This window comes from Zea mays, chromosome 2 (assembly GCF_902167145.1).
Source record: "Zea mays cultivar B73 chromosome 2, Zm-B73-REFERENCE-NAM-5.0, whole genome shotgun sequence".
NCBI classification, from domain to species: domain Eukaryota; kingdom Viridiplantae; phylum Streptophyta; class Magnoliopsida; order Poales; family Poaceae; genus Zea; species Zea mays.
This window is the reverse complement of record NC_050097.1, coordinates 152,040,238-152,112,326: the sequence shown is the minus strand read 5'-3', so window position 1 is coordinate 152,112,326 and position 72,089 is coordinate 152,040,238. Positions and strand designations below refer to the sequence as shown.

Here is a 72,089-nt window from a genome sequence, read left to right as displayed (position 1 = left end):
TGGGGACGGTTGATATGTGTGGGGACGGAGTGCCCCTACATGTCGTGTGTTTAGGTTTACCTTGCAAGGATAAAAACTCGATTCGAATCGTCTGCTTCTCGCAGCTAATGAGACTGCTTGATCCATTGTACTGCATTGAGTAACAAGTGGAAATATGATGAGTTGATATAAGATGTTGATTGCTAATAATGTTTGCTACTATGTATGAGTAGATAGTACACAATTAGCCTTAAGAGAGTCACACTTAAATTTGACAAAGCTAAAAACTTGATTTAGAAACTCAGCTAGTGCTTTTGGCAACCAAACCCCACAGCCAAATAGCTGCATGTCTAGAGGTAGAGGAGTAGACTCCTCACACCGGGTAAGTCTAGCTGAGTATTAGTATACTCAGCCTTGCTTGTGGCATAATTTTACAGGTTCCTTGGAGGACATGGTTGCTGGAGTGACTTGGCCGTCCATCTTGCCACCGGGTTGGACTGTCAAGTGGGACCCTGCCTCGGCTGAGGAGGAGCATGAGGAGTGATGGGACAGGCTTCCCCATCTCTCCATTTACTTATCGTTAGTTTTATTCCGCTGCACTTCGAACACTGATGGCTACTTTTGAAAAACTCCGATGATGATGTAATAACTTAATACTCTTCCATGCATGGTTTTATGCTTTATTGTATTTGCTCTGTGACTCACCATCGAGTGAGATTGTGGTACTTGATCCTGTCAGTGGCCGCGTCGGACTAGATCCGAGGGATTGACGGGTTATTCCCATTTAAGTGTGGTCTAGCCTTTACCGCGGGACTTAGACACTTAAGTTGGAATAATTCGGGCAGTTCCGCCACAGCATCCTCCACTAATTAAACTAAGTGTAACAAAAAAAAGAGAGAGAGAGAAACTAGAGAGAGAAGAGTAACACCTGAATTTGGTAGATAATTAGAAAGAAATTTTATACCCCCAAATTCAGGGTGTTACACAAGATGAGCATGGTGTGGTGATAAGGAACAAAGCCCGACTTGTTGCAAAGAATATTCACAAGTCGAAGGTTTGGATTTCGATGAAACCTATGCACCTGTAGCTAGGCTTGAGTCAATTCGTATATTACTTGCCTATGCTACTTACCATGGCTTTAAGTTGTATCAAATGGACGTGAAGAGTACCTTCCTCAATGGTCCTATCAAGGAAGAGGTATATGTTGAGCAACCTCCTGGTTTTGAAGATAGTGAGTATCTTAATCATGTTTATGAGCTCTCAAAGGCGCTTTATGGGCTCAAGCAAGCTCCAAGAGCACGGTATGAAGGCCTAAGAGACTTTCTCATCACTAATGGCTTCAAAGTTGGAAATGCTGACCCTACTCTCTTCACTAAAACAATTGCTAAAGACTTGTTCATATGCCAAATTTATGTTGATGATGTTATATTTGGGTCTACTAACAAGTCATCTTGTGAAGAGTTTAGTAGGATTATGATATAGAAATTCGAGATGTCTATGATGGGGGAGTTGAAGTATTTTCTTGGATTTCAAATCAAGCAACTCCAAGAGGGCACATTCATCATCCAAACTAAGTACATTCAAGATATACTCAAGAAGTTTGAAATGAAGAATGCCAAACCCATCAAGACACCCATGGGAACCAATGGACATCTCGACCTTGACACGGGCGGTAAATCCGTGGATCAAAAGGTATACCGGTCGATGATAGATTCTTTACTCTATTTATGTGCTTCATGACCGGATATTATGCTTTCTATATGCATGTGTGCAAGGTTCCAGGCAAATCCTAAGGAAGTTCACCTTAGGGCCGTGAAAAGAATCATGAGATATAGTTTACACTCCTAAGTTTGGGCTTTGGTACCCCAAGGGATCTACCTCTGATCTAATTGGGTATTCTGATGCCGATTATGCCGGATGTAAAATTAACAAGAAGAGCACATCAGAGACTTGTCAGTTTCTGGGAAGATCCCTGGTGTCTTGGGCTTCAAAGAAACAAAACTCAGTAGCTCTATCCACCGCCGAAGTCGAGTATATTGCTGCAGTCCATTATTGTGCACAATTACTTTGGATGAGGCAAACCCTTAGGGACTATGGCTACAAATTGAGCAAAGTCCCTCTCCTATATGATAATGAGAGTGCCATCCGCATGGCGGATAATCCCGTTGAACACAGCCGCACTAAGCACATAGACATTCGGTATCACTTTTTGAGAGATCACCAACAAAATGGGGATATCAAAATTGCTTATGTTAGCACCCACAACCAATTAGCTGATATCTTTACCAAGCCACTAGATGAAAAGACTTTTAGCGAACTTAGGAATGAGCTAAACATCTTAGATTCTCGGAACTTTGATTGAAACATTGCACACATAGCTCATTTATATACTTTTGATCATGTCTCTTTCATTTGGTACAAATGCATATTTCTTATTCTTCTTGTGCCAAGGCTAAGACTAATGTGCTTCCATGAGTATCTCTATGATTAGACTTAGATTTAAAGGAAAATGGAGGATTCAGCAAAGGCAAGGCTTCCACTCAACTCTGTCGGTATCATTTATCCTTTGCCCTCCTCATTAATTGTCACTCATATTCTTTTACCAAAGGAGGAGAATTTAAAGGGCTCTCAAGATTCTTCGTTTTTGGCGATTAATGCCAAAGGGGGAGAATTTATAGGCCCAAAGCAAAAGGACCACACCGCCATTTTCAAATTTAAAACTATTTCACAAAAACGAAGAAATTATTTCAATTGGTTTCTGTTTCACAAAAGGGGAAGAAATCATTTCAATTGCAAAGACCCTCTTGACAACTAAGGGGAGAACTTCTTCAGGGGAACTTTTTGTTTAGTCAAAGGAAAAGCATTTGAAACAGGGGGACAAATTTTAAAATCTTGAAAGTGCTTTTTGGAAATCTTATTCTTATACCTTTGGCTATTTGCAAAATAATTTTAAAAGACTTTTCCAAAAAGATTTTCAAAAACAAGTTAAGTGGTGCATATGTGGTCCAAAATGTTAAAATGGAAGAAAGCAATCATATATACTTAGACATACTTTCAATTGGTTTAACTCAAAGTAACTTATGCACATCTATCAAAATTGCAAACTAGTTTCATTTCTCACTTTATATTTGCTTTGGTTTGTGTTGGCATCGATCACCAAAAAGGGGAGATTGTAAGGGAAATGGGCTTAAAACATTTCTATAATCGATTTTGGTGTTTGACGTCCATCACAAACCACGTGAACTAACGAGTTTGCCTAGTTGTCATTTATCTTAGGTGCATAAAGTTCAACATAAACCAATAAAGAATATAAGTTGGGAACTCTACAAAGTTTGGAGCAAATACTAATAGAAGTGCTGCCAGTGGCACACCGGACACTGTTCGGTGTGCCCCGGACACTGTCCAGTGCCCAGGCCGAGTACTCCACGAACTGGCCACTCTCTGGTTTTTCCGGGAGACGCTCCGCTATAATTCACCGGATAGTCCGGTGAGCCAACGGAGCAACGGTCAATTGCGCGCAACGGTCGACTGCGATGAACAGTAAAAGCATACAGTGCAGAAGTTAGAGCTGTGAAGCCAGAACGCACCGGACTGTCCGGTGTGCCACCGGACTCTCAGGTGCAGCAAGAGAACAAAAGACTTCAACGGTCAACCGCTCCAAACCCCAATGGTCTGCTGACATGCCAGGCGTCGGACAATGAACAGTGTCATGTCCGGTGCACCACCAAACTGTCTGGTGTGCCCATCGACAGCAACGGCTGGAATAGTGGTTGGGGCAATAAATACCCCCAACCACCACCATTCAAGCCATCCAAGCTTCCTACACTTCTCATTCAATACAAGAGCAAAAGCAAACAATCCAAAGACACAATCAAAGCATTCAATCCGCTCCAAGCTCCAAAATCAACTCAATTGCTTAGGGACTTGAGAGAGGATCATCTGTGTTCTTTTGTTGCTCTTGTTGCTTGGATTGCTTTCTCCTTCTCATTCTTATTCTTCTAAGTGCTTTGTAAAGCTAGAAAGAGACACCTAAGTGTGCGGTGATCCTTGCAGGGTCTTAGTGACCCAGGTGATTAAGGAGAAGCACTCGACCGGTCTGTGTGACCGACTGAGAGAGGGAAAGAGTTGAAATAGACCCGGCCTTTGTGGCCTCCTTAACGGGGACTAGGTTCTTTGGAACCAAACCTTGGTAAACAAATCATCGTGTTCATTTGTGATTGATTTCCGCTCGATTTCTTTTCCCTTTCCCCTCTCTCTAAAATTCCCTTGCTCATATTGATTTGAGTTTGCTCCCAAAGTTATCCGCATTGATTGAGCAACTCATAGCAAGGAGAACTATCTTTCGCACTCCAAATTATTTCTAACACTAACTCTGGGCATAGTGCATGTTCAAAGTTTATAATGTTTAGGTTTTGCCTATTCACCCCCTCTAGGCGACTTTCAACATTAAAGTTCTATCAAGTATTTATATTATCTGATCGCAAGAGCCGATGACTTGCATCGAGTTGAGTCCTTACTTCGGGAACAAAATAACTCATGAGCTCAATTGTTTCTGAAGTTTTCACTAGTGCTTTTGGTTCGCCAAGCTCCACCAAAAGGCGGGGCATGTGTTGAGCACCAAAAGTGGCAAACGGTCGGGCCCTAGGGCCTGGACGGTCCACGGCCATGCGATCAGATCAACTCAGGTGATTATCTTTATCTCGTGCGTGGTTATCCATCTAATCACGTGGGAGTTGTTGGCTATCTCCTAGGAACAGGTCCAGACCTCCTCCCCTATAAATATAAAGGGGTACGGCCGATTGAGAACCCCCGAACACATTCCAATCGAATCTATCTACTTTATTTACCTTTCCTTCCCTAGGAGTAGATGTAGCGTAGTTCTAGTTGTAGCCTTCCGCATATCCACCTCCACCCCTATTCGACTCTACGTTGTCTAGATCCGTCTTGGGTGGCTTGCAGACCCCAAGATGACCCTAGGATTTTACCCCTCCTCGGGGCAAGATCTAGTTGTTCATTCAAAATACTATATCTTGACTGCCTCTTAATTCCTAGGCGACTCCACGTCGTTTGGGGATGCCCCGGGTGACCTGTCAACCCGGAGTGCCCTAAGATCTCTCCCCAGGGGCGAGATCTAGATTCCAGCGAGAAGGAAGATGACCCTGCGCCATCACAGACCGTCCGACCCATAGCCGTGGACCGTCTGCGCCGCAGAGGGCACTGCCAGGCGGTACACCCCTAGTGATTAGCGCCCGGATCGGCGCCAACGATCATAAGGGTAGGAACAGTTTCCACCAACATAAACCTCTGCCCAAGAAAAGCCCAAAAATAATTCCTCGCACCCCGCTCAAAAATACATTTGTATTTTTGATTTTCCAAATACTCTAAATATTCAAATTCTAGAATATTCCAAGAATATTCCTTTCCTTTTCTTTTTCTCCCTATGATTATAAAATCCAAAACTCCTCCATCCAAACTCAGATTTTAGTTATTCTTGTTTCTAAAATTCTTGTCAAACTATTCCCTATCCAACCATGTCATCCCTTAAGTATGGTTCATATTCCAGAAAACTCCCAAAATAATCTTGTCCCATATTCTGCCTATAACTCTCCTGTTCATATTAAGTCAGACGATTCATTCGTCACTATTCTCACCAACAGTGAACTTCACTGTGCTACACCACATACACCCAACTACCCTCTCCCTCTCCACACACACTCAACACCCTCAGCCAAGGCAAACACCCCACCCACTCAGTTACTCCGCTCTGCCGGCTACACGCATAGTGTCGCTTCGTCTCCAGTCCACCCTCCTGGTAAGCACCTTCGCTCCACCACCAGCAGTATCTCAACACCACATGACAAAGATTCTACTCACGACTCTACCCATCCATATATCGCTATTCTGACCACTATACTAAATATTTGTTGGTATACTTGTTGGTTTGTATGTTTGCTTGTTCATGTTGCATAGTTATCGGAGCGTTCGTGTCGTCTCGTGGAGGCCAGATCTGCAAGTCTACGCTAGGCAGTGGAGCTAGAAGCCAGTTCTGCGAGCTCCTCTTCCCCCTTCGCCGGATAAGCACGGGAAGCTCACTGGATCCCTTTGATGCATAAATTACCTATGATTTTTCAACCACAACCCTCAGCCTGTTATTTTATGCATGATATGATTTTGAGACAAGTTATTATGGCCACCCAGCCGCTTGCCGCAATCAATCCTTGATATATTTGTTACAAATGATTTGAGGAAAGGTGTGAGTTTTCAAAAGAAAATGCTTTTCAAAATGTGTATGATGAAGGGTTTTCACCCTTATCACCTTGTGAGTGGGATGATCAGGGACTCCCTGGTTTAGGGGAGGGCCTAAGGTGAAGGCTCAGCTGGTTTAGGCGTGAGCAGAAGGATTGTCCCCTTATATAAGGACCGGTTTGTCATCTTTCACTACTTGTACTCATGATAAGTACAACCACTCGAGACTGTGTGGGCAGTCACTCAATCTGAACTCGTACGGTCCAACCCCAGGGTTATGAAGGCTGGGGAGCACCGGGAGGATAAGGAGGGGGAATGTTTTGTCCGGTTTGGACATGGCGGTGGCCTGACTCCTTCCGGTATAACCGTTAAGGTTAGGACGTGCGAGGAAAGAAAGAGATTCGGCATTCGGGTCTCACGACGGTGAGATCGCAGAAACCGGACTAGTGGGTAAAGTGTACACCTCTGCGCAGAGTTTAAAAACCTATTCGAATAGTCTGTGTCCACAGGAATGGACGAGTCTGGTATGGTATGGCAATTAATGTTTTGTTTTCAAAAAAGGGTGCGTTTGAGAAAAGTGTTTTTTAAAAGGTCCGACGGTTGAGTCGTGAGCTACGGTGGACGGGAAGTCCAGTAGCTGTTTTTGAAAAGGAAAACCAGTGGGAAACTGCTGAGATACCTGGATGGTTTAGTCCAGGGGATTTTGTTCTATATTGAAAAACTTCCTGCTCCTTTAGGAGAGGATGCGCTTTGTAAAATACAAAATGTTTTATAAAACAACCCTGCATAAAATATTGTTGTTTCTGCAAAATATCCGAGCTCCAGATACTCCATGCATTATATCTGATTTCCCCATTCTGCGGGTGAAGGTGGGCTGCTGAGTACGTTTGTACTCACCCTTGCTTATTTGTTGTTTTTCAGAAAAAGGAGATCGGGTAAGAGTTACGACTGTTCCCAACCTTGCCTATGGCTGTTGGACCGCTGATTTGCTTCGCTGCGTGTATCGGGCTGCTTCAGCCCCACTCTGATGATATGGCCCGAGTTGTGGACCAACTCTTAAAGTTGTTTGCCACCTTTATAGATTTGTATCGTTTAAGCAGATTTGTAATCATCTGATGTATAAATGTGTTTACTAGCCTCCTGGGACTAGTAATTGTATCACATTTGAGTCCCAGAGGATTGGGGCGCTTCAGGTGGTATCAGAGTTATTAGGTTGGCCGCAGGAAGTAACCCTTAGCCTGATCAAAAATCTTTGAGTCAAAACTATTTTCTTAAAAAAGATTCTTGCTCTCATCCCTTCATTTCAAAAATGCTTTTCTCCTTTCCTTCTCTCAGAAGTCAGATGGAGGTCCGTTGCCAAACCAGCTTTTACCAGAATGAAGATGGTTTCCCCAAGTTGCTGAGAGCATGCTCAGTTCGCCTCAGAATCAGGAGCCAGCCAGAGTATGATGGTCGTGAATTCGTCGAGCATGGCACAGAGAAGTGTGTCGTGACTGTATACATTGGATCCAGTCCGCACCATGTGGAATGGAGTGTCACTGCTGCGGGGCACAGATTCAAAGACACCTGCCAAGTCGTCGCCCGCAAGGCATTGAGGGCCCTGTGTCAGATCTATGAAGAAGAAGTGGCCGACACACCGCTCAGATTCTTTCCGCCCTTTCAGAGAGACCGTCCCGTTTGGATGGCCAGGATGCGTGCATTGGAAGGGCAGCAGTTGCTTGAGGACGACCCCTCAATCGTGTACCTCACTGCATACTTGCTCACCCTAGATGCGCAGTATGATTTCTTGGCTCGGCACCACCGTCAGATGATTGCTCGAGCAGAAGATGCAGAGAAGCTCAACCGTAAGCTCCATGTGGACCTCACCACAACTCAAGCCCATGTAGCTGCCTTGGAAAGTCGTGAAGTCATTGCTGTTGAAGCCCTGAAGCAAGCCAAGGATGAGCACATCCAGAAGTTGATGGAGGCCTATTTGGTAACCCGTAACCAACGTAGAGCCCTGCAGATCCAAGAGCCCGCTTCATCCAACCTTGTTCAACCCATCAGAGCTGAAGACCCCCAGATTCTTGAAGATCACCCGGTCTCTATCAGAGGAGAGAAGAAGGCTTGGGAACTCCCGGAAGGAGCCATAGTCTTGGAAGGAATTCCAGTCTTCCCTCAGGCTATGGATAAGCAAGAGTACCCCGAGTCCTCCCAAGATCCCCCGCTAGAGATGTTTGAACCCCTCACAATGAAGAAGATTCCAGCACCCTCCCTTGAGGTCAAAGAAGAAGATGCAAGCACCCCGCCAGCACCGCCGCCCTCTGAGGAACTACAAGAGCCAGTCCAGCTTGAAGAAGAGTTCGACCCCGTCTTGCCATCTCAGTCGCCGCCAGAAGAAGTCATCAACATCAGCTCCCTCTTGACCCATCCAGGAGATATCTCAGATTGAAGTTGTGCGCCAGCCTTGCCAGAAGAGAAGCTTCCTGGTCTGAGTTAGTTATGCCCAGTCCTCTGCATGCATTGGGTAGTGAAGTTTTTCTTCACTTTGGCTAGAGCCCTGCATGTATGAGAGGTAATCATGTAGACTCGTGTTTTGCAAAACTCTAATTGTGTGGCCCCCTAGGGCATTTCAAAATGAATTTCGCTTGATGTTTTCTTCCCTTTTGAGTGCATATGTGATGTTTTAACGTTAGTGCTCATAAGTTGCATTTAGTATAGTTCTCAATTCAGGAGCCAAGCAATAGTCGTTATGCTTAGCCCCCGAATTTGAGTAGTTTGTGCTTTGGAAAAAAACTCTATTCTTCCCTTATTCAAAACATTTGATTTGTTTGTGCTTATCATTGCTGAGCTTGTGTGTTTTCTTTTCATTTTTCTTAAAAAGGTTTTCTCTAAAAACATAGATCACAAATTAGAGCTAATCCTCACCTTATGCTTCCATTCTCATCTTAACCCATCTGAAGAGAAAAGTGCCTTACCCAAGAAGATACCAAGAAGCTTACCCTTGAAGCCTGGAATAAGCTACAGAAGAAACCTATCCAGCCGCTCAGTCAAAAGGACCGACCATGAGAATCAAAGCACTACCCCTGAGTCAAAGTAAGCAGGAAAGAGGACAGAAGGAGTTATTACCATACAGAGAGGCAAAGATTCTTGGAACTAGAGACCACAAACATTAGGGTCATCGACCCCACCACTCACTCGTGCCCCCCCGCACGCGTGCCCGCCTCCATGCGCACTACCACCGCCCCATGCCCCCTTTGCAGCGCACCCACCACCATTACCGCTAGCAACACCATTCCCCCCCCCCCCCCCCCCGTCGCACCTGCTATCGCGTGGCACCTGCTCCATCACCACCGCTCCGCACCCGAGCACCCCCGCTCGCCTATAAATCCCCCCACCAGCTCCCTGTGAATCATCTAGGCCCCTTTTAGTAATGTTTTGGTAATTAATGACAACTACTTGTGGACTAACGATTCTTGGAGAAATAAGAATGCAGGGTTGGACCACATAAAACAGGAAATGTTGAAGAGTCATACGCATTGGTTGTGGATCAGATGAAGGCAAAGGTATAATATAGGTTTTACTTTTGCCGGTCTTGAGGAGTTTAGAGAAGATACCTGACCGGATTAGTAGGCTAGATAGCCGTACTATTAAGAGGGGTCAATGACTTAGTTCTGTGTAAAACTTAGTGCCTCATAGAGCATCAAGTAGTTGCATTTGCATGAGGACTAACAGCGCGTCTCATTTCGTGAGTTAAAAGTTCATTCAAAAGCATGTTTGAAATTTGAGAAGTCTTGGTCGCGCGGACTGTCCGGCCCTTGGGGGCGGACCGTCCGCGATCCTCCAGAGGGTCCGAAGTCTGACCATTTGTGTTGGAACTGTGTTCTATTGCACTGCGGACCGTCCGGGATTTATAGCCGGACCGTCCGCAGTCCTGACCAGAAGAAGGTGGCTTCGGGTCAGTCCCTGAATTATAGGCGGACGGTCCGCCTGTGAGGGGCGGACGGTCCGCATGTGTCTATCTCGTTTTTGGACAGGGACTGTGTGTTTTTATTGAGTTGTACTACGGACGGTCCGGGAGACCAGTCCGGACAGTACTGTCTCAGGTCGCGGACGGTCCGGGATTTATAGCCGGACGGTCCGCGTGTGTTAACTCCGTTTGATCCGAGGCTCAGGTGTTTGAAATTGCCTGGTCGCGGACGGTCCGACCTTGAAGGGCGGACTGTCCGGACCCACCTTTTGAGACGCCTCTGACATGTTCCAACGGTCATTATAGCCGTTATGGTGTACGGCGGACCGTCCGGCCCTAGGGCGCGGACGGTCCGCGCGTGCGCAAAACTGCCCTCTTTTGTGCATAACGGTTGGTTCTAGATGGGGGCCTATAAATAGAAGGGTAGCTCGTGTGTGACATCTCTCTTGGCCATTCCTTGCACACATTGAGCTCATTTGTGATCCTCCAACTCACTCTCTCACACTCTTTGCTTGAGATTGCATTCTAGTGAGAGATTGAGGGTTCCTAGTGCATTTGCATCATTTGGTGATTCTTGAGGCACTAGGTGGTACACCGAGCAAGCGTCGTTGGCTTGTTACTCTTGGAGGTTGCCGCCTCCTAGACGGCTCGGGTGATTGTCTCCGTCGAGCTCTCCAAGAAGATTGTGGAGAAGCCGCGGTGTTGATTGTGAGGGGTTCGCGCCTACCTCGCCGGAGCGGCAAAGGTGACATTAGTGGAATCGAGGTATTGAGTGATTTCTTGTCCACTTGGCTCAAAGATCAAGTCGTGTCTTGATAGAGGAGCAAGTGAGAGCTTGAAGTCCACCTCAACGTGGATTAGGGGTGATCGGCAAATCACCGATACCACGGGATAAATTTCGGTGTCTATTCCTTCTAGCATTACTTATTGCCTTGCAATTGATTAGTGTTTTGCTTATAGTTCTTCAAGTATTCAATCTCCGTAGTTGTCTTTCATACATTATTTACTTATTGACACTAGTAAATTTATTCTCCTTGTTGTATTGATTAAATTTACTTAGTATTGTTGTTTTTAGTCAAAACCGTCTATTCACCCCCCCTCTAGCCGGTGTCCTAGATCCTACAAGTGGTATCAGAGCCGAGGACTCCATTGTTTGTGGATCTAATCATCCCGGAGTGGGACAAAATGGCTAGTAACAACAATGTGCACATAGGGAAGCCACCGCACTTTGATGGAAACAATTATGATTATTGGAAAATAAGAATGTCAATGCATCTTAGAGCAATGGGTGGAAAAATTTGGCCAATTGTCAGAGATGGATTTGTTGTATTGAAGGAAGATGAACCATCCGTTAGTGATAATGAGAATATCCTCACAAATGATCAAGCCATGAATGTCTTTTATGATGCTCTTGATATAAATGAGTTCAATCGTATCAAGAATCTCACAACCGCTCATGAGATTTGGGTAAAGCTAATGGAAATTCATGAAGGAACTACAATTGTGAAGAGTGCCAAACTATATGTGTGCAAAGGGAAGTTTGAGCAATTTATTATGAAAGAAGATGAGAGTGTATCCGATATGTTCAATCGATTGAATGAGATTGTAAATGAACTCAAAGGACTTGGTTTTAATGTTCCGGATGTGGATTTCACACACAAGTTCCTTAGATCACTTCCGGAGAAATATGAGACTATTGTGACAATGCTAGTAAGGAGTGATCTATCTACAACCTCTCCAACCGAAGTATTGGGAGAAATTCTCACTCAAGATATATTTAAGAAGTCACAAGCCGATGCTTTAAGTTTGGCAAAGAAGGTGAAAAATGAATCTATTGCTCTCAAAGCCAAGGCCTCAAAGGCAATTGAAAAGGAAGATAGCAATGATGAAGAAAATGAAAGTGAGAGTGATGGTGACATGGCTTTATTTGTAAGGAAATTCAATAAATTCATGAAGATGAAAAGAGGTCAACCTAGAAGAGGTCAAACATCTAGAAGAAATGCTTTCAATGATAGAAAATGTTTTGAGTGTGGGGAACCCGGTCACATTGCCATGAATTGTCCAAGCAAGAAGAAGAAGGGCAAAGATGAAAGTGACAAGAAGAAAAAGAAATACTATAACAAGAAGAAAGATGGCAAAGCCTACTTAGTTGAATGGGACTCGGATGATAGCTCGGATGATGATGATGATGACACCTCATCCAAGCTAAATGCCGGAATTGCCATCAAGGAAGCTCCCTCACTCTTCTCATCCCCCCATTGCCTCATGGCAAAGGGAGATGCTAAGGTAAAAATCATCACCGATTTAAATGATATAAATGATGATGATGATATCGATGATGTTGATGATGATGGCTATTCATATGATGATCTTGTTAGAATGTTAGGTGAGGCCGATGACTACATGCACAAAGAAAAAGAAAAATTTAAGGCCTTGAAGGAATTGTATAAAAACCTCCAAGTGTCTTTTGAGGAGCTCAAGATCTCTCACAATGATCTCAAAGAAAATTGTGAGAAGCTTGCGGATGCTCAAAAATCATCTATTGTGCATGAAGTTGAGGTGGTCACTAAGGATGTTGGAGTCACTTGTGACTTACTTGATAGTCTTACAAGTGAACCACTACCTACTAACTCTATTTGTGATAAATGCAAAATTTCTCTCAATGATAATATTGCTCTTGATGAATCAAAAATTATTGTTGAGAATGAAGTGTTAGTGGATAAAATAAATACTCTAACTCATGACCTAGAAAAGGCATATGGTGGTAAGAAGAAGTTGGATTTCATATTGGGAAGTCAACGATGTTCTCTTAACCGTGAAGGTCTTGGATATGTTCCCAAGAAAGGAAAGAATGCTTTTGTAAAGCAAAAGACATTGTTTGTGAAAGAATGTGACAAAGTGTGTCACAAGTGTCACAAAAAGGGACATGTTAAGAAAAATTGTCCCAAGTTCAAACATGTATCCTCCACTTGTTTTGAGCATTGTTATGTTCTTTCTCATAATGCAAAAGGTGTTCATGCTAAATTTGTTGGTACTTCAATTGTTGGAAACAAAAAGAAAGCTATTTGGGTGCCAAAGACCTTGGTCACTAACATCCAAGGACCCAAGCAAGTTTGGGTACCTAAAAAAGATTGATTTCCTTTTGTAGGTAAACTACAAGGCGGGAGGGAATCATTGGGTGTTGGATAGTGGATGTACTCAACACATGACCGGGGATATGAAGATGTTTACCCAAATGAGTGAGGAAGATTGCTCAAATTATGATAGTATCACATTTGGAGATAATCGTAAAGGAAAGGTTAAAGGTTTGGGTAAAATTGCTATTTCAAATGATCATTCTATATCAAATGTGCTATTGGTTGAATCCTTGAATTTTAATTTACTTTCCGTAGCTCAATTATGTGATTTAGGATTTTGTTGCAATTTCACAGTTGAAGATGTTATTATCTCTAGTGTTGACGGTAGCAATCTTAAATTTAAAGGTTTTAGACATGAAAATCTTTATCTTGTTGATTTCTCATCTAATGAGGCAAAGCTCACAACTTGCTTATTTTCAAAAGCTTCACTAGGTTGGTTATGGCATAGAAGACTTGGTCATGTTGGGATGAAGCAACTCAATCGGTTAACCAAGCATGACTTAGTTCGAGGCTTGAAAGATGTGAAGTTTGAAAAGAACAAATTGTGTAGCTCTTGTCAAGCCGGTAAGCAAGTGGCAAATACTCATCCAAATAAAAGTCAAATGTCCACTCATCGACCTTTGGAATTACTTCACATGGATTTGTTTGGGCCCACATCTTTTGTAAGTATTGGTGGTAATTCTTATTGTCTTGTGATTGTGGATGACTATTCAAGATTTACTTGGGTTTATTTTCTACGAGACAAATCTAATGTGTTTGAAACATTCAAGTCATTTGCTATATTGGCTCAAAATCAATTTGATTTCGACATCAAAAAGGTTAGAAGTGATAATGGGTCGGAATTCAAAAATGCAAGGATTGATCAATATTGTGATGACAAGGGTATCAAACATGAATTCTCTTCCAAATATACCCCGGAACAAAACGGTATTGTTGAAAGAAAGAATAGAACTCTTATTGATATGGCAAGGTCTATGTTAGCGGAATATAATATATCGGATTCTTATTGGGCCGAGGCGATAAATACCGCTTGTCATTCATCAAATAGACTATATTGTCACAAACTCTTGAAGAAAACTCCATATGAATTGCTCATTGGTAGAAAGCCAAATATCTCATATTTTAGGGTATTTGGTTGCAAATGTTATATTTTGAGAAAGGGAAGCCGGCTTTCTAAATTTGAGAAGAAATGTGATGAGGGTTTTCTTCTTGGATATTCATCAAATAGTAAGGCTTATAGAGTCTTCAACAAATCTCATGGTATTATTGAGGAAGCATATGATGTTGAATTTGATGAAACAAATGGGTCTCAAGATGAGAGTGATAATCTCGATGATGTTGGGGGAACTAAATTGATAAATGCAATGAAAACAATGGCCATTGGTGAAATAAAACCTAAGGAAGATGATGATGAAGATAGTGTAGTTGTTATTCCTTCATCCTCAACTATAAATAAGGAAGATCACCAAAGCCAACAACTCGATGAAACCTTGGATACTCATGATCAAGGTACTTCAAGACCTACGGTTCCTCCCAATGCTTCAACAAGCAACTATCAAACGGTATCAAGAATTCATCATTCCATTGTGAAGGATCACCCGGTTGATCAAATTGTGGGTGATATTAGTAAGGGTGTTCAAACTCGCTCTCGCATAGCTTCATTTTGTGAACATTTCTCTTTTGTATCTTGTATGGAACCTAACCGTGTAGATGAAGCTCTACTTGATGTTGATTGGGTGAATGCAATGCATGAAGAATTAAATAACTTCGCTCGAAATGAAGTTTGGGAGCTTGTTGAGAGACCAAAGAACCACAATGTTATTGGTACAAAATGGGTGTTTCGCAACAAGCACAATGAAGATGGTGTGGTAGTAAGAAACAAGGCAAGACTAGTTGCACAAGGATATACTCAAATTGAAGGATTGGATTTTGGGGAGACATTTGCTCCCGTAGCAAGATTAGAAGCAATCCGGATTCTACTTGCTTATGCTTGTGCACACAATATCAAGCTCTACCAAATGGATGTAAAGAGTGCCTTTCTAAATGGTAAGATTAGTGAACTAGTGTATGTTGAACAACCTCCCGGTTTTGAGGACCCCAAAAGACCTAACCATGTGTTCAAGCTTTCTAAAGCTCTCTATGGGCTTAAGCAAGCTCCACGCGCTTGGTATGAAAGGCTTAGGGATTTCTTGCTTTCCAAAGACTTCAAAATTGGGAAGGTTGACACTACTCTATTCACTAAAAGAATTGGTAAAGATTTATTTGTTTGTCAAATCTACGTTGATGATATTATTTTTGGATCTACTAATGAATTATTTTGTGAGGAGTTCGGAAAAATGATGTCAAAGGAATTTGAAATGTCTATGATAGGAGAATTGAGCTTCTTTCTTGGCCTTCAAATCAAACAATTGAAAGATGGAATTTTTATAAGTCAATCAAAATATTTGAGGGACATGCTCAAGAAGTTTGGTTTAGAAAATGCTAAGCCTATCAAGACTCCAATGGCAACAAATGGTCATCTAGACTTAGATGAAGGAGGTACAATAGTTGATCAAAAACTTTATCGTTCAATAATTGGTAGTTTGCTTTATATTACCGCATCTAGGCCCGATGTTATGTTTAGTGTATGCATGTGTGCTCGATTTCAAGCTTCTCCTAGAGAGATTCACTTGAAGGCCGCTAAAAGAATTCTAAGATATTTGAAGTATACTCCCAATATTGGTCTATGGTATCCCAAAGGTGCTCAATTTGAATTAATTGGATATTCGGATTCGGACTATGCGGGGTGCAAAGTTGATAGAAAAAGCACCTCCGGTTGTTGTCAATTTCTTGGTAGATCTCTTGTTTCATGGTCTTCTAAGAAACAAAATTCGGTTGCTCTATCTACCGCCGAGGCGGAATATATATCGGCCGGAAATTGTTGTGCTCAACTATTATGGATGAAACAAACCTTATTGGACTATGGAATTATTTTCAAGAATGTGCCTCTCATGTGTGATAATGAGAGTGCGGTGAAATTGGCTACCAATCCGGTCCAACACTCAAGAACCAAGCATATTGATATACGGCATCACTTCTTAAGAGATCATGTTGGCAAGGGAGATATCTCTATTTATTCCATTGGCACCGATGATCAATTAGCAGACATTTTTACAAAACCTTTGGATGAAACAAGATTTTGTTCTCTAAGAAGTGAAATGAATGTGATCGATATCTCAAATGTGACTTGAAGTTGATCACACATGTGTCGCCTTGCATCTTGGGTCTAAGTATGCTTTTTTTTACGCTATTTATTTGGTACTATTTGTGCCTTTTTTCATTTCTAATTGCTCTAGATAGTTTAATTCAAAAATCTTGCATTTCTCGAATACATCATAAGTATATGCATGCATACCAACTTTTGGATTGGTCAAAATGTCCATATATGAGCACCAATTCGGATTCGGAATTCAAAATCAGAAAGTGGACAGAAATTGGAAAAATGAGTATCAGGCCGCGGACCGTCCGCCTATGGACCGCGGACCGTCCGCAGCATCAGGAAATGGACAGTCCGAGCAGCCTCGCAGACCGTCTGAGATCATCAGGGCGCGGACCGTCCGCCGCCCCCGCGCGGACCGTCCGCGACAGGGCAGAAAAAGGGACAGAGCCCGCAGTCTTGCCAGTTGTGCCCACTCGGTTGTTCTCTTTTGCTCTCCTCTCGCATATACTCTCTTGTGTCGAGTGTGCGCGGACCGTGAAGAGAAGTTGCGTGCGGACAGTCCGACAGCTTGCAACGCCATTCCCTCAACATGTCTTCATCACGGTATCTTCAAATCTTGTGGATTCAATCAAATTTCATCAACCTTGAGATTATTTGGGTTTCTTCTCTGATCTGAAATTGAGCAGTGGGTTTCAAAATCTGATTGGTGGGATTGTTAGTTCTTCTCAATATCAATGCTATGCAAAATTTTCAACTTATTTGGCTGGGTATTATCTGCAAAACCATCAAATTGAACCCTTGTGGCGGCTAGGGTTCTTGGAGTCGCCCCTGGTCGGTCGCGGACCGTCCGCCTGGTGGATGCGGACCGTCCGGGCTCTGGCGCGGACCGTCCGACCCCCTAGCGCGGACCGTCCGGACCCTGACAGTGTGTTACCATTCCATTCCTTCTTATAAGTGGCGATTGTTATCAATTATTTATCTCTGGTTGTCTGTCACCTTGTTGCAGTGGTTTTGGTGGTCTCCGCAAGAAACTTGCCGGTCGCTTTAAATCAAAGCGCCCTCGTGGCAATGATGATGATTATACGCCGACCACTGATTCAGAGGCCCAATCCTCAGCTGGGGGCACTGAATCCATGGATGCTGAAGATTTTCTTCATGTTCATCCAGATTATCCCATTGATATCCAAGGATGGACTTATCCCAAGCGGCGATTTTCTATGGCTGAGTACTGCTCTAGACGGACTGTGAACCAATATGGTCTGCCATCAGATACCAATATTCAGTTTTTCCACACTCAGCTGCAGTTTGACGTCTTTTGGGGCACCCTGGTGGATACCAACTTCCATAAGCATCAGGTGATTGATTGGTCTTTCTTGCTCAGTCAATCAGTCATGGAGGGTCTTATCCCCAAATTTGAAACATGTGGGTTATATCAGTTTATGGGGCAGCGCACCGATTTCAATGAAATGGCAGTGAAGCAATTCTTGGCTACCTCAGAGATTGATATTGCAGAAGAATCTATCACCTGGATGACTGGCTTCAAGCGGTATTCTGCTTCTTTTGCTGACTTTGCCGCTGCCAACAGTCTGGACTATGGCACTATTTCTGCTGGGGTGGATCTATATACTGAAGATAACTTTGAGGATTTTGTGCAGTTTTATGAGCCAGTCAGGCTCGGTATACCCAGGAGATTTGGAGAAACAGCAGGACTCAGACATCATCCTGCTGTCATCAACAAGATTGCCAGAGTCACCATTCTTCCCAAGAGTGGTGATAAGAGTAAAATTCGAGATAAGTTCTGGAACATAATTCATCACATTATGAATGGAGAAGTCATGAACATTGTTCTTTTCATGATGAGGCAGCTTAATGATTTAAAGATGGACAAGAATCAAAACTTGGCATATGCTCCATACATTATGGCTCTTATCAAATCCAAGACAAGATTTGAGGGCCCATGTGAGATTGTCCACACTCCATTCAGGCCTTTTAAGAATGAGATAGGGTTTCTCACCAGGCCACTCACTCCATTCCCAGATGATGAGGAAGACCCTGGCTATGAGGGTGGAGCAGCGCCTAATGTTGAGGAACAGCAGATGCCTCCTCCTCCACCTCCTCCTCAGCCTCAGCACTATTGGGAGCCTGCTCCAGGATATTTTGATTCTTATTTTCACAACATGCAGCAAGGGCTGGAGGCTCGTATTGATACTCGATTTGAGGGGTTGATGTCACATGTGGATCACCGCCTCGATGACATGCAGTCTCGCTTTGACAACAACTGTGATGTGCTCAACTCTGAATTTTCTGACCTTCGTGATCACATTCACACCAATGTTACTGATCCCATCATGTCAAGGCTGAATAATATGCAACAAAGCTTTCAAGATAACATGGGTGCTCTCTCCAGTCAGTTTGATAATCTTTCTACAACTGACAACATGCATGATATCAGTCAGAGGCAGCAGCAGCTCCAGCAGGACTTTGCCCAGTTCTCCTCCCTGTTTGACACCTTCAGCACTCATTATTACAACATGCATCCTCCGCCGAGTGATCAGTAAAGCCTCTCCTTTGTGGCAATTGATGCCAAAGGGGGAGAGAAGTGATGAGAAGTTGTCAGGCGTCTCCTTCAGGGGGAGTTGGTGGCTCTATGTGGACACTAAGACCATGCATATGCATTTTATCTTTTTTGTGCCGTTTTAGTTTATGTCTTATGCATTTGGAACTTGGTTCGATCTATTAACTCTATGTCGTATGTCTGTGGATTATTATCTGTAATATTCTGTGGGATGAACTATGTTTTAGTTCAAATTACTCTGTGTGTGGTTAATCGAGATGTGATTATAATTGCTGCGCTCACTCTACGAATCATCGCTTGTATGTCTCGATAACCATGTTTGTAGGAAAGTCTCCATCAAGCTCCAATATATTATGTGTGTTATATCTTCAACTTCAAATAATCCTGCACACACTTAGGGGGAGCCTTTCTTGCATACTGAGTTTCTATTGGGATTTATCTATCTTTTGGACAGAACTTCAATTCAAGATAAGTCCTATGAAACTCATCTCCAAAATCTATTTTATACCTTAAGTATGAGAGAGATTTGGAGAAACTAAACTTCTCTTTAATATACTATGTGGTGTTGTCATCAATTACCAAAAAGGGGGAGATTGTGAATCATCTAGGCCCCTTTTAGTAATGTTTTGGTAATTAATGACAACTACTTGTGGACTAACGATTCTTGGAGAAATAAGAATGCAGGGTTGGACCACATAAAACAGGAAATGTTGAAGAGTCATACGCATTGGTTGTGGATCAGATGAAGGCAAAGGTATAATATAGGTTTTACTTTTGCCGGTCTTGAGGAGTTTAGAGAAGATACCTGACCGGATTAGTAGGCTAGATAGCCGTACTATTAAGAGGGGTCAATGACTTAGTTCTGTGTAAAACTTAGTGCCTCATAGAGCATCAAGTAGTTGCATTTGCATGAGGACTAACAGCGCGTCTCATTTCGTGAGTTAAAAGTTCATTCAAAAGCATGTTTGAAATTTGAGAAGTCTTGGTCGCGCGGACTGTCCGGCCCTTGGGGGCGGACCGTCCGCGATCCTCCAGAGGGTCCGAAGTCTGACCATTTGTGTTGGAACTGTGTTCTATTGCACTGCGGACCGTCCGGGATTTATAGCCGGACCGTCCGCAGTCCTGACCAGAAGAAGGTGGCTTCGGGTCAGTCCCTGAATTATAGGCGGACGGTCCGCCTGTGAGGGGCGGACGGTCCGCATGTGTCTATCTCGTTTTTGGACAGGGACTGTGTGTTTTTATTGAGTTGTACTACGGACGGTCCGGGAGACCAGTCCGGACAGTACTGTCTCAGGTCGCGGACGGTCCGGGATTTATAGCCGGACGGTCCGCGTGTGTTAACTCCGTTTGATCCGAGGCTCAGGTGTTTGAAATTGCCTGGTCGCGGACGGTCCGACCTTGAAGGGCGGACTGTCCGGACCCACCTTTTGAGACGCCTCTGACATGTTCCAACGGTCATTATAGCCGTTATGGTGTACGGCGGACCGTCCGGCCCTAGGGCGCGGACGGTCCGCGCGTGCGCAGAACTGCCCTCTTTTGTGCATAACGGTTGGTTCTAGATGGGGGCCTATAAATAGAAGGGTAGCTCGTGTGTGACATCTCTCTTGGCCATTCCTTGCACACATTGAGCTCATTTGTGATCCTCCAACTCACTCTCTCACACTCTTTGCTTGAGATTGCATTCTAGTGAGAGATTGAGGGTTCCTAGTGCATTTGCATCATTTGGTGATTCTTGAGGCACTAGGTGGTACACCGAGCAAGCGTCGTTGGCTTGTTACTCTTGGAGGTTGCCGCCTCCTAGACGGCTCGGGTGATTGTCTCCGTCGAGCTCTCCAAGAAGATTGTGGAGAAGCCGCGGTGTTGATTGTGAGGGGTTCGCGCCTACCTCGCCGGAGCGGCAAAGGTGACATTAGTGGAATCGAGGTATTGAGTGATTTCTTGTCCACTTGGCTCAAAGATCAAGTCGTGTCTTGATAGAGGAGCAAGTGAGAGCTTGAAGTCCACCTCAACGTGGATTAGGGGTGATCGGCAAATCACCGATACCACGGGATAAATTTCGGTGTCTATTCCTTCTAGCATTACTTATTGCCTTGCAATTGATTAGTGTTTTGCTTATAGTTCTTCAAGTATTCAATCTCCGTAGTTGTCTTTCATACATTATTTACTTATTGACACTAGTAAATTTATTCTCCTTGTTGTATTGATTAAATTTACTTAGTATTGTTGTTTTTAGTCAAAACCGTCTATTCACCCCCCCTCTAGCCGGTGTCCTAGATCCTACACTCCCTCAGTTCCCATCTCAAGCAAAGCACACCTGATAAAATCCCCTCTGCCAAATCGCAAGCAACTCCATTTTCCACTCCCTCGCCCCTAAGATCACAATGCTTGGTGATTCTTGGGTTGAAGACTGTTGCACATGGTTCATAGTCTTTGGTTTCCTCCTCTGTATGATGGTAATACTCTGTGATAGAATCCTCTAGTGGGAAGAGCAAAGAGAAAGAAAGGGTCAGTGAAAAGAAAATAGTGAAGAGAAGATTAGAAGAAGGTTCTCCCAAAATCAACCCTATGTCAGTCATCTCTCCGCAGCCTGTTTAAGTAGCAACAGCAGAAGAAGGCCCTGTAACACCCTTGTTATGAGGTACTTCAAGGAGATCAAATCCCCAAGATTCAAGAGTTCTACCCTCATTCTTTTTAAGTGGGGTAGTGTTCCAGCAAGGTTCCTGCTATGGAGAAGAAGAAGAAGGCCCTTAGCAAGCTTGTGGAAGACTAGATCATCGAAGCATATAAGTTTCTGGATGAGAAGTGGTCACCCAAGTTTTGTTAATGAAGCACCAGAAGACTAATCAAGGAAGGAATCCATGTGGGAGTTCGCAAGAGAAAGGTTTGCGTGTTGGCATCAATGCTTCCTCAATAAGCTAGCTGCCAAGCGAAAGCCAGAAGCCTAAAGATGATCTTTGAGTAGCCAGAATTAGCGTTTGCAATCAGCAACCGGATGCTCCTGAAAGGCCAGATTTTGTTGAAGTTCCATCTCCTCGAAGAGTCTGCAAAGTGAAGATATGTAGCTGAAGTAAAGCTATACCCATAACCCTTCTAAGCCAAATCTCGAGGACGAGATTCCTTTTAAGTGGGGTAGATTTGTAGCATCCCAAAAATTCAAATTCTGAAATATTCTCAAACTCGTTCTAAATTCCAAATGAATTTCAAATTTTGTTTCAAAATGTTTGTTTGCAAGTTGATATCAACAAGTAAAATATAGTGGTCTATATTCTTTCTAAAATCCTCCTCAAAATATCCTACAAATATTTCCCTAGTGATCCCCCTCAAATTCTTTCCAGAAATACTGCCCAAATATTCCACCGATATATCTCTAAGTATTTTTCCTCCTAAGAAATACCTTTAGAATCATTTTTCAAGTCCCTACAAATATTTTATTCATAACTTTCCTCATGCTCATACGTATACGTATGCCTCCGGTGTCATACGTTGAGCTCTACAAGCTAATTACACTCATATAAGACAAATCCATGCTAATCTCCCACTAATCCTCTCATCCTCCCACTAATCCTCTCATCCCTCCCCCTAATCCCCACACCATGGCTATAAATAGAGGGGCAAGGGCCTCCTCTCATCCCACCCCAAGCCATTTCATGGCAACTCCCTCCCCCCCCCCACACGCCCACTCCCACTCCACCTCCCACACAAGCAACCACTAGCACAAGGATCGTTCGGTCGTTCTTCGATCGTTCGTCCCCCTGTTCTTAGTTTGTTCGTTCGTTCGTCCGATCGTTCGATCGTTCGTCCGATCGTTCATGGTTCGTTCATCCGTTCGTCCGACCGTTCGATCGTTCGTCCGTTCGTTCGTTCAAATAATCTTTTTCCTGCCGTTATGCTGCCAAAATTCCGATCGTTCGTTCGTTCTTTCGTTCGATCATTCGATCGTTCATCGTTCGTTCATAGTTCCTAATCATCGTTCATCGTTCGTTCATCGTCATTATTCACCGTTCATCGTTCGTTCATACGAACTATTCACCATCACTATTCACCATTACTATTCACTGTTACTATTCATCGTTCATCCGATCACCCTAAATTTCAACTACTCATCCATCATGCTGTCCAGTCCACCTAAGACCAGCCAGACCCATATTCCAGTCATACGAACTCCGGTGACTGTGATTTTCATTCCAGTAGGGAACTTCCCATCTGGTCACCCATCCTAAGATTTCTCCAAATTGAGCACGCTTAACTTTGGGATTCTTTCAAGCCAGACTTCCAAAAAGAAAGGCAAACCATGTTTGTATGGATACGTCTTCAATCCTATAAAACCTGGCCCAAGATACCACAGCCCACTCGGACCAGAATACCACAGCATTCCAGCTATTTGGGTCCCGCCTCACTGCTGTCTGATGTGACACAGTAGGTAGGAACAGTTTCCACCAACATAAACCTCTGCCCAAAAAAAGCCCAAAAATAATTCCTCGCACCCCGCTCAAAAATACATATTTTTGATTTTCCAAATACTCTAAATATTCAAATTCTAGAATGTTCCAAGAATATTCCTTTCCTTTTCTTTTTCTCCCTATGATTATAAAATCCAAAACTCCTCCATCCAAACTCAGATTTTAGTTATTCTTGTTTCTAAAATTCTTGTCAAACTATTCCCTATCCAACCATGTCATCCCTTAAGTATGGTTCATATTCCAGAAAACTCCCAAAATAATCTTGTCCCATATTCTGCCTATAACTCTCCTGTTCATATTAAGTCAGACGATTCATTCGTCACTATTCTCACCAACAGTGAACTTCACTGTGCTACACCACATACACCCAGCTATAAATACACCCAGCTACCCTCTCCCTCTCCACACACACTCAACACCCTCAGCCAAGGCAAACACCCCACCCACTCAGTTACTCCGCTCTGCCAGCTACAAGCATAGTGTCGCTTCGTCTCCAGTCCACCCTCCTGGTAAGCACCTTCGCTCCACCACCAGCAGTATCTCAACACCACATGACACAGATTCTACTCACGATCTACCCATCCATATATCGCTATTCTGACCACTATACTAAATATTTGTTGGTATACTTGTTGGTTTGTATGTTTGCTTGTTCATGTTGCATAGTTATCGGAGTGTTCGTGCCGTCTCATGGAGGCCAGATCTGCAAGTCTACGCCAGGCAGTGGAGCTAGAAGCCAGTTCCGCGAGCTCCTCTTCCCCCTTCGCCGGATAAGCACGACAAGCTCACTGGATCCCTTTGATGCATAAATTACCTATGATTTTTCAACCACAACTCTCAGCCTGTTATTTTATGCATGATATGATTTTGAGACAAGTTATTATGGCCACCCAGCCGCTTGCCGCAATCAATTCTTGATATATTTGTTACAAATGATTTGAGGAAAGGTGTGAGTTTTCAAAAGAAAATGCTTTTCAAAATGTGTATGATGAAGGGTTTTCACCCTTATCACCTTGTGAGTGGGATGATCAGGGACTCCCTGGTTTAGGGGAGGGCCTAAGGTGAAGGCTCAGCTGGTTTAGGCGTGAGCAGAAGGATTGTCCCCTCATATAAGGACCGGTTTGTCATCTTTCACTACATGTACTCATGATAGGTACAACCACTCGAGACTGTGTGGGCAGTCACTCAATCTGAACTCGTACGGTCCAACCCCAGGGTTATGAAGGCTGGGGAGCACCGGGAGGATAAGGAGTGGGAATGTTTTGTCCGGTTTGGACATGGCGGTGGCCTGACTCCTTCCGGTATAACCGTTAAGGTTAGGACGTGCGAGGAAAGAAACAGATTCGGCATTCGGGTCTCACGACGGTGAGATCGCAGAAACTGGACTAGTGGGTAAAATGTACACCTCTACGCAGAGTTTAAAAACCTATTCGAATAGTCTGTGTCCACAGGAATGGACGAGTCTGGTATGGTATGGCAATTAATGTTTTGTTTTCAAAAAAAGGTGTGTTTGAGAAAAGTGTTTTTTAAAAGGTCCGGCGGTTGAGCCGTGAGCTACGGTGGACGGGAAGTCTAGTAGCTGTTTTTGAAAAGGAAAACCAGTGGGAAACTGCTGAGATACCTGGATGGTTTAGTCCAAGGGATTTTGTTCTATATTGAAAAACTTCCTGCTCCTTTAGGAGAGGATGCGCTTTGTAAAATACAAAATGTTTTATAAAACAACCCTGCATAAAATATTGTTGTTTCTGCAAAATATCCGAGCTCCAGATACTCCATGCATTATATCTGATTTCCCCATTCCGCGGGTGAAGGTGGGCTGCTGAGTACGTTTGTACTCACCCTTGCTTATTTGTTGTTTTTCAGAAAAAGGAGATCAGGTAAGAGTTACGACTGTTCCCAACCTTGCCTGTGGCTGTTGGACCGCTGATTTGCTTCGCTGCGTGTATCGGGCTGCTTCACCCCACTCTGATGATATGTCCCGAGTTGTGGACCAACTCTTAAAGTTGTTCGCCACCTTTATAGGTTTGTATCGTTTAAGCAGATCTGTAATCATCTGATGTATAAATGTGTTTACTAGCCTCCTGGGACTAGTAATTGTATCACATTTGAGTCCCAGAGGATTGGGGTGCTTCACAGGCACGCCAGCCAGGCCGTGAGCGTGGTGGGAATGGGCTTCCCAAAAAGCGAGCCCTGGCCCAGGTCAGCATAGCATGGGGGGGACGACCCTAATGTTGTGTTGGCTGGGTTGCAGGCAGATAAAAGCGGACGTGGGGACTTGGGTCGGGGCACATCGTAACTAAGATAAGAGAGCCATTCCATTTAGTGCGAGACAGAATGGGCGGGCACAAGCGGTCTAGTGTCCGAGCCGATTGGTCAGACGACGACTACTGCTAGAGTACCCAATCCACCTCAACACATGTTGATTGGGGTCAATACTAGAGTACCCAAACAAAACATTAGGTGGTTGCAGATTCGTTGTATGGCATGTGGAAATTATATGGCTCGCGTGTCTAAACCATGAACTGGAGTGGAGAGGGCTGACTATCCACAGAAGTTACATGCAAAGTCAAATCATATTGCACTTCACTTATGGGATTATGGGAGAAGTGAGGCATAATTGGAGTATCATGCGTTGGAGCGGTGGATGGTGAAGGCACAATACAGTAAATCAAAATAAACTAGTTAGATGCTCGTGCGTTGCAACGACACATAAATTGTTAAGGGGATATGTTGTTGCTCGTCTGGGTTAATGACGGACTATCGTTATTGCTGAACACCATCATCTGGATAAAGATAGGAGGATCCGAGATAAGAATCGTAAGGTTCTACACTAAAACCGAACAGGAGCTTGGTGGCTCCCATTTTGCGAAACGCAGTGGAGATCCTCTTGGCGTGGACGTCAGAGATATAACATTAAAAAACCACAATATTGATTAAGCTAAAGTAAATTGTATGTGTGGATGACAAAGATAACAACAGCGCCTCCAAACGGGTATCTTCTCGACCTCAGAAACCAGAGCATTCTATCAAAAGGTTGTGTATATGCATTAAATCCAACATATAGCTCCACTATGTCAAAAATGAGATGTAGGTGTTTTCTTTCATTTTCACCATGACTAAACTGCACAAGGATATTATCTGCACAGCAACATACCATAATAGAAAAGGAGTTAATTTTATATGACCTGGGTAGTGGATTAAATTAAACAGACCCCAAGTCTACCCATAATGCTTTATGCCAGTGGAAGCATGTCCTCAAACACGCATGAAAAATAACAACATTATATCTCCTACCACATACCAGGTTCTCGGGTTTGACTTTGAAAATGTAGGTTTACCAAGTCTTCTACATTACGACCAAAATGCCAACAACAAAGAACCTGGAGTTTTTTTACACGCAACACATGAGTACATAAACAAATAATTAGTAATCTCACGGAATAAACATTTTCAGACGGTCCTATTACATAAATTTTTTATTTTCAAAGTAAATATTTTAGTAATCTCACGGAATAAACATTGGACGACAAAGATATAGAAAAACTTGGAACAAGTCCCTGTCCAAGGTACATATTTTTTTTATTTTTCTTTAGCAGGTGGTCAACTCTGAAAATTTTCTGTCAAGGTGAAGTTTGCCTTATGACTTGCTCATAGCAGGGTCTGCTTTGAACTCCTCCAATGGGAATGCAATGTTGTGATCCCATGGACCGATCAAATGGGATTCAAATTCAGGTTGTGTTGTATCGCGCTTTGAATCTGGTGATAATGCGTCTATCCTTGGTTTCTTAGGAGAAGGTTGCATGATCTCTGGGTAGTCATCTAAGCTTGGAGGTGAATCAGAAAGCTTCTGATCCTCAGAAGCTTTAATTGATCCACCAAGCTTTTGTTGCTCCTCAATGATCATCTGCAAGTATCTTCCTTGTGCTTCAATTGTTAGTTGCAATTGTATTTGAACCTGAGAACGTAATTTATTCAGACAAGCAAAAGAAAGTTGGCAAGGAAAATTTAGATTAATCTTGAAGCTAAAAAGGCCTCAAAAACTACAAGCAATAAGACAAAACAGAAGAACTGCCAACAATAGATTATTGACAGCTAAGCATTACTACAACCATACCCTTAGGTGTAACTTGACAGTTAATAAGTGAATATTAATAATGGGCCAAAATATCAGTTTGTAGAAGTAGCCCCCAACTAAGTAGGACTGTCGGTCGTAGTAGGATTGTCGGTAAACTAAAATGATGTAAAAAACAGAAATAAATTAATAGTTTTCAATAACAGACCTCGAGTTGCTCATGTAGTCGCTTCTGAACCTCCATTTGCATCTTTAGTGCCTTCAAAAATCGTGCCAATGTTTCCATATATCAAATCACGGTGATGAACAATTAAACAAAATAACTCTTAACCAAAAAATGGAAGTGTTGCGCACTCATGAACTACAGATGTCAACAGCTAACATATAAACAGGCTCAAGCCTTCCTTCAAGGATACCAGGTTGTTCTAAGCAGCATCTCTATATTTAGAGAGGAAGACTTGTCTCGATTCATCTCTTCCTGAGACCCCACTCATGTGGGTAGTTCTGCCCTTTTTATGAATATAGATGCAACATCAACATATAAACAGGCTCAGGCCTTAGATACTACTCTCAATTGGTCTATTGAAATTCTATTGCATTTATGACGAATGCAGTTACAGATTAAAAAGTAAAGGACGAGTACAGATGCATGATGACAAGTAAACAGAACGGTAACTGCAAATTTACTTTAGACATGCTGCTGCTTTGATGAGATCGGAACAGGGTTGTTGCTCACATCTGTGGATTTAAAGCCTACAATACATGTCACAATTTAATCATGAGGTTCACTAAGACAGCATTACACAAAAGAGGTGCTGGTACTGAGAACATAAAAGATCATGTCATCCTTGTCTGAAAGGAAGCGCATTCCAACTAAGAACAAAGATCACTGCTTCTCAATGCAGCAAGGCTACGACGTGATGCTTCTCAATGTCATAGCATGTGCTTCTCAATGTCATAGCATGTGCTGGTACTGAGAACATAAAGGCTCATGTCACCTAGATTTTAGCACCCTTATACATGATAATAACTCCAGGAATACATGTTAAAGTTGTAAACTCGTAGGCAGCAACCTTTGAAACAGAGAAGGAACAAAAACAGTGGATTAGTAATTTAATATACATAAATCAAATTAATAGTAACAACATATGAAAATATTTATCTGTAAGAAGGTCCAAAGAGCAATCAATCCAAAAATACTTCTTTTCTAATGATTCCTATTCAAGAAGCACAAGCATAAACCACTGAACTCGCATCACTGAAAGCAAAATCTAATTAGTCTGCTACTCAAGCTAATATGTACGTGTAGTCCTTCGTAGCGTACCAATAGAATTAGACAGCATGTAACTTAAAAACATTGTGCAAGATACGAACACGAGGATTTCCCTAATACAATACAGGTGATGAGTAGCTAAATGTAATGTTATAAACAAAGAGCATTGATGTGGCAAACCTCTGGAAATGTCCCTGTCAGCTTGTTCAACAATGTTGATTTCCCAACAGAAGGAAAGCCAACTAAACCAACATGTGCATCTCCACTCTTCGTCACATCAAATCCTTCACCTGCACCACCACCACCTTTGGATGTTGGAGTGAGCAACTCCCGCCGCAATTTTGCAAGTTTAGCCTAGGCAAACGAACAATTAAGAAGACATAACCTCAGTTGATATCAAAGAGTATTAGCTCAACAAAGTACAGTCTCATAATAAATATCAAATATCATCATGAAGCATAATATGGAAACTAATTAATAGCAAAACATTGCAGCGTTGATAATTTAATAGTAGAAAATAGCTGATCTGTCCACGTTTTCTTCGAATTACTACCTCCAACCGAGCAGGAGCCCGTCCAGTGGCCGCTGGCCCGCGATGTCGCGGTGGTCAAGCTCCTGCCATGGGCTTGATGGGGAAGAGCTCCATGGTGGTTGGATAGGGCACGTGTGGGCGCGAGGGCGGTTGTGGCGCGTTGCCACTCTGAGCCGTGCCGCCACGCTAGATCTGGATCTCACAGGAGCGAGTGGGACAGTGGCGGCGGCGCTGGAGAGAAGCGCTGGAGGCATGCGGGGGAGCGGGAGGCAGGGGCGAGTGGGGCAGGCGTGGTTCCCCATGATGTTCCGCGATGGGAGGAGAGAGGGAAAGGCAGAAGGAGGAGGCGAGGATGGTCGGACCGGCGGAGGAGGCGAGCGAGGCGAGGATGCGGGGCTGCCGGTGGATGGATGGAGGGATGGAGCGCGGGAGGGCGGCGGGCTACGGGAGGGCGGCGGGGCTGCCGGCGGGATGCGGGGCGGGGTGCGACCGCGGGTGGATGCGGAGGCGCGGCAGAACCATGTGGGTGTGGACGCCTACAGTAGTAACATAATTAGTAGTAGAGATATATGCCTCCTTTGTGTAACACCCCTGGTGTTACTGTAACTAAAACTTGAGCATGGCATCATAAGCATTGGCATTGCATATGTTTGACACACCTAGAGTGCATTCACTAGGTAAAAATTCAAACAAGTTGTATTGTTATAGTACTTTGCAAATAGGACCCTGGATAGGGAACTTAACCCTCAACAGGGATTAAAGGGGTAAAACTTAACCCAAGTTGAGAAAACCTAAAAGCCTTAGGGGAATAGTCATAAAATGTTCCCAAAAATAAAGTTGAATCACATTTATACCCCTGGGATACCTAAAACCCTAATTGGAACCCTAGAAAACCCTAAAACCAAACCCTAGGGACCTATGTGCAAAATTAGTCCACTTTTGGACTAAAGTGCAAAAACCAAGTTAAATAGGTATCTTAAGTCAATTGGGTCACTCATATGTGAATTTACAAGCCAAACCCTAAGTGTTGGATTTATTTGCAAAATGGACCTCCTTTGAGTTCTATGCTAAGTCTGAAATCAGGGTTATAAGCTCAACTTTGGAGCTGTGTAAATTCCAAACCAGTAAGAATTTGCCCTAGGCCACCACATAAATTTTGTAAACCTATTATAGGAGAGAAACTTTGATGCAGACATCTCCTGCTGTTGTTATACAAAAATTGGAGAAAAATCTACTCAAAGTCGCTCTGTCAGAACTGTTTCAGAAAACTGAAACTGAACTCCAAATAAAAATGGTTACAGTGGAAGGGAGCCAATTTAGACACGCTATATCTTTGAATCCGTTTAGTTTTGACCCAAGAATCCTATAGTAAGTTTGTAGACTCATGTTTAGTGAACAAATTTTATTAAGAGAGATCGCTCTGTTGCTAACAAGAATCCAGAGAAAATTGGGTTGGATCGTGGCCGGTTCAGGCGACTGAAGAAGATGTGTCATGGTACAGTGTTTTGGTGGATCAGAACGCCAGCTCAGCTCCCTGCGGATTGATCGCCGCCCGGATTCATGCACGGTGAAGGATGGATAACGCCGGGAAAAGGGGTAACTCGTACGTGGCACCATCTCCTGAGCTCGGCCGGAGTTACTCACCGGCGGCCGCCGTGACTCAGCGCAGTTCGCCGCGCTGTCGCCATACGTCGATCTCTCTTACTGTGCTTCGTTCTTACGTGGTCGACATGCGCTAACAGCCCACCTCGTGGCCGCGAATATCACCAGACCGCTGTGCCTATAAATTGAGCAAGGAGCCACGGCGAGGTGCTTTCATCTCCACCAGTGAAGCTCAGTCGAAGTTAAATTCGCATTGTCCTCTCCATCTTCGCCCAAATTGATTGCGCACAATGAAAACACAGCCTCTTACGGTCGTATAGCCTCAATCTCCACCCCCAATTTCACCCAGAGCCGCCGCGACGCCGTTTTCCCCCAAATTGGTCCGTCGCATCGCAAAGAACAGCCCGCCCGTGGCTGGGCCACTCTGGTGAGTTCCTATCCAATTAAAGTATTGTTTCCATGCCTCTGCATGCTTGCGAAGCTCATGGTGGTGTCCGTTTGCTCTAATCGACCATGGTTTGGCGGGAACGTGTGCTCCCATGCTCGGTGTCCGCCGTGATCGTGGACAAGCGATTCCCAGTAGGGTTCATGTTAGTTTAATGGTTGTTCCTAGGTCGCCTTAGGTCAGTGAAGCCTCCCCGTTAGTTATTCCAAGCAGTCGTCGCCGGCCATGGCTGGTACGGACCACGTCAGGGATGATCTGCGTGCGCGCCGTGGTCAGGGGCATTCGCGGAGAAGAGATAGAAGATGGAGGGAATTTCTGCAATTTGTCAGTGGCACAGAGGAACAGTAAACAAACCTACTTCGATTTAGTTAATAAACCGAGGGCCTCTGTGCAAAGTTGCCACGGGCACGCGCGCGTGGACGTGTTTCTGCGGTAGTTGGGCTGCCTGGGCTGAAATCGGCCCAGGACTGTTCAATCTTTATCTTTTTCTTTTTCCAACAGAACTCCAACAAATGTAGAAAATTACAGAAAAATCCTAAAAATATGAGACCAATTTTCCTAGACTTCTTATTTTTCCTAGAATTTAATAAAAATAGTTATATGATTTTTAGAGGAAATAAGGAATTTTAAGGCATTTTAAGTAGTTTAAAGTCTTAGTTCTGGATTTTTAGAAAATAGGTAATAATCCCAAAATTGCTCAAACTTTTTACATAAGCTCTATACATTATTTAGAAGCCTTGGGTAGAATTTGGGTTGATTTGGACCTTGTTTGATGCTTAGAACCTAAAACCCCCCTGCCCTTTGAACTCCTTTACTGACTCCGGAAACCATAAGTTCTCAGAGTTCCATGAAGGAAAGTTGTATTCAAGACTTAGATAATAAATCTTTATTATCTTCGCACTCTCATGAGCATTACATAGCATTCATTCTTATATATGTATATATATGGTTATGTTAGAACGTGAAGAAGAAGTGGAAGTCACTGAAGAAAAGACACCACCACCCTCGGATTCTCAGGCAGGAAACTGCTTCTACTTTGATATTTGTGGATCCGAGCCAGACTCACCTACGAACGAAGGCAAGCCCCGGTGCATTTGCCACCTCCATTAATGTTTTTAAAATCTTTCTCACTTGCTTGCTGCATTAGGTGATAGGAGTTGATTGATAAAACAATTCTTGCATTACCCTCCTTGAACTTGATTACCTTCCTTGAAACCCTATTTTTACAAAAAGGTTTTACTATGCTTAGTATTGCTCTAGAAAAACAAAAGGTTTTGTTTTACAAAAGATGTTTGGCAAAGTGGGAGGGTTGTTTTCAAAAATAAAACTTGATGGTGAATCCATCACGGCCGTGATGGATTCAACATCGGAAAAGATGTACCTCTGCCAGGTACCAAGTTTTTGGGTTGAAAAGATTAAGCTGAGACCGGGCGGGTGACTTGCACGAGAAAGAGGGTCTCGGTGTAGTGTCTCCGTCTGAGTCGATTAAGGACCTTGTCGATGTAGGCCTGCTGACCAAGGACCCTTTAACTGGTCACATGCCTCGTCATGGGTAAGCTTTGCCTCGGGCGGACTAAGGCCAGAATAAGATAACACGAAATGGGCGTGGAGCGGTGGCGAGAGTAGCGTGTACCCTCCGTGGCAAGAGGCTGGACGGTGGTGTATCTGTGCTCTCGGTTTGCGTGAACCTGATCTAGTCTTAAGAAACCCGGTGGCGGGTTGACATATGCAAGGGTTAAGTGCTACATATGTCGTGTGATTGGAGATCCTCAGCTGAGTATAATCGATTCGGATCGTCGTACCTTCACGGTTATGAAGACTTGGTCACTGACTTACACGTAGCATTCCACTAAAGATGATGGGTTTTTGTTAAGAAATTGGCTAGTGCAGGACCAGTGATTGAACTAGGGTAGAAAGAACTCTAGTTGCAGGTAATTGTACTTAACTTGACAAATAAAATTGGATTTTTAAGGATCCACTTTAGTAAGCATTTCTGCAAAACAGAGTCTTTGATTATTGAAAAGCCTTACCTTGACTCCCTTAAGCCAGCATACCCTTGAGAGTCTTTTCCTTAGTCGGGTAAGACTTGCTGAGTAATTCCATACTCAGGGTTTATCCCTTCGTTGTTTTTAGGTGAGGAAGTAGCAGATTTCTGTTGCTTCTGTACCAAGGTGGTTCCTAAGGAGGAGAAACAAGACTGAAGTGCGGGAGGACTTGGTCCTCCATATAGAACTTTTGTTTAAAACTATCGAGAGGAGTTTTTACCTCCCTTGGTATGTGTAATAATACTACTCAGCACTCGTTTTATATTTCTGGTCTGTAATAAACAACCTGATCTTACTTTTTAAATAAATGTAAGTTATGTAATCGCCTCTGCAATTCTTTATCTCCGATGATTTGTAATGTCTGCAAGACGGGTGAAACGTTCCTGGAAAGGTAAGAAAGAAGATACCGAACTTGTCAAGTAGTTCAGGGGCACCTACAGGGTTGTCTGAAGTCCGTTGGACAAGGACAACTGTAGGTGGGCCTAATTACTTGGGAGGTTCCGTCACAGCTGGTATCAGAGCGTAGCCCTTCTTTGCAGATATTATGAGGCATCTTCAAAAGGATTTTCTAAAAGTCTTACCTAGAAACTCTCTTCCTTTCTTACCTAAGTATTCTGAAGAGTCTATCTTAAAGACCAGATAGGAAGAGTGCAATGTAAAGAAGGTTGAATCAACTAAGGTTGATTCTGTACTTACGCATGCATCATGCTAAGAATTATACTAATAAAATTTACCCCCTTAGAAAGATGCCGCCGCGCACAAGGAAAACGGCGCGTAAGTCAACTGGACCAATCGGTGTGCCCCGGCATCAACTTGCCCCTCGGCATGAGGATAGTAGCAGCGGGAGCAATGATCCAATAGGGGATCTTGAAGCACGAGTAAATCAACTTCAAGCGGAATTGCAACACAGGACCAACATATGGGTTGCGGATGGAGAATAAATGAATTAAGAAGAGACATCCACCACATGCGGGATCAGCTTGCTGATCGAAACTTGGCGCTCGACTGGGCAGTCCAGTCCCGTTTGCTGGCTTGTGCTAAGGAAGCAAGGGCTCAAGCCAGAGTCAAGGAACTTAGCTCAGCTATCAACAACCTGCAGGTCTATTGCAATACTTTACATGAGGAAGTCCATGTACTATATTCGCAATTACACCCTAGTGCACCTGTGCACCCTGTTGAATCGGAAGTCGGACCCTCGCATGTTACGGGACACGCGCTTGGTGGTGAGTTAGACCTTTTTCAGCCCCCTCCTTCCATGAGGCTGGTCAACGAATGGTCTCCCACACCTGACGACGAGGCCGCCAAAAGCAATGGGAAGCAGGACTAGTGGTGTAATAGAAGTAGAAGTAGTGTAGTGTATTGTAGGTTGTACTAGTGTATAATAGGTAGTGCTATTGTATACTAGGTAATGTATCCTGTTGTAAGAGTCTGAGTCTGTAACATTACTTTTGGTAATGTAAAATGGATGGCTCTTTCTTTGGCATATCATATTGTTTTCAAATGTTGTTGCCACAGATGCCTTCCAAGACTCGAGCTCAGGACGGAGCTGGTACCTCCCGGGGGAGGGAATCTACACCAAATCCACCTCCTGTTCCTCCCACACTGGCTGAGGCGATTGCCGCCTTAGTGAACGCAACTGCTGATAATACCCGCTTTCTGAGAGAAATGGCGGGCCAACAGTTCCAGCAGCAAGGTGGGCGGGGCTATCAACAGGGCCCCCGCGAAACTTCTTATCTAGACTTCTCGGAGACACGTCCGCCCTTGTTTGTGAAAGCTGAAGATCCGTTGGAAGCCGATGAATGGCTTTGAGTGATTGAACAAAATTTTGGACTGTTGCGTTGTTCAGAAATTCATAAGCCTTTATTCGCAGCCCAGCAACTGTGCGGACCTGCCAGCACTTGGTGGGGTAATTTTGTGGCCGTTCAACCGGCCAATCATCAAATAACCTGGGAAGAATTCAAAGTGGCCTTCCGCGAGCATTATATACCCGAAGGTGTTCTACATATGAAGCAAGAAGAATTCATGAAGCTGAAACAAGGAGGGGATACTGTTAACCAGTATCTCAATAAGTTCAATCATCTATCACAATATGCAATCGATCAGGTGAACACTGATCTGAAAAAGAAAAATTGCTTTATGAGAGGATTAAATGATCGACTGCAGAGAAAAATGGCTACTTGCATTGACTTGACTTATGGAAGAGCTGTCAGTACAGCACTGGCAGTAGAAGCGAAATATGCAAGTTCTGGAAAGATCAAGGGGAGTGGAGAAAACAGGCCTAGTCAGGGCCCGGTAAAGAGGCAACGGTTTATTCTCCGGCCTTCTAACCAGAATCATCCACGTGCACCATCCTTCCCTTTCAAGCAGCCAATAATTATTCGTCCCAATAATGCCCCTACTGCCCCAGGTCAGCCGGGTGCCCCAGGCACTCGATTCCCTGCTTTGCCCAGCTCTTCAACCGGATGTTTCAATTGTGGCAAGTCTGGGCATTTCATCAAAGATTGCCCCTATCCCAAGCAACATCAGTCGAATAATCAGCATGGATCGGGGAATTCATCTCAAAGCAAGGGAAATGTTAAGGGCAAAAATTTCAAGAAGACGGGACGCGTATACTATACACAAGTGGCCACTACACCGGACGGAGAGCCGGTAATGATGGGTATGTTCCTCGTGGCCAATCATCCTGCAGTCATTCTTTTTGATTCTGGTGCTTCGCATACGTTCATTAGCAAGAAATTTGTGGAGCAACATCACATTGCATGCCATGAATCAAAAGAGGGATTTAAAATACACTCACCTGGGGGACAAATCTTTACTAGAGAAGTGTCCTATCAAGTGCCTGTATCATTGGCCGGACGGGACTTTCCTACTAATATGATCGTCCTGAAAGGCCAAGACATAGATGTTATTTTGGGTATGAATTGGTTGGCCAAGCATAAAGCAACACTCAATACTGATCAAAGAACCATCAGGTTGAGTCATAATCAAGAAGAAATTCTTTTGCCTATCCCCATTCCAAACAAAACTACTGGCAGAGTTTATGAAGTCATGGTACCGGAAATCAAGGATATCCCGGTGGTATGCGAGTTTCCCGATGTCTTTCCCGAGGATTTGCCGGGATTGCCACCTGAATGGGATGTAGAGTTTGTAATTGAGTTAAAGCCCGGTACGGCTCCCATTTCTCGAAGATCGTACCGTATGCCTCCTAATGAGTTGGCAGAATTGAAAATTCAATTACAAGATCTCCTGGAGAAAGGATTTATCCAGCCAAGCTCATCGCCATGGGGTTGTCCAGCCATATTCGTCAAGAAGAAGGATCAAACCTTACGGATGTGTGTGGATTATCGGCCCCTGAATGAGGTCACCATCAAAAACAAGTACCCTCTTCCAAGGATTGACATTCTATTTGATCAATTGACTGGAGCAAGGGTATTTTCAAAGATTGATCTCAGATCGGGCTATCATCAGATCCGTATTCGGCCCGAAGATATACCAAAGACCGCCTTCACTATGCGGTATGGGTTGTTTGAATATCTGGTAATGTCTTTCGGCTTAACAAATGCTCTACCCACTTCACATATTTGATGAACTCGGTATTCATGCCCGAGTTGGACAAGTTTGTGGTGGTCTTCATTGATGACATTTTGATATATTCCAAGAATGAAGAGGAGCACGCCCAACATTTACGGATCGTGTTAACGCGCCTGAGGGAACATCAGTTATATGCCAAGTTCAGCAAATGCGCGTTTTGGCTGGAGGAAATTCAATTTCTGGGACATGTTCTATCTGCTAGAGGGATTGCGGTAGACCCCAGCAAAGTCAAGGACATTTTGGAGTGGAAACCCCCGACCACTGTTCATCAGGTCCGAAGTTTCCTTGGACTGGCTGGATATTACCGCAGATTTATACCAGACTTTTCTAAGCTTGTGAAACCAATCACAAGTTTATTGAAGAATGATGTTAAATTCAATTGGTCTTCGAAGTGTGATGAAGCCTTTGAACAATTGAAGACATTATTAACAACTGCTCCGGTATTGGCTCAACCGGATCACCAAGCCTTTTGATGTATATTGTGATGCATCAGGCAGTGGACTCGGCTGTGTATTAATGCAAGAAGGCCGAGTAATTGCATATGCTTCAAGGCAGTTGCGCTGACATGAGGAGCATTACCCAACTCATGATCTAGAGCTAGCTGTTGTGGTTCATGCCCTAAAAATTTGGCGTCACTATCTGCTGGGAAATATCTGTCACATTTATACAGATCATAAAAGTTTGAAGTATATCTTCACCCAGTCAGAATTGAATATGAGGCAGAGGCGATGGCTTGAGCTTATTAAGGACTATGAACTGGAAATTCATTATCACCCAGGCAAAGCCAATGTTGTGGCAGATGCACTAAGCCGTAAGGTTTCCTGTCATTGTCTTACGGTGAAGACCTCTGACAACACTTTATGTCAAGAGATGGAGAAGCTAAACCTGGGAATGGTCCAACAAGGAACTTTGAATCAGCTAAAGTTTGAGTCAGTCCTCTTGCAAAGGATAATTGATGCCCAAAAGGATAATGAGGGTATGAAACACATTCGTGAGAAGTTAAGGGCTGGAAAAGCCAAATGTTTCAAAGAAGATGATCAAGGCATTGTATGGTTTAATAACCGCATAGTGGTGCCAAAGAATGAAGAGATCCGCCAGCAAATTCTTGATGAAGCACATCTTAGCCGCTATTCTATTCATCCCGGAAGCACTAAGATGTACCAAGACTTGAAGCAACATTACTGGTGGACAAAGATGAAGATCGAAATTGCACGCTATGTGGCGAGATGTGACACCTGCAGACGTGTCAAAGCCATACATTTGAAAGCTACCGGTCCATTACAGTCACTACCAATACCGACATGGAAATGGGAAGACATAAGTATGGACTTTATCGTGGGATTGCCCAGGACTGCAAAAGGGTATGATTCTATCTGGGTTATAATTGATCGGCTTACAAAGATTGCTCACTTTCTGCCGGTCAAGACAGATCACCCGGTTACTGTCTATGCCCAATTGTACATTGCTCGTATTATTAGTCTGCATGGTGTTCCGAAGACCATAGTGTCGGATCGTGGACCTCAATTTGTAGCCAAGTTTTGGGAAGCACTTCACAAATCCTTGGGTACTAAGTTGCTCCACAGTTCGGCCTATCATCCACAAACCAGTGGACAGACTGAGAGGATTAATCAAGTACTCGAAGATATGTTGCGAGCATGTGTTCTGGACTTCTCACCGAAATGGGATGAATGTTTGCCTTTGGCGGAGTTTTCATATAATAATAGCTATCAAGAAAGTATCAAGATGGCACCCTTCGAAGCTTTATATGGACGACGATGTCGTACTCCGCTAAATTGGTCTGAACCTGGGGAAAGGTACTTCTTTAGGCCTGATATGGTGAAAGAGGCCGAGAAAAAGGTTCAGAAAATTATTCACAATATGAAGAAAGCACAAGCTCATCAGAAGGGTTATGCAGACAAACGACGAATGCCCTTATATTTTCATGAAGGGGACTATGTCTACCTGAAGGTTTCACCAATGAAGGGAGTATCGCGTTTCAGGGTTAAAGGGAAGCTTGCACCTAGGTACATTGGTCCATTCCCGGTACTTGAGCAATGTGGACCAGTGGCGTATCGACTGCAGCTCCCCGAAACTTTGTCTGCTATACATAATGTGTTCCATGTGTCACAATTGAAGAAGTGTCTTCGGGTTCCCGATCAAACCATTGAAGTAACAGATGTTATCCTTGAACCGGACTTGACATATTCCGAGCACCCTATTCGAGTCTTGGATCAAAAGGACAGGGTTACCCGAAGAAAAACTCTCAAGTTCTATAAGATACAGTGGAACCAACATTCTGAAGAAGAGGCTACATGGGAAACTCAAGACTTTTTAGATAAGAATTTCCCAGGTTTTTTAGCCTCTTGTAATTTGTAAAGCATATGTATAGCTGTTGTAATAAAGGAGTAAATTCCCCAAACCACCCCTGCCTTGTACCAGAAATAAGGAAATAAAAGTATGCCGCGTTTCCTTTTCCATTACTTACCCTAGGACTTTTAATCTCGGGACGAGATTCTTTTATGGGGGGAAGGATGTAACACCCCTGGTGTTACTGTAACTAAAACTTGAGCATGGCATCATAAGCATTGGCATTGCATATGTTTGACACACCTAGAGTGCATTCACTAGGTAAAAATTCAAACAAGTTGTATTGTTATAGTACTTTGCAAATAGGACCCTGGATAGGGAACTTAACCCTAAACAGGGATTAAAGGGCTAAAACTTAACCCAAGTTGAGAAAACCTAAAAGCCTTAGGGGAATAGTCATAAAATGTTCCCAAAAATAAAGTTGAATCACATTTATACCCCTGGGATACCTAAAACCCTAATTGGAACCCTGGAAAACCCTAAAACCAAACCCTAGGGACCTATGTGCAAAATTAGTCCACTTTTGGACTAAAGTGCAAAAACCAAGTTAAATAGGTATCTTAAGTCAATTGGGTCACTCATATGTGAATTTACAAGCCAACCCCTAAGTGTTGGATTTATTTGCAAAATGGACCTCCTTTGAGTTCTATGCTAAGTCTGAAATCAGGGTTATAAGCTCAACTTTGGAGCTGTGTAAATTCCAAACCAGTAAGAATTTGCCCTAGGCCACCACATAAATTTTGTAAACCTATTATAGGAGAGCAACTTTGATGCAGACATCTCCTGCTGTTGTTATACAAAAATTGGAGAAAAATCTACTCAAAGTCGCTCTGTCAGAACTGTTTCAGAAAACTGAAACTGAACTCCAAATAAAAATGGTTACAGTGGAAGGGAGCCAATTTAGACACGCTATATCTTTGAATCCGTTCAGTTTTGACCCAAGAATCCTATAGTAAGTTTGTAGACTGGTGTTTAGTGAACAAATTTTATTAAGAGAGATCGCTCTGTTGCTAACAAGAATCCAGAGAAAATTGGGTTGGATCGTGGCCGGTTCAGGCGACTGAAGAAGATGTGTCATGGTACAGTGTTTTGGGTGGATCAGAACGCCAGCTCAGCTCGCCGCCGATTGATCGTCGCCCGGATTCGTGCACGGTGAAGGATGGATAACGCCGGGAAAAGGGGTAACTCGTACGTGGCACCATCTCCTGAGCTCGGCCGGAGTTACTCACCGGCGGCCGCCGTGACTCAGCGCAGTTCGCCGCGCTGTCGCCATACGTCGATCTCTCTTACTGTGCTTCATTCTTACGTGGTCGACATGCGCTAACAGCCCACCTCGTGGCCGTGAATCAATCACCGGACCACCGTGCCTATAAATTGAGCAAGGAGCCACGGCGAGGTGCTTTCATCTCCACCAGTGAAGCTCAGTCGAAGTTAAATTCGCATTGTCCTCTCCATCTTCGCCCAAATTGATTGCGCACAATGAAAACACAGCCTCTTACGGCCGTATAGCCTCAATCTCCACCCCCAATTTCACCCAGAGCCGCCGCGACGCCGTTTTCCCCCAAATTGGTCCGCCGCATCGCAAAGAACAGCCCGCCCGTGGCTGGGCCACTCTGGTGAGTTCCTATCCAATTAAAGTATTGTTTCCATGCCTCTGCATGCTTGTGAAGCTCATGGTGGCGTCCATTTGCTCTAATAGACCATGGTTTGGCGGGAACGTGTGCTCCCATGCAGTCGTCGCCGGCCATGGCCGGTACGGACCACGTCAGGGATGATCTGCGTGCGCGCCGTGGTTAGGGGCATTCGCGGAGAAGAGATAGAAGATGGAGGGCATTTCTGCAATTTGTCAGTGGCACAGAGGAACAGTAAACAAACCTACTTCGATTTAGTTAATAAACCGAGGGCCTCTGTGCAAAGTTGCCGCGGGCGCGCGCGCGTGGACGTGTTTCTGCGGTAGTTGGGCTGCCTGGGCTGAAATCGGCCCAGGACTGTTCAATCTTTATCTTTTTCTTTTTCCAGCAGAACTCCAACAAATGTAGAAAATTACAGAAAAATCCTAAAAATATGAGACCAATTTTCCTAGACTTCTTATTTTCCCTAGAATTTAATAAAAATAGTTATATGATTTTTAGAGGAAATAAGGAATTTTAAGGCATTTTAAGTAGTTTAAAGTCTTAGTTCTGGATTTTTAGAAAATAGGTAATAATCCCAAAATTGCTCAAACTTTTTACATAAGCTCTATACATTATTTAGAAGCCTTGGGTAGAATTTGTGTTGATTTGGACCTTGTTTGATACTTAGAACCTAAAACCCCCCTGCCCTTTGAACTCCTTTACTGACTCCGGAAACCCTAAGTTCTCGGAGTTCCGTGAAGGAAAGTTGTATTCAAGACTTAGATAATAAATCTTTATTATCTTCGCACTCTCATGAGCATTACATGGCATTCATTCTTATATATGTATATATATGGTTATGTTAGAATGTGAAGAAGAAGTGGACGTCACTGAAGAAAAGACACCACCACCCTCGGATTCTCAGGCAGGAAACTGCTTCTACTTTGATATTTGTGGATCCGAGCCAGACTCACCTACGAACGAAGGCAAGCCCCGGTGCATTTGTCACCTCCCTTGATGTTTTTAAAATCTTTCTCACTTGCTTGCTGCATTAGGTGATAGGAGTTGATTGATAAAACAATTCTTGCATTACCCTCCTTGAACTTGATTACCTTCCTTGAAACCCTGTTTTTACAAAAAGGTTTTACTATGCTTAGTATTGCTCTAGAAAAACAAAAGGTTTTGTTTTACAAAAGATGTTTGGCAAAGTGGGAGGGTTGTTTTCAAAAATAAAACTTGATGGTGAATCCATCACGACCGTGATGGATTCAACATCGGAAAAGATGTACCTCTGCCAGGTACCAAGTTTTTGGGTTGAAAAGATTAAGCTGAGACCGGGCGGGTGACTTGCACGAGAAAGAGGGTCTCGGTGTAGTGTCTCCGTCTGAGTCGATTAAGGACCTTGTCGATGTAGGCCTGCTGACCGAGGACCCTTTAACTGGTCACATGCCTCGTCATGGGTAAGCTTTGCCTCGGGCGGACTAAGGCCAGAATAAGATAACACGAAATGGGCGTGGAGCGGTGGCGAGAGTAGCGTGTACCCTCCGTGGCAAGAGGCTGGACGGTGGTGTATCTGTGCTCTCGGTTTGCGTGAACCTGATCTAGTCTTAAGAAACCCGGTGGCGGGTTGACATATGCAAGGGTTAAGTGCTACATATGTCGTGTGATTGGAGATCCTCAGCTGAGTATAATCGATTCGGATCGTCGTACCTTCGCGGTTATGAAGACTTGGTCACTGACTTACACGTAGCATTCCACTAAAGATGATGGGTTTTTGTTAAGAAATTGGCTAGTGCAGGACCAGTGATTGAACTAGGGTAGAAAGAACTCTAGTTGCAGGTAATTGTACTTAACTTGACAAATAAAATTGGATTTTAAGGATCCACTTAGTAAGCATTTCTGCAAAACAGAGTCTTTGATTATTGAAAAGCCTTACCTTGACTCCCTTAAGCCAGCGTACCCTTGAGAGTCTTTTCCTTAGTCGGGTAAGACTTGCTGAGTAATTCCATACTCAGGGTTTATCCCTTCGTTGTTTTTAGGTGAGGAAGTAGCAGATTTCTGTTGCTTCTATACCAAGGTGGTTCCTAAGGAGGAGAAACAAGACTGAAGTACGGGAGGACTTGGTCCTCCATATAGAACTTTTGTTTAAAACTATCGGGAGGAGTTTTTACCTCCCTTGGTATGTGTAATAATACTACTCAGCACTCGTTTTATATTTCTGGTCTGTAATAAACAACCTGATCTTACTTTTTAAATAAATGTAAGTTATGTAATCGCTTCCGCAATTCTTTATCTCTGATGATTTGTAATGTCTGCAAGACGGGTGAAACGTTCCTGGAAAGGTAAGAAAGAAGATACCGAACTTGTCAAGTAGTTCAGGGGCACCTACAGGGTTGTCTGAAGTCCGTTGGACAAGGACACTGTAGGTGGGCCTAATTACTTGGGAGGTTCCGTCACACTTTGGAACAAAGAAAAGGAAAAGTAAAGGATTTTTGAAGGAAATCCTATAAAATTCCTATGGAATAACATATTGTAGTGAGATTTTGTAGGGTTTCTAACATGAAGTCTAACCTTCTAGAAAATTTCCTATAGGATTGCAAATGCCATGCAACTCTATCCCTCTATTTTTCCTATCCCTGCATTTTACCAATTCTACCTTCCAAATAGTATATTTTGGACTCGTGTGTAACACTGTTAGCAGAGAAACAATTATCTGATGGTTGTCTATTGTCTATATCATTTGTGGCAAGGCCCCTGCCCATATCTTTGTGTTATATACTTATACTCAAGTATAAATAGAAATCAGTTTTTGTATTATATACTCTTTACTCAAGTACAAATGAAAACAATAGTAATCCTATGGGCTTAAATCTCTACTACTTATTAAGGCTGCAATAGTAGTCTGCCATTCCGCGTTCTGGCATTCCCTGTTCTGTCCATTCCGTGTTCTGCCTTTCTGATTCCCTCATCCCCACGCACAGTCTATTCCCATGTTCTGCCACCATTCTATATCTATCATTCTCATTCCCCCTCTCCGCAAAGCCCATTCCCATTCCCTCGTATAGCCGACGCCTAGCTAAAATTTAAAAAAATACAGTATCACTGAGATTCTTGAATTATATTTTTGGATGGAGGGAGTAGTATTTAAAGAAGAGCCTTGCATGCAATTTCTTTTGTTTGAATAACGTTTTCAACTTAAATTCCTTTTTTTGCATGCGTGACATTTATTATTCATAATATTTTTTCCATGGATCTGACTTGTGAGTCATTTTTATAAACCAACGCCAAACATGAATCCATGTTTCTTACTTGAAAACCCCGAACAAACACCATTAGCAGGAGGCACTCGCGTTGGGGCCGCTCATCGACGACAAGAAGAAACTTGGCGACTGCCAGTTCGACCTCTAGAAACAGTCCTACGTGGCCGCATGTGGCGCTATGTACGACAAGCTCCGGCGCAGCCGCCACTTAGACGTGGTGCAGAGCGGTTGCTCCGCGCTGTCCATCGTCAAGCAGGGGGACCTCATGGTCGTCGCCAACGTCGGCGACTCTCGGGTTATTCTGGGCACCGCATTCGACGACGACGCCATCACGTCGTCCAGCTCATCGTCCACCTGAAGCCCAACCTGCCACGTAAGTCGCTACTGACTGGCCATGAATTCTTGTGCGCTAAGACGATGGTCGTTGCTGACGTTGTATGAGTGTCCTCGAACACGATGTATGTAGAGGAGTAGCGCATCCGGTGGTGCAACGGCCAGGGGTACTACCTTGCTGATGAGCCCGGGGTGCACTTCGTTTTACAACCCAGCCAAGAGTCACCAGTACTCGGTATGTCGCGCGCGTTCGACGACTACTATATCGAGGACTGTGGCGTCATCTTGGCGCCAGAGATGACGCAGAGGAGGACCGACAACAATGACCAGTTCATCATTCTCGCCACCGTTGGGGTAGCTTTTGTGCCGGCTTGTCTTTAATTCTCTTCGCAAACACACACTTGTCTTTTTGTTTAAGCAAAAGCGTATGGTTGTACGTGTCTGATGACTAACGATGTACGAGTGAATTTCTTCCGGTATGTGTGGAACGTGCTTTCTAATAATGAGACCATACAAATCGTGACATATATCGAAGTCTGCATGATACTGATGATTGCAATGTAGTGGTGAAACAGATAGATTATAAATAACAAAATTTATGTATGGTCAGAATAAAAAATTGAGTATGAAACATTTTCTTATAACGATATAATACACATTATATATATAAGTTATCGTAGTATACTGGTGTTATATATTTCCGTTGCAAGGCACGTCTAGTTAAATTTGAACGCTCGAAGTGCTGCCCACGCCAGACAGCTTTCTCGAGGTCTAAACCAAACAACAAAACACCCGATGGACTAGGACTATCCTAGATTTGGCCCACTGTTTTCTCTTAAGGCCCACAAGAAGCTGGCTCCAACTAGGCCCCAATAGTCATGTGCGGTCGTCGCGTTGCGTGCCTCTCTCCACTCAGCGGTCGCGCCTGGGGTCTCCGGCTCTCCGCTCGCCACGCCCACGCCCACGCCCACGCCCACGCCCACGCCCACTACCCACGCCGCCGACGGTTCCGCCCCTGCGTACTCTAGGTATCCCGTGTCCAACGGTCCACCCCCACCGCAACCGCCGTCCGTCCGTCCGCCCGCCGCCGCACCCTGCTAGGGTTTCGGCCAGGCCGGATCCGCCGCCGCCTGTAGATTCTCCTATCCGACCGCGGCGCCTCGAGCCGCACCGGCAACCTCGGACCTGAATACCTGATACACTGCACTTCTTCAGTCCGCAGGACCACAGCACGCACAATTGTTCTTCAATCTGCAGGACTGCAGCCGCGCACAAGCCGTAGCTGGTGAGTTCCAATTAGACCGCTCTGGATTCTCTCTCAATTCTTAAATTCTTCTAAATATCTGCTAGACAGCCTAGATTGCTACACATATTGATACTCAGCTACGGTGCCATACTTCCATGATCAGATACATCATTTAATACTTCAATTGAGATCCTTACAATGTCATTTTATGCTATTGTTTGTTGAGAGTTGAGGTATGCAGAATCAATAGTGGAAACATACCGTGTCAATTGAGATCCTTACAATGTCATTTTATGCTACTGTTGGTTGTGAGGTGAGGTATGCAGAAACAATAGTGGAAAAATATCGTGCTTCTGATCAATATAAATATCAAATGCTTTAATACCGAATCTTGAATTTCGATTATTCCAAATTGCAAAATATTGTACTTGTATACTCAATTGTGAATATGGAATTATACTGGGCCGCATATGGTAGAATTGGGTAGGACTACCCTACATTAAAGAGGACATATCTGGTGCACATGAAAGTTTAGTGCACATATTAAATCATCACTATTCATCTTAGATCTAACGTCTCTGATTGATCATTGCAATTTACAAATAACACCTTCCACCACTACACCCTACCACGTCGAAGGGTGTCCTTAGCAAAATATACCAAACAACTAGAGACGTTAGATCTAAAATGAGTGGTGCTGATTGAATATGTGCACCATGTGCACCAAACTTTCATGTGCACCAGATATGTTGTCTACATTAAAATCCTAGTTGTGCGATCAAGTCCCTGGTCAAAGCTTCCATTTATTCTTCCTTTACCCTAGATTGTAGATTCGCTCACAAAAAAAAAGATTCAAATCCTGGTTGTGGCATCAGGCCCCCGGTAAAAGCTTCCAATACTCTTCCTTCCTGTCTTTATTCTTGCATGACCATGCTGTGTTGGAGCAGGAGCAGTTAGGGCTGGCAGTGGCTCTTTAGCATTTACTAGATTCACTGTTTTAAAGGCGACGCCTAGGCGTCCAGGCACCTAGCGAAGAACCAGCAAGAGGGAGGGGAAGGGGCGGCGTTGAATCAGAGCGACAACGGCGAATCAAATCGGGGGCAGCGGCGGCTCCATTGCGAGTGATGGCAGCTGAATCGCCGGGGCAAGGAGGGTAACAGGGGGATATATCGACTGGCTGGTGGGCTGGGCCTGCTACCCCTTCCCTTCTTTATTTTCTTTTCTTTTTCTTTTTCTTCCTCTCCGTGCTGCTGTCTCGCTGGTTCTTAGATAGATAAGGCGCCACCTTGCTTGCCTTAGGCGTCGCCTAGGTGTCCAGGCCATGGTTTTAAAGTCGTCCGACTAATCGCGATTAGTCGGACTTATCGCTGCTGTAAGGGCGATTAGGGCTACCGACGCGATTAGGGCGACTAGAAACCTAGTCGTCCGACTAATCGCGATTAGTCGGCGATTAGTCGTCCGATTAGGGTTGTGTCCGACTAGGTTCTCTGTTTTGGGCTCCAGCAGATGAAGCAGGTATCTGCTCTTTTCCATTTGGGCCGGCCCATCATGGGAGCTGAAACTGAGCGTCGCTGCCCTTAGCCCCTTATACAGTCTTTTGCCCTAGCTGGAGCTGAGCGCCGCCGCCTTCATTTGGTTGCTGGACTGCTCTGAGCGCCGCCACCCTCATCTGCTTGCTGGAGCTGGACTGCCGAGCGCCGCCGCCCTCATCTGCTTGTTGGAGCTGGACTGCTGACTGCTGAGCGCTGCCGCCCTCATCTACTGCCGGCCCGTCGCCCTCATCTCTGCTTCGACCTGTGACCTGTCCCTGCTCCAGCGTGCAGCTGTCCCTGCTCCAGCATCCAGGGTGCGGCAATCTCTGCTCCAGGCTTCCTTCTGCTCTGTTCAGAGTTCAGACCATCCTCCACTCCCTCCTGCTCTGTTCAGACCTCAAAGGCTCAAACAGAGATGAGCACTTCTGGTAATCCCTCCTCTAGTCTTCTGTCCTTTTGCAATCTAGTATACTGTTATATATATGGTCCTGTTATAGATGGACGACTATAGGACGACTAGGCTCGACTAATCGAGCTAATCGACGACTAATCGCGATTAGTCACCTTATCGGTGCTTAGGCAACTAGAGTCGACTAGCCGACTTTAAAACCTTGGTCCAGGCGGTGATCTAACGCCTTGTCTCGCCTTACCGCTTTAAGAACCGTGACTAGATTACTCGACTGTGAAACCCTAAAGTGGATTGATTCACTTTTCCCCCGTCGACCACAAACTTGTCCTGCCAAAACCACAGTTGCCTGAATTATTTTTGTTTGTGTACGTAAGTAGGATATATGGACTGGCTGGTGGGCTGGGCCTGCTACCCCTTCCCTACGTAATTGAAAAAATTTTAGGATATCGGACCAGATATCCCTCTTCCATTGACCAACATTATTTTTCGGTTGTGTCACTACAAAAAAACTATCCTGTTTTTCATCAAAACTATATTTGGTCCAGCTTGATACCTGTAGAATGCCAATGCCATTGTAATCTGCTGGTGGATACCATAAATTCATCATTCCTGTGATCCTGTCTTCTGTTCTATGCAACGATAAGATTGATTTTAACGTATATGGACAAGATAGTTTAGATATAATCACACAATTAAACTTTCAGCTCTATCTGCGGAGCAACAATAGTCTAGAGTTTGGACACTGTATGCTGCCATGGTAATTGAGGTTTTCTGTTCATAATATAATATGAATCGAGGACTACTATATTTAATTACTTATTGGTAAAACATGAGTTATTTCAGAATGCATGGAATTGCAATTTTGATACAATAAGTACAAATATGAGTTATTTCAGAATGCATGTAATTAAATTTTTAAGACAATAACTACCTGGTAACAAGTTAATGTTTTTTCATGTTAGGGCCAAGCTTGCAGCTGTATGAAGTTATTTTCCTGTTATATTATGTCTCCATAGAGTGACCTTTTCTTTCATGTTTAGTCATTACTATTCAGGTTTTATTTTAAAGATTCACACATGTATATTGTTCTCTAATTTTTATTTTGTTTTCCCTGCTCCCTTTTCTATTCCCTTCCATTCAATTAATGGATGTTGATACCTTGTGATTGCACCAACCCGTTCAATTGTACTTCAGATAGCATCTTCTTTGATTGTCATCTTTTGCATACTCTTGTTGACGGTGCTATCATATTCTTGAAAACCTTCCACGCTGTCCATCTGAGCATTCTTCTATCTCTGCATTTGTCCCTTAACAGTCACCTGCTTTGAGGTTCCATTTGGATACCCATGGCTGGATTCAGTTTGAGATTATTATATATCTTTTGTTCTAGCTGTTTCTGTTGTTTTCTTTCCATCCATACATTATCACTTTGCTTCCCCCAATATTGTTGGTTCCTGTGCTCTTTCCAAAGTTTCCTTGGAACTTTGAGCTTTGGAAGATGCCAAGGAGAACAGGAAATGCTGCTCCAACCAAATCAGTTGAATTGGTCAAACAAGACCAATTGGAGTTTGATGATCCTGATGAGGTAGATGACGAGGAAGAAGTTGAGTATGAAGAAATTGAGGAGGAGGTTGAGTATGAAGAGGTAGAGGAGGAGGAGGAGGAGGATGAGGATGAGGAGGATGAAGAAATGGAAGGTGTGCATGAAATTGATGCTAATGATGAAAGTAAAATGGTGGATGCTGATGGGAAGGTTGAGAATGAAAAAGAGAAGCATGCTGAGCTTCTTGCTCTTCCTCCTCATGGAGCTGAAGTTTATGTTGGGGGCATATCTTCTGATGTATCTTCTGAAGATCTCAAACAACTATTTGAATCTGTTGGAGAAGTTGTGGAAGTAAGTACTGCATCTTTCTCTGGTTTAGCTTTTGCATTTCTTTTATCTGCAAATTTAGAGTCCCATTTTTTTCTGCAGGTGCGAATGCGAGGAAAGGGGGATAACAGGACTTATGCTTTTATTAATTTCAGAACTAAAGCGATGGCCTTAAAGGCCATCCAAAATTTGAGCAATAAAGACCTAAAGGTTTCTTTTCACTTGAACTCAAGAGTTGATCTTCAAGTTATTCCATGCCAGTGATTTGTTGTGTTTGTTTATATTGTTTTTTTTACAAAAAATGGGTATATGTGATAAAACAAGTATTTGATAGCACATATCTTTCCAAGATAGAATAAGGAAACTAAGTTGAAATTCGGGTTTTTATATATTTTATGTTTAGGTTTGTTGAGGTTATATTATTACACTAAGATTCTCTTGCAATTTCCTAAACAGATTTGCAACAATATTGAATTTAAAATGCAGGGCCTTGGAATCAGTTTGAGAATTAGCAAAGTACGAAGTTATGTAATTTACACTTGCATCCTCTTAATATTTTAAAAAGTTTGCAGCAGTTCCACTGCCAAGTTTAAAATACAATACCTCGTGACTGTTGCAAACCCCTGTGTTCAGGTATGCTCCAGTAACCAGAACTGAGGGTGGTTGAAGATTATGTTTTCCTTTATCAAGGGATCTTTCTAAAATATTTTCGATTCTATTTTAGCTAAACCTAGCCCAGCTTGCTTGGGACTAAAATCTTTGGTGGTGGTGTCTATATTGTCCAGACCTAGTTTTGCTACCCAAGAACATGAGTACATTGTAGTACTTCCTGGTTCTTTGTGACACCTGATTAATTTGTATATCTTTGCACTTCAATACTAACTAGACGCTATTGTTTTTGTTCTTTTCACAGGGAAAGAAGATAAAAGTTTCTCCCTCCCAGGCTAAGAACAGGCTATTTATTGGGAATGTACCCCATGACTGGACACATGATGATTTCAAAACTGCAGTGGAAGAAGTTGGTCCTGGAGTTTTAAAAGTTGAACTCATGAAGGTATGAATAGATACTACGATTTTGTTCAACAACTTCAGTGTGCATCATTACAGTTGTTTTACTCTCAATGTATTTAGGCGCCAGGCTTAGATCGCAATAAGGGTTATGGCTTTATTGAATACTACAACCAGGCATGTGCAGAGTATGCTAAGCAGAAGATGTCTACCCCAGAATTCAAACTAGATACGAATGCTCCTACTGTCAGCTGGGCAGATCCTAAGAATGCCAATGAAGCTACATCTACTGCACAGGTTCCTTTGAGCACTACATGACACAATGCTACCTTTTATGTTTCTTGTATTATGTTACTTTATATGGATGTGCGTATTTGTCTTTAGGTTAAATCTCTATATGTCAAAAACCTCCCCAAGACTGTTACTCAAGAGCAGCTGAAAAAGCTGTTTGAGCATGTTGGAGAAATTACAAAAGTTGTTGTTCCACCTGCAAAATCTGGGCATGAAAATCGGTACGGTTTTGTTCATTTTAAGGAGCGGTACATGGCTATGAAGGCTCTGAAGAACACTGAGAGATATGAACTCGATGGTGAGTTTCCTTCTCTAACATCCTTCTGCAGATAGCCAATTTTTATATCATCCTTCATATACCTGAAAGGTCATTTCTTGCCACCAACAGGTCAGCTGCTGGATTGTTCACTTGCGAAACCTCCTGCTGATAAGAAGGATAGTACTGTATCAACACCTACTGCAAAAGGAGGCCCGTTACTCCCAAGTTATGCCCCACTTGGATATGGACTGGTGGGAGCTTATAATCCACGTGGAAAGGGATTGGCAGATGCTTATAATAACCCCCTTGGAAATGGACTGGCAGGTGCTTATGGTGTGCTTTCCGCTCGTGCTGCACAGGTACATGTCATCTTCTGATATGCAGTGGCTAATGCATGAGGAAAAACATTTACAAGGGGTTATATCCTACTAAGGGCTTGTCAGGGCCTAAGAAGGCCCATGGAGGGGCTGCGGTAGCAGCAGCCATGGGCCCTCCAAGGGGATTAGATAAGGATAGTTAGAGATAAGATTAAAAGATTAGTTGAGATTATTTAGGAGATTAGTTGAGATTATCTAGGAAGGTTATTAGTTAGTAGTTTGTTGAGAGTTTTTAGGAGAGTTTTAAGGAGATAAGGATCTCTAGCTAGATAGGGGTAGCCAGCTGGCCTATTTATGTAATCAATAGATGAGAAATAAAGTAGGCAAGAATTAGAAGGGAGAAACCCTCCTCTTGCTCGGCCGTGGGCAGAGGCCCCCGGCCGACGTTCCTGCCCATCGATACCCCTCTCTAATCCCTCATCGATCTAGCGACCATAACATCTGGTATCGGCTAGCTTGGGGTTCGATCTGATCCTATGGCTTCTGCTGCCAATTTCGCGGCGTCATCCTGGCAACCGACGTCCCCATCTCCATGGACTGCGCCGCATGTCACCTTTGTCACGCCGTCCTGGCAACTGACATCCCCATCTCCATGGGCTGCGATGTATGCCACCTTCGTCACTCCATCCTGGCAACCGACATCCCCATCTCCATGGGCAGCATCGCCTGCCAATTTTGTCACCACATTCTGGACGCCGGCGTGCCCATCTCCAGGGACAACGCCAAATTTCGTCACATCATCTTCGTTGATGGCTTCTCCGTCCCCATGGGCGACGCCGCTAGGGGCAGCCACGACTCAGCAATCACGAGCTCCATCGATGGGGGACTTGTGGACCAACATAAGGGTTGATCTCGCAAAGATGCAAGCCACGCTCCAAAAGGTTAGCAAGGGCTGATGCAAATCAAGGTAGTAGTGCAACATGAGTAGCACCAGCTGGCGTTGTTCGCACGGCTCTAGACGTCGGTGGCTGTGGGCATACAAGCTGCTGCTCGTGGCTTCCTTGCACGACGGAGAGTGCGGGAGATGCGCCAGCAGATACTCGAGGTAGCCTTGGTGACGGTTGACCTCGACACGGGGGCGCGACCTCGCCCTGTCGGACGGCCATCAGCAGCGGCACCGGCCACTATCTCCAAGCGCGAGCATGGTACGTGTCCCGCGGGCGACGAACTTCAACTCTACGGCAGCGGCGGTAAGCAAGGCACTCCCCTCGTCATCAGCAAGGGCGCACTATTTAGCGCCACCACATTCCGCTACCGGCCGCCACGAGGGCGCCTCCGCTGGTTATTGTTGCAACCTATTCCAGGTGTCCATCCATGTGCTCCCCTTTCGTCTAGATGGCGTCCATGGGATCCAGGTGGTTGCACACGTGCAAGTCCAATGCGCAGAGGGTGTCCGCCTTATCTTATGGGGTCAAAAAAAAATTTAGATTCAGAATAATAAGATAAGTCGAGATGTAAAAGGCTTGTCTTGTATGTGTCTGGTTTTGGGTAAGTAGACTGGTCTTTGAGCACCCGTTATGCTGCAGCTCGAGGACAAGCTGCTTGTCCAGGAGGGGTGTAGTGTCAGGGCCTAAGGAGGCCACAGAGGGGCTGCGGTAGTAGCAGCTATGGGCTCTCCAAGGGGATTAGATAAGGATAGTTAGAGATAAGATTAAAAGATTAGTTGAGATTATTTAGGAGATTGGTTGAGATTTATCTAGGAAGGTTATTAGTTAGTAGTTTGTTGAGAGTTTTTAGGAGAGTTTTAAGGAGATAAGGATCTCTAGCTAGATAGGGGCAGCCAGCTTGCCTATTTATGTAATCAATGGATGAGAAATAAAGTAGGCAAGAATTAGAAGGGATAAACCCTCCTCTTGCTCGGCCGTGGACAGAGGCCCCCGGCCGACATTCCTGCCCATCGATACCCCTCTCTAATCTCTCATCGATCTATCGACCATAACAGAGCTAATTTGGGAACTCCATTTTTCCAAGGGATTTCTATTTTCCCAAGTGAAAATGAACTAAATTCCCTTGGGAAAATGGAAATCCCATGGGAAAATGAGGTTCCCAAACTAGCTCTAACTGTTGTGTATTTTTTTGGCATTATTTGTATTTGTGCAGCCAATGGTGTATGCTCCAGGTGCTCCTCCCGGCTCAACAATGATCCCAATGGTCCTACCAGATGGCCGTCTTGTATACGTGTAAGTAGTTTTGATCTATTCTTCTATTGATTTTTTTTATGGTCACAATAGTGGTGAAATTTAGATGGTTATCCATGCAGAGCACTGCAGTCTAGTTTTTGTTTCTTGTACCTTGGATCCTTAAGGGCAGTCAACTGCTGCATTGATGCTTCCATGCCAACTCATATTTTCCTTGGTGTTTGGCAGACCACAGGCCGCGGGGCAGCAGCCTGTGCATGCGACTTCACCTCTGCCACAGCAAGGTGGTCGTCGATTCGGTGGTAGTGGCAGCGGTGGTGGCGGATCCAGCTCTTCCGGCGGAAAGCGGCAGAGGGGAGATGACCATGGTAGTAACAGCAACAACAGCCGCAGGGGCCGGCACCGTCCGTATTGATGATTGCAATGCCGCTGATTAGCAGTTAGAAGTTAGAACCGAGCAGTTAGCACATTCGTCGCAGTACCATGCTGGAAACGGTGGTTTGAATTATTTATTTACCATGCTGGAAACGGTGGTTTGAATTGAATAAGACAAAGTTTTTGAAAAAAAGTCAACGGGTGTCGAATATTCGTGAACTGAGGTATTACCTTAGTCAAGCTTGAAGAATAAAAACTATGCTGTGCTCTTGGCTGGACTCCACATAGGGCCTGCTTGATTTGCTGCCTGTATTGATTTCATCTGGAGAGGCAGGCCGAAGCTAGCCAGCTCTGATGGGCCCAGATGTAGAGAGCAGTTGTTTGGTTAACCGAAAGGGCCTGAGCTTAGTGGTTAAGGACTTTTGAGTAGTACTAGCTCGATGGGCCGTTAGTGATGGGGTTTAAGATTTGGAGATTTTCTCGGTCAGGACTATTGTTTCGGTCTCCTTTTAATATAATAGAGGGAGTGTGGTCTTGTTTTTTTAAGTTAACTGTTTATTGTGCTCGCAGGCTTCGGTGGGGCATCTTGCATGCGGTATTGCCGTCTGCCAGGCCAGGTGGTGGCCGTCCAAGGCAGATTTGTTTTTGTATTTTCGCATTCTGGATTATATTGTTTCTACGGATCATGCATGCTTATTATGTAGGGTTTATTATTTTCCACTAGCTAATTATATTGTGTTTACTATCTTCGTCATAGTGGTCTAGGTAAAGTCGATGAGATTTATAAACTAACCCAAACTATATATAATACTCATATCTATCACAGTCCACAGGTCTATTACTCCAGATATATTAAAACAAACAAGGGACCAGAACTGATCAAACTACGATTTCGTGATTAAGCAGAATCTGTAAAAGGTAAAATCAGTGAGCTTCTTAGACCATTAACTCAATGCTCGACCACAGTTTTATATGGATCCAAATCCACAAAATTAGGCATGTAAAACAAAGGGCAGAATCAAGCAACAAGATCTGGTTTAAGGGTACTAAGGTGTCGTCTGATAGAAATAAGACATTTATTACGAGGGATCTAGACCCGAATATATAGAAGTACAAGAGATTGTAAATATGGAAGGGGAAATACAATTATAGAAGGGAAAATACAAATATGTACATAGTGGCGAAGCTAGCCCCGAAATGACCCGAGTGCCAACGACTCTTTGCTGAGTGTCGCGGCCCTAAATTTCTTTTTTTCTCTGGTGCACAATTCACCTTTCAATGGCCTATAGCTTCGTTTAACTCAGCCTCCAAAGTAACTTCGAGTCATTTCTCGTGTAAAGTCGAAAGTATGCTTGTAATCATATGTTAAATTGACAAGGATGAAATGACAATGATCAAGGCATAAAGATGAGTTGTATGTTTCACCCTTCGTTTATTCTTTTCTTATGCTATCCATTACATATTTGTCCTCACTTCCTATCTTCTCTCCTTAAATTATCCTTTGAAGAAAGAGTAATTAAGGGGAGAAGGTTGTAATCTTCTAACTTGTGTTGCCTTGTTTTTTATGTCATCTAGCAATCAAAAACAAGTGACCAATAATTCACACAATCAATTATTCCATATACACATTTCTTATAACAAATAATACTAACACAACTGAATGCAACAAAAGTACAATACTATATTGTTTCTTACCAAATTACACCACAACTTTTTCCCAAATGCATCTCTCATAGTAGACACATATGTCCTTAAGTACAATCTTCTTCGTTTTACTAACCTGCCACATTATGCTCTTCTAGCTAAACTGAATTCACTTCATTCTGCACATGGTCAGTTACTCCATATGCACATTTCATATAACAAATAATACTGGTACAATCAAATTGAAGGAAATTACAACATCACATTGTTCCATACTAGATTGTAACAAAATTTATTCTTATGACGAATGATAACATCTGTTGTTACTAACTCTAAACTATCTTTTGTACATATTCAAACATTGTGTTCAAATTCAATTGTTCAATAGAATGTTATTGCTTCCTTTCTGCCTGCCTGCTTGTCTTTCAATACCTATAGCTAATTGACACAGGCATTACAGATTTCGCAGTTGTGCCTGCTACATCAACATCCCATGTCATGCTACGGTTTCATAGACAATTAACAAATAGCATTACCTTTTTCCCACTTCTTTATGAATGACTTCTACATGTACAACATGACGCAATACTTGATGACAAAGGAAAAGGTCCAACATATACATTTAAATCACCACCCAAAAGGTTACAATCTACAACATAATATCCTACATGTATTATTTTCTGTCTACCATGAAGGCGTTATTCAATTTTCCCTTATTAGTTACTGCAACTAGATAACTCATCTTATTTATACCTACATTTCATTAACACATATTTTTAACTTGTTGTATGACGTTTGTCGGCGTTTCGAAACCGGGGGGTCCCTAAGCCGACGAGTGAATGTCGCCGCGTGCCCCATCCCAGATGGGTCGACGCGAGGCCGAGCGCGAAGGGGGGAAGTGAGGTGGCCGGAGACAGGCGTGAGAGAGGTGGGAATCCCGCGGCCTTCGTGTTCGGCCCGCGCCCAGGTCGGGTGCGCTTGCAGTAGGGGGTTACAAGCGTCCACACGGGAGAGGGAGCGAGCGGCCTCACGCGAGCGCCTGTCTCGTCCTCGTCCCCGCGCGGCCAACCCTCTCTAAGAGGGCCCTGGTCCTTCCTTTTATAGGTGTAAGGAGAGGATCCAGGTGTACAATGGGGGGTGTAGCAGAGTGCTACGTGTCTAGCGGAGGAGAGCTAGCGCCCTAAGTACACGCCATCGTGGCGGCCGGAGAGATTTTGGCGCCCAGTTTGTGTGATGTCGTGGCCGTCGGAGGAGCGCTGGAGCCTGGCGGAGGGACAGCTGTCGGGGCTGTCGAGTCCTTGCTGACGTCCTCTTGCTTCCGTAAGGGGGCCGAGAGCCGCCATCGTCAGGGAGCGTGCGGGACGCCATCATTGCCTATCTGGCGGAGCGAGCCAGATGGGACGCCGGTCTTGTTCCCCGTAGCCTGAGTCAGCTTGGAGTAGGGTAATGATGGCGCCTCCCGTTGACGTGGTCGACCCGCGCCCTAGGTTGGGCGATGTGGAGGCTCCTCCGAGGTCGAGGTCGAGGTCGAGTCCGTCTTCCGTGGCCGAGGTCGAGTCCGAGCCCCTAGGTCGGGCGAGGCGGAGGCCGTTGGCTGAGGCCAGGGCTGAGCCCAAGTCCGAGCCCTGGGTCGGGCGGAGCGGAATTCGTCGTCTTCTGGGGCTGAGCCTAAGTCCGAGCCCTGGTTCGGGCGGAACGGAGTTCGCCGTCTTCCGGGGCTTAGCCCGAGTCCGAGCCCTAGGTCGGGCGGAGCGGAGTTCGCCGTCTTCCGGGGCTTAGCCCGAGTCCGAGCCCTAGGTCGGGCGGAGCAGAGTTCGTCGTCTTCCGGGGCTTAGCCCGAGTCCGAGCCCTGGGTCGGGCGGAGCGGAGTTCGCCGTCTTCCGGGGCTTAGCCCGAGTCCGAGCCCTGGGATGGGCGGAGCGGAGCTTCCTATGGTGCCTGCGGCCGGGCCTGACTGCCTGTCAGCCTCACTCTGTCAAGTGGCACCGCAGTCGGAGCGGCGCAGGCGGCGCTGTCTTTCTGTCAGACCGGTCAGTGGAGCGGCGAAGTGACGGCAGTCACTTCGGCTCTGTCGGCTGAGGGGCGCGCGTCAGGATAAAGGCGTCAGGCCACCTTTGCATTAAATGCTCCTGCGATTTGGTCGGTCGGTGCAGCGATTTGGTCAAGGTTGCTTCTTGGCGAAGACAGGGCCTCGGGCGAGCCGGAAAACATGTTCGCCGCTGGAGGGGGGCCTCGGGCGAGGCGGAGATACTCCGGGGTTGGCTGCCCTTGTCCGAGGCTAGGCTCGGGCGAGGCGTGATCGAGTCCCTCGAATGGACTGATCCCTGTCTTAATCGCACCCATCAGGCCTTTGCAGCTTTATGCTGATGGGGGTTACCAGCTGAGAATTAGGAGCCTTGAGGGTACCCCTAATTATGGTCCCCGACAACGTTACACTCTGTCAAGTGGCACCGCAGTCGGAGCGGCGCAGGCGGCGCTGCCTTTCTGTCAGACCGGTCAGTGGAGCGGCGAAGTGACAACGGTCACTTCGGCTCTGTCGGCTGAGGGGCGCACGTCAGGATAAAGGCGTCAGGCCACCTTTGCATTAAATGCTCCTGCGATTTGGTCGGTCGGTGCAGCGATTTGGTCAAGGTTGCTTCTTGGCGAAGACAGGGCCTCGGGCGAGCCGGAAAACATGTTCGCCGCTGGAGGGGGGCCTCGGGCGAGGCGGAGATCCTCCGGGGTCGGCTGCCCTTGTCCGAGGCTAGGCTTGGGCGAGGCGTGATCGAGTCCCTCGAATGGACTGATCCCTGTCTTAATCGCACCCATCAGGCCTTTGCAACTTTATGCTGATGGGGGTTACCAGCTGAGAATTAGGAGCCTTGAGGGTACCCCTAATTATGGTCCCCGACAGTAGCCCCCGAGCCTCGAAGGGAGTGTTAGCACTCGCTTGGAGGCTTTCGTCGCACTTTTTTGCAAGGGGACCAGCCTTTCTCGGTTGCGTTTTGTTCCGGTGGGTGCGCGCGAGCGCACCCGCCGGGTGTAGCCCCCGAGGCCTCGGAGGAGTGGTTTGACTCCTCCGAGGTCTTAATGCCTCGCGCAATGCTTCGGCTGGTCTGGTCGTTCCCTCATGCGAGCTGGCCGTAGCCCGGGTGTACGGTCGGGTCTCAAGTTCTTGGGCTGGTATGTTGACGCTGTCAACGGTTTGGCCGGAGCCGGGTTTGCGAGAGCAGCCCCCGAGCCTCTGCACAGGGCGAGAGGGCGATCAGGGACAGACTCGACTTTTTTACATGCGCCCCTGCGTCGCCTTTCCGCAAGGAGGAGGGGGGGGGGAAGCGCCATGTTGCCCTCGGTGGGCGCCGAACATGGTGTCTCCGGTGAGCTGCAGGCGGGTAATCCGAGCGGACGTCCGTGCCCCATTCGTTAGGGGTCGGCTAGAGGCCCAGAGGCGCGCCCAAAAGTACCTGCGGGTGATCTGCCGGACCCGGTCCCCTGGCGACGGGGTCCGAGGGCTCGATGCCTCCCTCTGATGGGATTCCGTTACAAGATCGTTCCCGCTGGTCTCGGAAATGTCCTAGGGTACCTCGGGAGCGCAGCCCGAGCCTTGGTTATGTATCGAACGTACCCATGGTCATCCCTCGCTCTGTGTCTGAGGCGGCTGTGAACCCTTCGGGGGCCAGCCTTCGAACCCCTGATCAATAGTGGGCGCGGAGCCCGAGTAGCCTGAGGCGGCCGTTGAACCCTTCCGAGGGGTTGGCCTTCGAACCCCTGACCAGTAGTGGGTGTGGAGCCCACGTGCTCTGAGGCGGCTGTTGAACCCTTCCGAGGGGCCAGCCTTCGAACCTCTGATCAATAGGGAGGCTCGGAGCCTGGTTCCTTCACGGGGAAGGATCCTTTTCGGGGTATCCCCCTTTCCCGGTCCCTGTTGCAAGAGAGAGAAAGAGGAAAAAAGGAAAATGATACGAAATCGAACGACGCGGCGTACCTTTTTTGACGCGGTCATTATGGCGAAGACGAAGCGTCGCTCGCTTCTCCTGCCAGAGGCGCCGCCTGTCCCGCCGCGGAGTTAATGCGACGGGGCGAGTGGTTCGCGGGGCGGCCGTTGTGCGTGCGCGAGCCGTTCGAGGAACGAAACACGGGCGCGTCGTCTTCACGCCGTGAGAGAGGGTTCTCTCGCTGCCCCCGGATGGGACGTAAGCTTGGCTGACGACGTGACCGCTGCTCCTGCCCGCCTGCCACCGCCATTACTGCCGGCCCATTTTTGGCCGCATTGACCGTCGCGCCAGGATGGCGCTGCTGGGTCGTGCGCTGGGTCGCCTCGAGTCGCGGTATTGGTTCCGCAGTCGAGGTGGCGCGATGGTGGCGCAAGTGGCGGTGCAGTTGCATGCACGAAGCATTCGGCACGCCGGTTGCATGACGCGTGGGCCTGGGCCTCCATGCTGGGCGTGTTGGGAGTCGGAGAAGTGCGCCCACTTGGCGCGGTTGCATGCCGCCTGCATGGCTGCCCGCCCTTTCCCCGCTGCTCTGGGCAAAAGTGGAGAGCCGCTTGTAACCGCTGGGCGGTTGCACGCACCGCGCTCGGCGGTTTGGCTTCTTCTGCTCTGGGCCGGCTTGCATGACGTGTGGGACCCAGCCCCCGTGCCGTAGGGGAGGACCTTGGAGCGTGTTGGAGAAGACTCAGCCCACGACGGCTGGGGACGCAAGTAGGGAGAGCCGCCTTTAAAAGGAGGGTGACCCCCTTGGGAGGCGACCATGTCTTCGCGCTCCCTTATGCATCGTGTCTTTCCACCTTCCAAGCCCCCGGATGGGGGATACCCGCCGTCTTTCCGCCTCGTCGTTGGAGGAACGCAACTCCATGGGAGTTGGTACCTTTCATCCATCGTTCGGCTTCAAGGATTTTCATCATGCAGCCCGGCTGCACCCCTCCGCCGGCGGTCACCCAAGACGGTGACCTCCAGCCCCTGGATGGGGAGAGGCAAGCCGGGCTGTGATCTTGGTCCCGCCCTCAGCCTCAAGGATGTTCATCATCCTTGCTGGGGCGGAGAGCGAGGCGAGCCGGGGCTCTACCTCCCGCGCGGGCCAGCTGGCCACCTCTTCTTCCAGCTTCTGGTGGTGGCAACCATCCTCCAGCTCTGCAGAGGAGGCGTCCTCCAGCCATGCCGGGGAAGGCGAACTGTTGCTGCCCAGCTAGGATGCAACATTCTGCCCTCTTCCTCGCTTTCGTGGAGAGGACGGGAACGAGGACCTGCCGGTGCGCTTTGGAGCGGCCCGCTCTTTGGCTTTGATGGCTGGTTTGTGTCCCTTGAGCGGGAACGCGAACGAGAGCCTTCCGGCGGTCGCGTCCGTCCTGGGACCACGGCTGCTGCTGCAGAGGTCGCTGGCGGGTCACCCGGAGCTCGTCGCCCCGCAGGCTCCCCGGTGTGGAGGTTGTTCATTACGGTTGTCGAGGCCTGAATATGTATGTAATTTCGGCACGGAGCCGTGTTTTTTCCTCATTTTCGAGCACTAAGACTCGCCTGTTGGTTGTCTGAACCGCTTCACCAAGCGTGAGTCGCCCCGTGTAAAGGTGACGAGTGAGGTATACGTATCCCGGAGGCGTAGGAGTCCCTCGGCTCGGTCAGCCTTGTTGTCCGAGGCTTCCCTTGCTTAGTTAGAGGAACCCCTCGACCGCTCTTCGAAGAGCCGAGGCCAGGGGTAGCGGTGTCAGCATGGACAAAGGCAGAGTTGGCTCGAAAAGAAGACCTGGTCGACCGGAGCCTGGCCGGGTCGTCCGTTAGCGGGACCGACGCCGGAATTGATCTGCCGAGGCCTCGGGCCGGGCTGATGTCCTTGGAGGACAGCTGGCCGAGGCCCCGGGGTGACCGGCCGATCCGCCTGCCCGAGCCGGATTCTCGGAGAAGACCCTGGCGGCGATGGCCCGGGTGTGGTGATGACGTCGTCCTTCGGAGTGGAGATACTCGGACCGCGTCGCCGTTCGAGGCTAGGTCGGACCTCGCCGAAGGTGTTGTCGACGCCGAGGGTGCTGCTGGTCCCTTTAGCCGTCAAGATCCGAGCCTGCAGGATCGGATTATCTTGTAGCGTGTGTTTTCTGCGGCCGCCGAGGCCAAAACACACCCTCGCCGTGTTGTAAAGCTGCGTCTCCTTTCCTCTTGTTTCGAATATCTGGACTTTTTTGTCGGTAACAGGAATGTTTGTGCGAGCGAGAGTTGCTTCTCACGGAAGGTGATGAGTGAGGTATCCGTATCCCGGAGGCGTAGGAGTTCCTCGGCTCGGTCGGCCTTGCCGCTTACGCGCACTCTTACCCGTCCATGGGGTTCTGTCACCGACGCAGTCGAGAAGGCTCAAAGAATCGCTCCGGCAGAAGAGCTTCCGAACGTGAAGACTTGTTCGGTCCGCGGAATCACTTATCCGAATGTGAGTTACTTATCGCAGAAGGTGATGAGTGAGGTATCCGTATCCCGAAGGCGTAGGAGTCCCTCGGCTCGGTCAGCCTTGGCTGCTTACGTGTACTCTGTCGTTTTCAGGATCCACTTTCGAAGTAGTCAAAAAGCACGAAAGACATTCTGGCAGAAAGGATCTTTTTTCGAGGAAAAAATTCGACGCAGAGGGGGTTCCCCCCTTTTAGCCCCCGAGGGAGGGTCGGGCTTTGCCGAGGCGAGGCCGACCCTTCCTTGATGACTAAACTTTGCGTGGGAGCGAGGTATATGAACAACTTGAAAACATCTTAAGGGTAGAAGCGACGTAGCTGTTGGATGTTCCAAGCGTTGCCGTAGACCTCGCCTTGACTGTTGGCCAGCTTGTACGTTCCGGGCTTCAGAACTTTGGCGATGACGAACGGCCCCTCCCAGGGGGGCGTGAGCTTGTGCCGCCCTCGGGCGTCTTGTCACAGCCGAAGCACCAGGTCGCCCACCAAGAGGTCTCAGGACCGGACCCCTCGGGCGTGGTAGCGTCGCAGGGACTGCTGGTACCGTGCCGAGTGTAGTAAGGCCTTTTGCCGAGCCTCCTCCAGCTGGTCCAGCGAGTCTTCTCGATTAGCTTGGTTGCTTTGGTCGGTGTAGGCCCTCGTCCTCGGGGAACCGTATTCTAAGTCTGTGGGCAAGATGGCCTCGGCCCCATAGACTAGAAAGAACGGCGTGAAGCCCGTGGCTCGGCTCGGCGTTGTCCTCAGGCTCCAGACCACCGAGGGGAGTTCCTTCATCCATCGCTTGCCGAACTTGTTGAGGTCGTTGTAGATCCGAGGCTTGAGTCCTTGTAGAATCATGTTGTTGGCACGCTCTACTTGCCCATTTGACATGGGGTGAGCCACGGCGGCCCAGTCCACCCGGATGTGGTGATCCTCGCAGAAGTCCAGGAACTTCCTGCCGGTGAACTGGGTGCCGTTGTCGGTGATGATGGAGTTCGGGACCCCGAAGCGATGGATGATGTTGGTGAAGAACGCCACCGCCTGCTCGGACCTGATGCTGTTTAGGGGTCGGACCTCGATCCACTTGGAGAATTTGTCGATGGCGACCAACAGGTGCGTGTAGCCCCCGGGTGCCTTCTGCAAGGGGCCGACGAGGTCCAGACCCCACACAGCAAAAGGCCAGGTGATGGGTATCGTCTGCAGAGCCTGAGCGGGCAGGTGGATCTGCCTTGCGTAGAACTGACACCCTTCGCAGGCGCGGACAATTCTAGTGGCGTCGGCCACCGCCGTGGGCCAGTAGAAGCCTTGTCGGAAAGCATTCCCGACAAGGGCTCGAGGCGCTGCGTGATGGCTGCAAGCCCCCGAGTGTATCTCTCGCAGGAGTTCCTAACCTTCGGCGATGGAGATGCATCGTTGGAGGATGCCAGAGGGGCTGCGGTGGTAGAGCTCCTTCTCATCTCCCAGCAAGACGAACGACTTGGCACGCCGCGCCACCCGCCGAGCTTCGGCTCGGTCGGAGGGTAGCTCTCCTCGATGGAGATATTGCAGGTACGGGGTCTGCCAGTTTTGATCAGGCATGACCCCGCTTCGCTCCCCCACGACGTGCAGCGTCTCGCCCTCGGGGGCCGAAGGTACCTCGGGCTGAACCGAGGGTGCCTCGGGCCGAACCGAGGGTGCCTCAGACTGTGCCGAGGGTACCTCGGGATGAGCCGAGGGGGCCTCAGGCTCGGGCGTGTCGTCGATCTTGACGGAGGGTTGATGCAGATCTCGGGAGAAGACGTCCGGGGGAACCGTTGTCCGTCCCGAGGCTATTTTAGCCAGCTCGTCCGCAGTCTCGTTGTAGCGCCGAGCGATGTGGTTGAGCTCGAGCCCGTAGAACTTGTCTTCCAGGCGCCGAACCTCATCGCAGTAGGCCTCCATCTTCGGGTCGCGGCAGTGGGAGTTCTTCATGACTTGGTCAATCCGCAATCCGTTGACCAGAGCCTCGTACTCAGCCACATTGTTGGATGCCAGGAAATGGAGGCGTAGCACGTAGCGTAGGTGCTTCCCGAGGGGCGAGACGAAGAGTAGGCCTGCGCCGGCTCCTGTCTTCATCAGCGACTCGTCGAAGAACATGGTCCAGAGCTCCGGTTGGATCGGAGCTGTTGGGAGCTGGGTGTTGACCCATTCGGCCACGAAGTCCGCCAGGACCTGGGACTTGATGGCCTTCCGAGGGGCGAACGAGATTGCTTCGCCCATGATTTCCACCGCCCACTTTGCGATTCTACCCGAGGCCTCTCGGCACTGGATGATCTCCCCCAGGGGGAAGGACGACACCACAGTTACCGGATGAGACTCGAAGTAGTGTCGCAGCTTCCGCCGCGTCAGGATCACCGCGTACATCAGCTTCTGAACTTGTGGGTAGCGGACCTTGGTTTCGGACAATACCTCGCTGACGAAGTAGACTGGCCTTTGAACGGGCAATGCATGCCCCTCTTCTTGCCTCTCAACCACAATCGCGGCGCTAACCACCTGAGTGGTCGCGGCGATGTAGATCAAGAGGGCTTCTCCGGCAGCTGGGGGCACCAAGATAGGCGCATTCGTGAGAAGCGCCTTCAGGTTCCTGAGGGCTTCCTCGGCCTCGGGGGTCCAAGTGAAGCACTCGGCCTTCCTTAAGAGGCGGTATAGAGGCAGACCTCTTTCGCCGAGGCGTGAGATGAAGCGGCTCAGAGCCGCAAGACATCCCATGACCCTCTGCACGCCTTTCAAGTCCTTGATGGGCCCCATGCTGACGATGGCTGCGATCTTCTCCGAGTTGGCTTCGATGCCCCGCTCGGAGACGATGAACCCCAAGAGCATGCCTCGGGGCACCCCGAAGACACACTTTTTGGGATTGAGCTTGACGCCTTTCGCCTTGAGACATCGGAATGTCACTTCAAGGTCGGAAAGGAGGTCGGAGGCTTTCCTCGTCTTGACTACGATGTCATCGATGTAGGCCTCGACCGTGCGGCTGATGTGTTCGCCGAACACATGGTTCATGCACCGCTGGTACGTCGCGCCCGCATTCCTCAAGCCGAACGACATGGTGACATAGCAGTACATGCCGAAGGGTGTGATGAAAGAAGTCGCGAGCTGGTCGGACTCTTTCATCCTGATTTGGTGATACCCTGAGTAGGCATCGAGGAAAGACAGGGTTTCGCACCCAGCAGTGGAATCCACGATTTGATCGATGCGAGGCAGAGGGTAGGGAACCTTCGGACATGCTTTGTTCAGACCAGTGTAGTCTACACACATCCGCCATTTCCCCCCTTTCTTTCTCACAAGCACAGGGTTGGCAAGCCATTCGGGATGGAATACCTCTTTGATGAACCCCGCCGCCATTAGCTTGTGGATCTCCTCGCCTATGGCTCTGCGCCTCTCCTCGTCGAATCGGCGCAGAGGCTGCTTGACGGGTCGGGCTCCGGCTCGGATGTCCAGCGAGTGCTCGGCGACATCCCTCGGTATGCTAGGCATGTCCGAGGGACTCCACGCGAAGACGTCGGCGTTCGCGCGGAGAAAGTCGACGAGCACTGCTTCCTATTTGGGGTCGAGCTCGGAGCTGATCCGGACTTGCTTGGAGGCGTCGCTGCTGGGGTCGAGGGGGACGGACTTAACCGTCTCCGCTGGCTCGAAGTTGCCGGCATGACGCTTCACGTCTGGCACCTCCTTAGAGAGGCTCTCCAGGTCGGCGATGAGGGCCTCGGACTCGGCGAGGGCCTCGGCGTACTCCACGCACTCCACGTCGCATTCGAACGCGTGTTTGTACGTGGGGTCGACGGTGATGACCCCGTTGGGGCCCGACATCTTGAGCTTCAGGTAGGTGTAGTTGGGGACGGCCATGAACTTCGCGTAGCATGGCCTTCCCAGTACCGCGTGGTAGGTTCCTCGAAACCCGACCACCTCGAACGTCAGGGTCTCCCTTCGGAAGTTGGAGGGTGTTCCGAAGCAGACGGGAAGGTCGCGTTGTCCGAGGGGCTGGACGCGCTTCCCGGGAATGATCCCATGGAAAGGCGCAGCGCCTGCCCGGACCGAGGACGGATCAATACGCAGAAGCCCGAGGGTCTCGGCGTAGATGATGTTGAGGCTGCTGCCTCCGTCCTTGAGGACCTTGGTGAGCCTGACGTCGCCGATGACGGGGTCGACGACGAGCGGGTATTTCCCCGGGCTCGGCACATGGTCGGGTGGTCGGCTTGGTTGAAGGTGATGGGCTTGTCGGACTAGTCTAGGTAGACTGGCGCCGCCACCTTCACCGAACAGACCTCCCGGCGCTCTTGCTTGCGGTGCCGAGCCGAGACGTTTGCCGCTTGCCCACCGTAGATCATGAAGCAGTCGCGGACCTCGGGGAACTCTCCTGCCTGGTGATCCTTCTTCTTGTCGTCGTCGTGGGCCCTGCCACCCTCCGCGGGTGGCCCGGCCCTGTGGAAGTGGCGCCGAAGCATGACGCACTCCTCAAGGGTGTGCTTGATGGGCCCCTGGTGGTAGGGGCACGGCTCCTTGAGCATCTTGTCGAAAAGGTTGGCACCTCCGGGGGGTTTCCGAGGGTTCTTGTACTCGGCGGCGGCGACAAGGTCCGCGTCGGCGGCGTCGCATTTCGCTTGCGACTTCTTCTTGCCCTTCTTCTTGGCGCCGCGCTGAGTTGACGCCTCGGGGGCATCTTCCGATGGGCGGCCCTGGGGCTGCTTGTCCTTCCGGAAGATAACCTCGACCGCCTCCTGGCCGGAGGCGAACTTGGTGGCGATGTCCATCAGCTCGCTCGCCCTGGTGGGGGTCTTGCGACTGTCACACCCGGATTTTAGGGGTCCAAAACCCGGGCGCGAACATAATCACCAGGTGTGCTGGGACCAAGTCTCACACATATGATGAATCATGGCACAGGATCGAATGTCACATCTTTACTATATAACAAGAGTTCTATACAAAATAAATAAGTAATTACATTATAAGGAGACAACGGTCCAGCAACCCAAAGTTGACTGGGAGACGACGACCTAGACCTCTCACGAACTCGCCACAGCATCCTCCATGCGCCTCATCCTACGGTACCTGTTCTTGACCTGTGGGGGGGTGTGAGACAGCAAGAGTGAGCTCACATACGTTCATCGCTCAACAAGTTGTGGGGAATAATGTGCATGAACTCGCCAAAGGTGGGAGCTCACGTGAAGTGTAAGGCTTACCAAAGAGGATGGTTAGAGCTTTAGCATTGCTTTTAAAGTTGGTCAAAATTTTATTAGCAATTACTAAGTATAAGTAAATACCAACCCAATTAAGTAGTAGAACAAAAGTAACAACGTCACCTGCGATGCAATGCATATGACAAATTGAGTTTAAGTTCCATAATTTAATCATCAGAGAGTCCTGAGCTGCTCATGACCGTGAGCTCGGCTAGTATACCAGTTTTACACTCTGCAGAGGTTGTACCCTTTACCCACAAGTCATGTTACCCATCTGCCAAGGGATCGCGACTTCCCATACACCTTTACCGAGGAGGCGGGGCAGGGTAACACTACGAGGCCTTTACAAGGTTCCACTAGCTTCAGAAAACCCGCTACAGTTTATAGGAAGCTCCAATGCAGGGTTCTTGCCTGACCGCCATCGCAGCAAAATCAACCAAGGACCTCCCTACACTGACCACTCCCCTACTGCCCTTGCCCCTTTCGGGTAAGGTAGTCCTCCACTAGCTTTCCTAATTAATCAGCCAAGGGCGTCCATAAACCCTTGTGGTGGCACGTGTTTCTCAAGTTAAGCTCTATGTTCCAATTAACATTAATGATCTTGACATGAACAGTAAATAACAACGGATAACAAAAGTATAATCATGAATATTGTGTATCTCAATGCCCAAAACCACATATAGCACTAGCAAGTACTACCCAAAAAGTTCAGTGGTAAACAAGGCATAAGGATAGACAAACTAGGGTAACCTATTAGGTCCCATCAAAATTAACCTATGCAGATCATTATGATTAATTAAAACATGAGTGGGTAAAAGAAGTGATCAAGGGCACAACTTGCCTGGGACTTGAGATTCCAGGTACCAACTTGCTCTTCAGATGACACGTGTCCTCACGCTAGTCGTAGCAATACAAACAAACATGGTATAGGCAAAATTAACATTACACCAAACATAAGAATAAACTGAATAATAATAATCTGCACGTCGCTACGAGATCGTGGGCTCGAGAATCACTAAATTCGAAGTTACGGTTATTGAGTTATGATTTTCTAAAGTTATTAAGTGATTGGTATGGAATAAATTAAGTAGACAAATTTAATCTAGGTTTCATGTATAAACAGAGTTACCAAGTGATAAACAATATTAATATAAAATTATTGCAACAGTAAATGGATTAAAAAGAAGCTAAGATGAATTTTCTATGAATTATATAAGTTCTGGAATTATTTTGGCACTAAAAATCTATTTTCTAAACCCTTTTTCCTATTTTCTCGGACCTCAGGACTGCGCACACGAATCTGGAGAAGTTCAGGGTTCAAACTATAAATTCCAGGACCGCAGTGTAATGATCTAAATACTATAATGGATGGCGGGTTCACTTCTTAAAAACAGAGGGGCTTTACTAGAAAGTGTCTCGGCCGAAGGGGTATCAGCCAACGAGCACCGCTGGATGCAGGATCAACGGCGTAGATTATACAATCCTCTTTATGAACCGGTACGCCAAGACGACCATCGGATGTGAAATATACGATCACGATTTAACATAGCGAAGAGGTAAGATCGATCTGATCCTGACCATTACTTCACAGATCGACGGTCGCCCACGTGGGATGTGCTCGCCTAATCCTGACCGTTTATCTCAAGACTGACGGCACCCGAGCAGCACCCATTTCTATCTCTTTCTTATCCCACTCACTAACTACCCCGATGATCGCACTTCCTCCCCACGGCGGCGCTATAGCTAGGACTGCCCCACCCATCGACCCGGCGACCAAGCTTCAATCTATATGGTTTAATAGGCCGTGGAGCATCGCATGGGGCCATACCTGCACTTGAAGTAGAGCAGCAGCAAACGATGCTGGGCGGCAACGCACCGACGAGTCCCAGCCCGATGCACCGATGAACTATTCCATGCCTACCAGCGAAACACGACGTGGAGAACAGAGGGAATCACCCAGCTGGGAGTTCGTATCTGGACTCAGCAGGCAGCAGGATTGCCTAGGCGGCGGACCCTTCTCTCTCAAATTCCTCTCTGCGGATGGTGGGTGTCCTCTTCTCTTTCCTCTATCTATTTTCTTGGCTTCGCACCGCGCATCTTGCCAGACGCCCGATGGCTTGGCGACGAAGACCCGTGCCCGGCACCTAGCAGTGGCGCGGATCAAGCAAGGAAGCGGTCAGGGATTTATATATCCCAGTAGGCAGATCCAAGGCCGCAAGACATCCGCCGAGTCTGAGAAAAAGAAAAATACGACGGTGGTTATGGAAGCCATAGCTTGTTCAGGATTTGTGGAGGAGTTCGTTTAGCTTGAGCTAGGGGCGAGATTCGTGGGATACGGAGTTCGCTGGTGACATCCGCGCGATGCATGCAGTTTGTTGCGATGGAGGCGGTGCTGACCTCCGTATCCACATGCAAAATGGCCGGGCACACGCAACGGAGAGAGAGACCGAGTAGGAAGCAAAGTTTGTTACCACCAGCTCGATTTGCATGTGCATGTGCATGGCGCATGACCCAACAGGTAGGCTTAGTTCTTTTTTATTTATTTCCTGTTTTCAAAGTCTAATTAAATTTGAAGTTTGGTTTTGAAATACAAACTACATCTAAATGCACAAACAAAAGCTTCAATATGAATGCAAAAATATAATTTTTATTTATTGTTCTTCTCATGTATATAAATGCTTCTAACTTTGTATGTAATTTGGTAGTGTTTTTTTTGTAACCAATAATCCACTCTAATACAGGAAGAGAATATCTTTGTTTGCTTAAATTCAAATCCAGTGTTTTGAATTCAAATCTACATTTGAACCATCTAGTTTTTCCTTTTATTTGTCTTAGGAGATTAATCTAAAAGGTGAGAAAAAATCTTTATCCCAGACACTTGAAATTTTTAAATCTTTAGAAGGTTTCCTTAAATACCAAAATAGGACTCTAGGTTGTTACAGCGACCCAGCTTGCTCACCAGGTCGCGGCAGGTGGTGCCGGCGAGGAACGCGCCGATGACATCCGAGTCGGTGATGTTGGGCAGCTCGGTGCGCTGCTTCGAGAATCGCCGGATGTAGTCCCGGAGAGACTCTCCCGGCTGCTTGTACGTGCGTGCCCTGGAAATTGCCGGCGAAAGCTTGGACTAGGTCGTCCCAGTTGGAGATCTGCCCCGGAGGCAGGTGCTCCAACCATGCGCGAGCGGTGTCGGAGAGGAACAGGGGGAGGTTGCGGATGATGAGGTTGTCATCGTCCGTTCCACCCAGTTGGCAGGCCAGACGGTAGTGCGCGAGCCACAGTTCCGGTCTCGTCTCCCCCGAGTACTTTGTGATAGTAGTCGGGGGTCGAAACCGGGTCGGGAACGGCGCCCGTCGTATGGCCCGGCTGAAGGCCTGCGGACCGGGTGGTTCGGGCGAGGGACTTCGATCCTCCCCGCTGTCGTAGCGTCCCCACGCCTGGGGTGGTAGCCTCGGCGCACCCTCTCGTCGAGGTGGGCTCGACGGTCGCGGTGATGGTGCTCGTTGCCGAGGCGACCCGGGGCCGCAGGCGCTGTGTTGCGCGTGCGCCCGGTGTAGACCGAGGCTTCCCGCATGAATCGGGAAGTCGCGGCATGATGTTCCGAGGGGTAGCCCTGCCTTCGGGAGGCGGAGCTCTCGGCCCGCCGGACCGCGGCGCCTTCCAGGAGATTCTTGAGCTCTCCCTGGATTCGCCGCCCCTCGGTGGTTGATGGCTCTGGCATCGCGCGGAGGAGCATTGCTGCTGCAGCTAGGTTCTGGCTGACCCCACTGGATGCGGGTGGCGGCCTGACCCTGACATCGTCGGCGATGCGGTGCTGGAAGCCCTGGGGTAGATGACGCATTTCTCCGGCCGGAGGTTGGCCCGCCCATGCCTGCCCGACGTCCCGGCGGATTGGCTCAAGCGCTCCTGCTCCCTCGTCGAGCCTGGCCTGCACCCCGCGGATTAGCTCGAGCTGTGGGTCGTGACCCCCCGCCGGAACGGGGACCACAGCTAGCTCCCGTGGGATGTCAACGCGAGGCACCGACCTAGGAAGATCACCGTCCTCCGACATGCCGAGATGGTCGCCTTCGGAGGGACCCCCTAGATCGACGTGGAAACATTCGCGGCTTGGGCCGCAGTCCTCGTCACCGAGGCTACGGCTACCGTTGGAACAGTCGGAAAGGCAGTAGTCGCATGCGGTCATGAAGTCCCGCATGGCACTGGAGTTGCCAAGTCCGGAGAAATCCCAACAGAAGCTGGGCTCATCGTCTTCCTCGGACCCAGAGGGCCCATAGGTCGAGACGTCCGTCAGCCGGTCCCAAGGTGACCGCATATGAAACCCCAGAGGGTTCGGACTCGCCTCTACGAGAGCGTCTGCCAAAGCGAAGCCGCTAGGCGGGTCGAGGCTGAATCCGAAAGGCGTGGGATGGGAATTGGTCGGTACCTCTTGGTCGACGGGTGGTGATGAAGTCACGTCGGGGACTGACTACACCGTCGTCTCAGGTAAGAGGGTGACACCCAACAAGCCTTCCGCGAGCGTGCTGGCATCGTCCGTTTGCTCGGGATTGGCGTGTCGCGGGGAGACAGCGCTCGTCTTTGTCTCAAGTGCGAGGTCGATGCCCGACGCGCCCCCCGCTGGGGTGCTGGCGTTGTCGACTCGCTCAACAGCCGACGAGGCGCTGCCTCCTGCTTGGCCTTGGTTGCCCCGCCTCCTC

General features: G+C 46.8%; 1 protein-coding gene across 3 annotated transcripts; it reads left to right on the top strand.

The window, feature by feature from the left end:
• Positions 1 to 45,541: 45,541 nt before the first annotated feature.
• Positions 45,542 to 54,466, top strand: LOC103647119 (heterogeneous nuclear ribonucleoprotein Q). Of its 3 annotated transcripts, none has more exons than XM_008671678.3 (9): positions 45,542 to 45,963; positions 49,337 to 49,759; positions 49,838 to 49,945; positions 50,649 to 50,789; positions 50,867 to 51,040; positions 51,128 to 51,332; positions 51,423 to 51,652; positions 53,771 to 53,850; positions 54,037 to 54,466. In XM_008671678.3, the coding sequence occupies exons 2-9, from the start codon at positions 49,364 to 49,366 to the stop codon at positions 54,221 to 54,223; spliced, it is 1,521 nt and encodes a 506-aa protein (XP_008669900.1). In that variant the 5' UTR covers positions 45,542 to 45,963; positions 49,337 to 49,363; the 3' UTR covers positions 54,224 to 54,466. The 3 variants fall into 3 exon arrangements, with proteins under 3 accessions (XP_008669900.1, XP_020404010.1, XP_020404011.1); XM_020548421.2 differs by having other exon boundaries at positions 45,543 to 45,963; positions 49,060 to 49,759; XM_020548422.2 differs by lacking the exon at positions 45,542 to 45,963 and adding an exon at positions 47,741 to 47,884.
• The last annotated feature ends 17,623 nt before the right edge of the window (positions 54,467 to 72,089 follow it).

Bases quoted from the DNA above. Each gene is read 5' to 3' on its own strand.
- LOC103647119 (XM_008671678.3), top strand. From the start codon at position 49,364: ATGCCAAGGAGAACAGGAAATGCTGCTCCAACCAAATCAGTTGAATTG. The intron at 49,946-50,648 runs GTTTCTTTTCAC...TTCTTTTCACAG, and splicing joins TGAGCAATAAAGACCTAAAG to GGAAAGAAGATAAAAGTTTC. The intron at 53,851-54,036 runs GTAAGTAGTTTT...GGTGTTTGGCAG, and splicing joins GATGGCCGTCTTGTATACGT to ACCACAGGCCGCGGGGCAGC.